We start from the raw sequence: 72,089 nt of genomic DNA, 5'->3' as shown, positions 1-72,089 counted from the left end.
ATAATCCTAGAGCATATAGACAAAGAGAAAAAAGACAAGTTCTGGAGAGCCGTCAGGGTTCCTACTCTGACAGATGATCAAATGAAACAGTTAAATGCCCCAATTCATGTACAAGAAACGTCCAGGGTGAATAAACATCTCTGCCTGGGTAAGGCAGCGGGCCCGGATGGGCTGCCGGCTGAATATTACAAACTATTGGAGAAAGAGTTTAGTCCAACACTAGCGTCACTATACTCTTACTATTTAACAAATAAGGTACAAACTAATGTATGTTTCACAGAGGCCAATATTTGTATTCTGCCTAAACCTGACAGAGATCCCACACTCACTTCATCCTACCGACCGATTTCGCTGCTTAACAGTGAATACAAACTACTGACGAAAATACTAGCAGATAGACTGGCAATGATCCTCCCCTCGCTGGTTCATATAGATCAGACTGGATTTGTCACGGGACGATGTTCCGTGGTAAATATCAGAAAAACCTTAGCAATAACCTCCCACTATTGGTAACAAACTCAATCCGGTAAACAATCTGACCTACAGGATGAATGTCTTTTGGCACTAGATGCCAAAAAAGCTTTTGATAGAATTGAATGGGACCACCTAAATACATCCATGAGCCGATTCAGTGTTACTGGTACCTTTTTTAATCTTGTCCAAAACTTATATACAGCTTCTAGAGCATCGATAATCATAAATGGCGGACTGTCCACTCCCTTTGGTTTGCAGCAGGGGACCAGACAGGGTTGCCCCCTATCCCAACTCCTTTTTGACCTGGCTATTGAGCCATTGGTCTACTTCATTCGGCAGCATAGTGACGGTATTGATATTAATGGTGTTAGGCAGCACTTATCTTTATATGCAAATGACCTCCTCCTATTCATAGTAAATCCACAATCAAATATACCTAAACTCCTTGATATTATAGACACTTTCGGAACCTTCTCCGGATAAGAAATCAAAAAAATAAATTGGAGGTCACTTGGTTAAAAAACGCAAAACATAACACCCTTGATAACACTGGCCTCCAAATAACAGAAGGTGCATTCAAATACCTGGGCATCCACATACACGTAGACCCAAATAGATTATATTCCTTGAACATAGGTAAGGCATTTATAAACCTTAAAGAAACATTGCGTAGATGGGACGAACTTCCCCTATCTTTGACAGGCAGAATACACCTTTTCAAAATGATAGCCTTACCCAAGATACTCTACCCATTACAAATTCTCCCCTTGTTGCTAACACAAAGGGACTCCAGAAACATACATTATGCTTTAGGCCGAGGGACAAAAACAGAGGATCAGCAGAGAAGGTCTGGCCATGCCATATATTAAAGGGGGTCTATGCCTCCCAAAAATTATTTGGTATAATTGGGCGACACTGACAAAGACTGGACTGGACTGGTTGATGGGGAGGGGACAATTAATGATCCCTACCCTGGAGACTGGCATTACACATCCACTGAATCTGGCCTTTTTGCCACATACAAAATTAAATGTCCTGCCCCAGGAAATCAAACATCATGTATTATTCTGGGACCCCTTGAGAGCGTGGGCTAAGCTGTGCAAGCTGTGGGGAATTCAATTCATGACTAGCAAATTCCTCCCCATACATGGTAATCTAGCCTTCCTGCCTGGGTACACAACGGAAGTATTCAGGGTGTGGCAGGAGAATCATCTTACCACAATTGGGCAACTCTTTAATCCTCTTACCCTGGATATTCACCCTTTCTAGGAACTAAAAAACACTTACCAACTCCTGAATACACATAGATTCACATATTTCCAGTGCCGACATTATATCTCCAAACTAAAAACAGAAGGCCTCCTTAACACTGAGAATAATCATATCACAACACTGTGCTCACTGGCTAAACAGGGATCATTTAAACTGGTGAACACATACAACCTTCTACTCAAACACCATGACGCATCTGCCACTAAAAAAATACTGTCGAAATGGTCTGGGTGCAGGACAATTGAGATAGATAGTGAAAAGCTTAAAGACAATTTTACAGAGATTAGGAATTTGACATTATCTGCAAACCTAAGAGAATCTCACACTAAATTTCTTCAACATGCATATATCTCCCCAGTCGCTAGACTAAATGAATACCTGGAGCAAAGGATGTCTGTGTCAGATGTAATCAAGCAAACCCAGATTGGATTAATTTATTTTGGGATTGTCCTAAGTTGAAGTGGTTCTGGAGCAAAGTATCATATTGGTTGACTAAGGTGACTAAAACACATATAACTATTTCAGCGCAGCGAATCTTGCTCCTGCTTCCGCAACACAGCAAATATTCATATGACACCTTGGTTAATATAGCTATACTGGTTGCAAGACAACTGATATTACAACAGTGGGCAGATAGGATATCCCCCTCATTTCCAAAATTCCTTGCTAAATTACACTCCCAAATGCTAATAGAACAGGCAGATGTTAAGGGGAACATTGAACAGAGGATATCTCGATTCATTAAGAAATGGGAACCATATCTACTACACTTACCAGAGAATGTTAGAGAGAGAGTCTTATACCCATTTAAAAATAGCGAATTTATATTAAAAGAGAATGTCAAGGGCAACTGGTGTTTCTCCGACGCTAACACATAGCATGTTCAAGGTTATACTACAATCCTTCTATATTTACATTGTCTTGAAGTACTGGTCAAAGGCTGGAGTGCTGGAGGGCGCTCCGGGTAAATAGAATTAGTACCACGCATTGTTGGTACACATTGTTATTTTTTGTTTTATTGTAATTATTTATGTTGTTATATGTGAGGGGTAGGAGCATGACCCATGACCTCTTTGCCATACTAATGCAGGACTATAATCTATTTATAGCATTGTCAGGGTCTGGCATTGGATGAGAAATGTTATTTTTCTATGTATGTAAATTGATTTATCATTGTCCTGAGTTGTGTGTATACCATGCTCACTGAATAAATAAAGTTAAAAAAAAGAAAAAAAGAAAAAATTCAGGAATTAAACTCATGTACATTTTGGGTATTACGTTAAAAACAATACCACTAAGCCAAATGGCTTATACTTAGACATACACAGGGTTCCTACTCTGACAGATGATCAAAGGGAACAGTTGAATGCCCCAATTCATGTACAAGAAACGTCCAGGGCGATTAAATATCTCTGCATATGTAAGGCAGCAGGCCCGGATATGCTGCCGGCTGAGTATTACAAACTTTTGGAGAAAGAGTTTAGTCCAACACTAGCGTCACTATACTCTGACTATTTAACAAATAAAGTACAACCTAATGTACGTTTCACAGAGGCCAATATTTGTATTCTGCCTAAACCTGACAGAGATCCCACACTCACTTCATCCTACCGACCGATTTCGCTGCTTAACAGCGACTACAAACTACTGACGAAAATACTAGCAGACAGACTGGCAATGGTCCTCCCTTCGCTGGTTCATATAAATCAGAAACATTCGCCCATCCCTATACATTGGACAGAAGCATTGTCAGGGTCTTTCATTGGATTTGAAATGCTATTTTTCTATGTATGTAAATTGATTTATCATTGTCCTGGGTTGTGTGTATACCATTCTCACTGAATAAATAAAGTTTAAAAAAAAAAAAAAAAGTTAAAAATTCAGGAATTAAACTCATGTACATTTTGGGTATTACGTTAAAAACAATACCACTAAGCCAAATGGCTTATACTTAGACATACACAGGGTTCCTACTCTGACAGATTATCAAAGAGAACAGTTGAATGCCCCAATTCATGTACAAGAAACGTCCAGGGCGATTAAACATCTCCGTCTGGGTAAGGCAGCGGGCCCGGATATGCTGCCGGCTGAATATTACAAACTATTGGAGAAAGAGTTTAGTCCAACACTAGTGTCACTATACTCTGACTATTTAACAAATAAGGTACAACCTAATGTACGTTTCACAGAGGACGATTAAATATCTCTTCGTGGGTAAGGCAGCAGGCCAGGATATGCTGCCGGCTGAATATTACAAACATTTGGAGAAAGAGTTTAGTCCAACACTAGTGTCGCTATACTCTGACTTTTTAACAAATAAAGTACAACCTAATGTATGTTTCACAGAGGACAATATTTGTATTCTGCCTAAATCAGACAGAGATCCCACACTCACTTCATCCTACCGACCGATTTCGCTGCTTAACAGCAACTACAAACTACTGACGAAAATACTAGCAGACAGACTAGCAATGTTCCTCCCCTCGCTGGTTCATATAAATCAGAGTGGATTTGTCACAGGACGATGTTCCATGGTAAATATCAGAAAAACCTTAGCAATAACCACCCACTATTGGTATCAAATCCAATCCGGTAAACAATCTTACCTACAGGATGCATGTCTTTTGGCACTAGATGCCAAAAAAGCTTTCAATAGAATTGAATGGTACCACCTATATACATCCATGAGCTGATTCGGAGTTACTGGTACCTTTTTAATCTTGTCCAAAACTTATATACAGCTCCTAGAGCATCTATAATCATAAATGGCGGACTGTCCACTCCCTTTGGTTTGCAGCGGGTGACCAGACAGGGTTGCATCCTATCCCCACTCCTTTTTGACCTGGCTACTGAGCCATTGGCCTTCTTCATTTGGCAGAATAGTAACGGTATTGATATTACCAGTGTTAGGCAGCACTTATCTTTATATGCACATGACCTACTCTTATTCATAGAAAATCTACAATCAAATATACCTAAACTCCTTGATATTATAGACACTTTTGGAATCTTCTCCAGATGCAAAATCAACAAAGACAAATCGGAGGTCACTTTGTTAAAAAATGCAAAACATAACACCCTCCAAATAACAGAAGGTGCATTCAAATACCTGGGCATCCACATACACGTAGACCCAAATAGATTATATTCCTTGAACATAGGTAAGGCATTAATAAACGTTAAAGAAACATTGCGTGGCTGCGACAAACTTCCCCTATCTTTGACAGGCAGAATACACCTTTTCAAAATGATAGCCTTACCCAAGATACTCTACCCATTACAGATGCTCCCCTTGTTGCTAACACAAAGGGACTCCAGAAACATACATTCTGCTTTAGGCTGCTTTATATGGAGGGACAAAAAGAGAGGATCAGCAGAGAAGGTCTGGCCATGTCATATATTAAAGAGGATCTATGCCTCCCAAAAATTATTTGGTATAATTGGGCGGAACTGACAAAGACTGTACTGGACTGGTTGGTGGGGAGGGGACAGTTCATGATTCCTACCCTGGAGACTGGCATTACACATTACACATCCACTGAATCTGGCCTTTTGCCACATGCAAAATTAAATGTCCTGCCACAGGAAATCAAGCATCATGTATTATTCTGGGACTCCTTGAGAGGGTGGTCTAAGCTGTGTAAGTTTTGGGGAATTTAATTCACGACTAGCAAATTCCTCCCCATCCATTGTAATCTAGCCTTCCTGCCTGGGTACACAATGTAAGTATTCAGGGTGGGGCAGGAGAAAAATCTTACCACAATTGGGCAACTCTTTAATCCTCTATCTCTTTCCAGGAACTAAAAAACACTTACCAACTCCCAAATACACATAGATTCGCATATTTCCAGTGTCAACATTATATCTCCCAACTAAAAACAAAAGGCCTCCTTAACACTGAGAATAATCATATCACAACACTGTGCTGACTGGCTAAACAGGGATCATTTAAACTGGCGAACACATACGACCTTATACTCAAACACCATGACGCATCTGCCAGTCAAAAAATACTGTTGAAAAGGTCTGGGTGCAGTACAATTTAGATAGATAGTGAAAAGCTTACCAACAGTTTCACAGAGATTAGGAATTTGACATTATCTGCAAACCTGAGAGAAACTTGCACTAAAATTTTTCAACATACATATATCACCCCAGCCGCTAGAACTAAATGATTACCTGGATCAAGGGATGTCTGTGTCATATGTAATCAAGCGAACCCAGATTGGATTAATTTATTTTGGGATTGTCCCAAGTTGAAGTGGTTCTGGAGCAAAGTATCATTGTCAGATTAGGAAATGTCCAGAAGAAGACCCAAATGTTAGGGCGGACTAAAATAACACCCTTGCACTCTGAGTTCAATCCAGGACGTGACCCCCACGACAACTACTATAAAACAAGGTACTCACGATATGGAGCAGTGTTGGTCTGGGTCCTCTGGAAACAGTAAAGTAAATCTTGATTGCTGCAGGTTAAACTTCAGAATAGGGTACCATAAACAAACAGTCAATAAGGAAGGATTAGGTAACTTGAAATCAGGCACTTTGAGGGTTAAGCTCAGCATGGTCAATGAAGCAGAGTTTGGCAACTAGTAATCTGGCAGTTTGTGGGTTAAGCAATAGAGTAGTTGTATATGCAGAGTTTGACAACTTGTAATCAGGCAGTTTGAGGGTTAAGCAGTAGAGTAGTCGACATGCAGAGTTTGGCAACTTGTAATCAGGCAGTTTGAGGGTTAAGCAATAGAGTAGTCGTATATATGCAGAGTTTGGCAACTTGTAATCAGGCAGTTTGAGGGTTAAGCAATAGAGTAGTCGTATATGCAGAGTTTGGCAACTTGTAATCAGGCAGTTTAAGGGTTAAGCAATAGAGTAGTCTTATATGCAGACTTTGGCAACTTGTAATCAGGCAGTTTGAGGGTTAAGCAGTAGAGTAGTCGTATATGCAGAGTTTGGCAACTTGTAATCAGGCAGTTTGAGGGTTAAGCAGTAGAGTAGTCGTATATGCAGAGTTTGGCAACTTTTAAACAGGCAGTTTGAGGGTTAAGCAATAGAGTAGTCGATCAGGCAAAGGTTCAGGAACAGAGGACAATTCAAAGTATGAGTACTCACGACAGCCACAGGTATGAAACAAACAATCAGGCACCGGAGGATAGAGAGACCAGACTAAGAAGCCGGTCCTGACGTCAGCAGAGGGGGACGGCTCAGAGAGAGGAAGACGTTGCCAGGCAACCAGATATGCAGGAAGAGCCGCCGGAACCTCCGGCGGAGAGTGTAACAGTGCCCCCTCCTCAAGGACCCCTCTAGGGGACCCGACCAGGCTTGGCAGGATACTTAATATGAAAAGATTTGACATGAGCAGGAGCATGTACATGAGAGGCAGGTTCCCAAGAGCGTTCTGTGATAGGATAGCCTTTCCAGTGGACCAGGTAATACAACCGATTGCCCCGTAGCTTAGAATCCAAAATCTGGCTGACCTCAAACTCTGCAGTACCCTCTACAGAGAGTGGAGGAGGAGGTTTCATCTTGATGGAGTACCGGTTGTAGATGACTGGCTTGAGAAGAGACACATGAAATACAGGATGGATCTTGAGGGTCTTAGGTAAGGCCAGACGATAAGCTGAAGAACAAGCCTTGGAAACAATTCGAAAAGGTCCAATGTATTTGGGACCCAACTTTGTACAGGGTTGTTTTAGACAAATGAATCTGGCAGATAACCATACTCTGTCTCCAGTATAAAGTATAGGAGCCTTACACCTTCTGCGCTCAGCAAATTTTTTGTGCTGTATAGAAGAAGAGAGTAGATTCTGATGAATATTTTTCCAATGGTTACTGACATTCTTTACAATATGATCTGCTCCAGGGACTTCAGAAGAACTAATAATCATAGGAAAAGTCCTAGGTTCAAAGCCATAAGCTGTCTTAAAGGGTGAAGTCTGTAAGGAGGAATTGAAGCGTGAGTTATGAGCTAATTCCGCCAAAGGCAATAACTGAGACCAGTTGGAATGGTGATGGTTTACATAATGTCTGAGAAAAGATTCCAAGGACTGGTTTACATGCTCGGTCTGTCCGTTGGATTGAGGATGATGTGCAGTAGAAAGAGATAAGTTGATTCCAAAGTGCTTACATAAAGACCTCCAGAATTTCGAAACAAATTGAACACCACGATCAGACACAATGTCAGAAGGAAATCCATGTAAACGAGAGATATGAAGGACGAAAAGATCAGAAAGTCTTTGAGCAGAAGGCAATCCAGAAAGAGGAATGAAATGAGCAGACTTGGAGAATCGGTCCACCACTACCCAAATGGTTGTGTTACCAGCAGAAACAGGAAGAGCCATAACAAAGTCCATGGATATGTGGGACCAAGGGTAATAAGGAACAGGAAGAGGGTGTAACAATCCAAAGGGTTGATGAGTAGACTGTTTATTCAATGCACAAGAGCTACAAGCAGCAATGTAATCCTTAATGTCCCTCCTCATGGTGGACCACCAAACATGCTGCTTAAGTCTCCATAGAATATTGGTTACTCCAGGATGACCTGAAGATATGCTATCATGAGCCTAATGTAAGAGCCTAACACATAATCCACTGGGTACATACAGGATTCCAGGAGGAAGTTTGTAAGAGGATGGTACCCGGTTTTGAGCAGACCGTAAAGCCTGTACTGGAAAAGAGGATACTTGAGCCAAAACTCTGACTGGACGTAATATGGGTTCAGCTTCCATCGGAGAAGACTCTGTGGACTGAAATTGCCTGGATAATGCATCTGTCTTGGAGTTCTTAGAACCAGGAACATAGAAAAGTACAAAATTAAACCTGGAAAAGAACAAGGCCCACCGAGCCTGATGAGGATTGAGACGTTTAACTGTATGGAGGTACAGGAGATTCTTATGGTCTGTCAGACTAAAGAATGGTTGACTAGAACCCTCTAAACAATGCCTCCACTCATCCAAAGAAAGTTTTATAGCCAATAATTCTTTGTTGCCCACATCATAGTTTAACTCGGCAGGATTGTACTTTTTGGAAAAGAAAGCCACAGGATGTATTTTGCTGGTAGATGGATTTCGTTGGGAGAGAACAGCTCCAGCTGCAATAGAGGAAGCATCTACTTCCAAGATAAATTGGTGATCAGGAATAGGATGACTGAGGAGTGTTGCCGAAAAAAAGGCCAATTTCAGTGTTTCAAAAGCCTGTACTGTCGAAATAGACCAGTTTCTACCATCGTTTCCCTTCTTAGTGAGAGTAGTGAGAGGAGACGTGATGTCAGTGAAATTCTTTATAAACTTTCTATAGTAGTTGGCAAAGCCAAGAAACCTCTGCAGGGATCTGAGGGTGGTAGGTATTGGCCAGTCCTTAATTGCAGAAAGCTTAGCAGGATCCATCTCAAAACCAGATTCTCAAATAATATAACCCAAGAAGGGAATGGACCTCTGATGGAAAGAACATTTCTCCAATTTAGTGAAAAGGGAGTTGTCACGTAATCTCTGAAGCACAAGCTTTACATGGTGTACATGTTCTTGTAAAGTACTGGAATAGATCAGAATGTCATCCAGATAGATGATAACAAATTGGTTTAAATAATCTCTGAAAATCTCATTAACAAAGTGCTAAAATACTGCTGGTGCATTGCACAATCCAAAAGGCATTACTAGGTACTCGTAGTGAACAAATCTTGTGTTAAATGCTGTCTTCCATTCGTCTCCCTTACGAATTCTGACCAAATTGTAGGCCCCACAGAGATCCAACTTGGAAAAAACAGAAGCACCTTGGAGACAATCAAATAGCTCAGGGATGAGCAGAAGAGGATAACTGTTTTTGACAGTAATCTGATTCAAGGCTCGATAATCAATACAGGGACAAAGCCCTCTGTCTTTTTTCCCAATAAAGAAAAAACCTGCTCCCACCGGTGATGATGAAGGACGAATAAATCCTCTGGCCAAGTTGTCCTAAATGTATTTCTCAAGAGAGATATTTTCTTGACGAGAGAGAGGATAAGTCTTCCCTTTAGGCAGAGGGGCCCCGGAATACAAATCAATAGGACAGTCCAAAATCCAATGAGGAGGTAACGACTCTGCCTCCTTTTTAGAAAAAAACATCACAGAAGGCATGATAGTGTTTAGGAAGAGAATCAGGAACTTCCACACAAGCCACTACAGGACCGGATGGTTTGGAGGGATTTTGCAGGCAATGCTTAAAACAGGTGGTTCCCCAGGAAAGAAGCTCTCCCTTAGACCAAGAGAATACAGGATCATGTGGGGTATGCCCACAGATAAAAGAAGAGGTATAGTAGAATGTTGGATGACTCCAGATCCCAGAGGCTGCACACTAACAGTGGTTACTTTGGTTAATTGTTTCTTGGCTAGAAGAGGAATCCTGAGAGAGTTAACAAAACTTGAATCAATAAAAACACCAGCCACTCCTGAGTCGATGAGAGCTTGAGCTTGAAACATAGTGTTTCTAAAAATGGTTACAGGAACAAATAGTTTAGAATTGAGGGAAGTCATGGGATTCTAGCTTAACTCTCTCCCTCTATCAGTAGTTAAGCCTTGGCTTTTACTGGATGGATTGGACAGTATTTAAGTAAATGTCCATTAGTACCACAATACAAACATAACCCAAGAGTACGCCTTCTATGACATTCGGCTTCAGTTAACTTAATAGCCCCTACTTCCATGGGTTCTACAGACTCAGATGAATGAGAGTTGTTTTTTGAAAGACTTGGGGTACGAATAGGAGGACGAAAAGTAGATCTAGAAAAGGTTCTCCGATTCCTATCTCTCTCCTGTAGTCATTCAGAATGCCCGGCGTCAAGATTTATACATAAATTTATAAGATCTTCCAGAGAGTCAGGAAGTTCCCGAAACACAAGTTCATCCTTCAAGCATTCGCAAAGTCCCTTGTGAAAAGCAGCTCGTAAAGCTCCATGGTTCCAATCAGTCTCAGCAGCTAAAGTCCTGAATTCTATAGCATATTGAGCCACAGATAGAGATCCTTGTCTCAAATCCAACAACCCAGCCCCAGCAGCAGCTGACCTCCCAGGTTTGTCAAAAACAGAGGAGAGAATAGACACAAATAACTCCAAATCCTGAAGAAGAGGGTCGTCTTTCTCCAAAAGAGGGGATACCCAGGCCAGAGCCTTACCCTTCAAGAGGGAAATGATAAAAGTGATCTTGACAGAAGAATTAATGAATACTTGAGGATTGTTTCTGAAATGTAAACGACACTGATTAAGGAATCCACAACATTCTTCTGGATTTCCGTCATACTTATCAGGAAGAGGAATTCTAGGTATATATTGTCCCACTGGCTGATGTGGATTATAAACAGCAGAGGTACTGGCAGCAGCTGCAGTAGGAGACGTAGTAGCTTGAGAAGGAGCGGAGAGTTTATGTAGCAGAGCCGTTATCTGGTCAAGCTTGGAATCCAAAGATTGCAAAGGTCCATTGCAGAAGTTGTCCTTGCATAAGGATTGGATAACTCATCTGGGTCCATAATATGGCCTGATTGTAATGTCAGGTTAGGAAATGTCCAGAAGAAGACCCAAATGCTAGGGCGGACTAAAATTACACCCTTGCACTCTGAGTTTAATCCAGGACGTGACCCCAAGACAACTACTATAAAACAAGGTACTTACGATATGGAACAGTGTTGGTCTGGGTCCTCTGGAAAGAGTAAAGTCAATTTTTATTGCTGCAGGTTAAACTTCAGAATAGGGTACCATAAACAAACAGTCAATAAGGAAGGATTAGGTAACTTGAAATCAGGCACTTTGAGGGTTAAGCTCAGCGTGGTCAATGAAGCAGAGTTTGGCAACTAGTAATCTGGCAGTTTGTGGGTTAAGCAATAGAGTAGTCGTATATGCAGAGTTTGGCAACTTGTAATCAGGCAGTTTGAGGGTTAAGCAGTATAGTAGTCAATATGCAGAGTTTGGCAACTTGTAATCAGGCAGTTTGAGGGTTAAGCAATAGAGTAGTCGTATATGCAGAGTTTGGCAACTTGTAATCAGGCAGTTTGAGGGTTAAGCAGTAGAGTAGTCTTATATGCAGCGTTTGGCAACTTGCAATCAGGCAGTTTGAGGGTTAAGCAGTAGAGTAGTCATATATGCAGAGTTTGGCAACTTGTAATCAGGCAGTTTGAGGGTTAAGCAGTAGAGTAGTTGTATATGCAGAGTTTGGCAACTTGTAAACAGGCAGTTTGAGGGTAAGCAATACAGTAGTTGATCAGGCAAAGGTTCAGGAACAGAGGACAATTCAAAGTATGAGTACTCACGACAGCCACAGGTATGAAACAAACAATCAGGCACCGGAGGATAGAGAGACCGGAATAAGAATCCGGTCCTGACGTCAGCAGAGGGGGACGGCTCAGATAGAGGAAGATGTTGCCAGGCACCCAGACACGCAGGAAGAGCGTGACAATCATATTGGTTGATTAAGGTGACTAAAACAGATATAACTATTTCGGCGCAGCAAATCTTGCTCCTGCTTCCGGGAACACAGCAAATATTCATATGACACCTTGGTTAATATAGCTATACTGGTGGCTAGACAACTAATATTACAACATTGGGCAAATAGGATATCCCCGTCATTTTTAAAATTCCTTGCTAAATTGCACTCCGAAATGCTAATAGAACAAGCAGATGTTAAGGGGAACATCTCCAACGCTAATACATAGCATGTTCAAGGTTATACCACAATCCTTCTATATTCACACTGTCTTGAAGTACTGATCAATGGCTGGAGGGCACTCCGGGTAAGTAGAATTAGTACCATGCATTGCTGGTACACATTATTATATTTTGTTTTATTGTATTTATTTATGTTGTTATATGTTATCAATGTTATAAAGAAAATAGGAAAATGTGAGGGGTAGGAGCATGACCGATGACCTCTTTGCCATACTAATGCAGGAATAAAATCTATTGTTCATTGGTAGGGATGGGAGAATGTGTAAATTTCCGAATTTCAAATGTTAGAACAAACGTTATTATCGAAATTCGAATTATTAATACGAATGTTGATAAGAACTAATATTCTTAAAAATTCTATTATCGAATGCTATTTACAGTTTTCGAATGTCACTTTCAAATTTGAATGTTTATATTTATATCGAATGTCCACATTTGAAATTTCGAATTTAACATTCTATTTAACAAATACTATTCAGAAGTTCAATAGTTCATGTGGTAGGGAGGGAATCTAGTAAATTGATACATAATAGATACAAATATATTATTTTGAATGTTTCTATATAGAATATTGCATAATTCGAATATTACATTTAAAGAAAGCATTAGAAATACTATTACAAACATATAAATTCGAATTTTTTTAATTTGAATATTGCATAATTCGAATATTACATTTAAAGAAAGCATTAGAAATACTATTACAAATATAAATTCGAATTTTTCAAGAAGAATATTTTCGAATGTAATCGTAAAATTCGAAACCGAACATTAAAAAATCGAATGTTAGAATGTAATGTAAACATTCGAAATTCGATTCGAACTAACGAAAGTGTTAAAATTAGTTTCATTTTTCGAATGTTGCGAAACATTCGCCCATCCCTATTCATTGGACAGAAGCATTGTCAGGATCTGGCATTGGATGTGAAATGTTATTTTTCTATGTATGTAAATTGATTTATCATTGTCCTGGTTTGTGTGTATACCATTCTCACTGAATAAATAAAGTTTAAAAAAAAAAAAAGTTAAAAATTCAGGAATTAAACTCATGTACATTTTGGGTATTACGTTAAAAACAATACCTCTAAGCCAAATGGCTTATACTTAGACATACACAGGGTTCCTACTCTGACAGATTATCAAAGAGAACAGTTGAATGCCCCAATTAATGTACAAGAAATGTCCAGGGCTATTAAACATCTCCGCCTGGGTAAGGCAGAGGGCCCGGATATGCTGCCGGCTGAATATTACAAACTTTTGGAGAAAGAGTTTAGTCCAACACTAGCGTCACTATACTCTGACTATTCAACAAATAAGGTACAACCAAATGTACGTTTCACAGAGGCCAATATTTGTATTCTGCCTAAACCTGACAGAGATCCCACACTCACTTCATCCTACCGACCGATTTCGCTGCTTAACAGCGACTACAAACTACTGACGAAAATACTAGCAGATAGACTGGCAATGGTCCTCCCCTCACTGGTTCATATAGATCAGACTGGATTTGTCAAGGGACGATGTTCCGTGGTAAATATCAGAAAAACCTTAGCAATAACCTCCCACTATTGGTAACAAACCCAATCCGGTAAACAATCTGACCTACAGGATGCATGTCTTTTGGCACTAGATGCCAAAAAAGCTTTTGGTAGAATTGAATGGGACACCTATATACATCCATGAGCCGATTCGTTGTTACTGGTACCTTTTTTAATCTTGTCCAAAGCTTATATACAGCTCCTAGAGCATTGATAATTATAAATGGCGGACTGTCCACTCCCTATGGTTTGCAGCAGGGGACCAGACAGGGTTGCTCCCTATCCCCACTCCTTTTTGACCTGGCTATTGAGCCATTGGCCTTCTTCATTTGACAGCATAGTGACGGTATTGATATTAACAATGTTAGGCAGCACTTATCTTTATATGCACATGACCTCCTCTTATTCATAGAAAATCCACAATCAAATATACCTAAACTCCTTGATATTATAGACACTTTCGGAATCTTCTCAAGATGTGAAATCAACAAAGATAAATCGGAGGTCACTTGGTTAAAAAACACAAAACATAACACCCTTGATAACACTGGCCTCCAAATAACAGAAGGTGCATTCAAATACCTGGGCATCCACATACACGTAGACCCAAATAGATTATATTCCTTGAACATAGGTAAGGCATTAATAAACCTTAAAGAAACATTGCGTAACTGGGACAAACTTCCCCTATCTTTGACAGGCAGAATACACCTTTTCAAAATGATAGCCTTACCGAAGGTTCTCTACCCATTACAGATGCTCCCCTTGTTGCTAACACAAAGGGACTCCAGAAACATACATTCTGCTTTAGGCCCCTTTATATGGAGGGACAAAAACAGAGGATCAGCAGAGAAGGTCTGGCCATGCCATATATTAAAGGGGGTCTATGCCTTATGCCTGACAAAGACTTTACTGGACTGGTTGGTGGGGAGGGGACAGTTCACTATCCCTACCCTGGAGACTGGCATTACACATCCACTGAATCTGGCCTTTTTGCCACATGCAAAATTAAATGGCCTGCCCCAGGAAATTAAGCATCATGTATTATTCCGGGACCCCTTGAGAGCGTGGGCTAAGCATTGTAAGCTGTGGGGAATTCAATTCACGACTAGCAAATTCCTTCCCATTCATTGTAATCTAGCCTTCCTGCCTGGGTACACAACAGAAGTATTCAGGGTGTGGTAGGAGATAAATCTTACCACAATTGGGCAACTCTTTAATCCTCTAACCCAGGATATTCACTCTTTCCTGGAACAAAAAAAACACTTACCAACTCCCAAATACACATAGATTCACATATTTCCAGTGTCGACATTATATCTCCCAACTATAAACAGAAGGCCTCCTTAACACTGAGATAATCATATCACAACACTGTGTTCACTGGCTAAACAGGGATCATTTAAACTGGCGAACACATACGACCTTATACTCAAACACCATGACACATCTGCCACTCAAAAATACTGTCAAAATGGTCTGGGTGCAGGACAATTGAGATAGATAGTGAAAAGCTTACTGACAGTTTCACAGAGATTAGGAATTTGACATTATCTGCAAACCTGAGAGAAACTCGCACTCATTTTCTTCAACATGCATATATCACCCCAGCCGCTAGAACTAAATGATTACTGGAGCAAGGGATGTCTGTGTCAAAGGTAATCTAACGAACCCAGATTGGATTAATTTATTTTGGGATTGTTTCAAGTTGAAGTGGTTCTGGAGATAAGTATCATATTGGTTGACTAAGGTGACTAAAACACATATAACTATTTTGGTGCAGCGTATCTTGCTCTTGCTTCCGTAACACAGCAAATATTCATATGACACCTTGGTTAATATAGCTATACTGGTTGCTAGACAACTGATATTACAACACTAAGCAGATAGGATATCCCCGTCATTTCTGAAATTTCTGGCTAAATTACCAAGAAATGGGAACCATATCTACTACACTTACCAGAGAATGTTAGAGAGAGAGTCTTATACCCATTTAAAAATAGCGAATGTATATTAAAAGAGAATCTCAAGGGCAACTGGTGTTTCTCCAACGCTAACACATAGCATGTTCAAGGTTATACCACAATCCTTCTATATTCACATTGTCTTGAAGTACTGGTCAAAGGCTGGAGGGCGCTCCGGGTAAGTAGAATTAGTACCACTCATTGTTGGTACACATTATTATTTTTTGTTTTATTGTATTTATTTATGTTGTTATATGTTATCAATGTTTTAAAGAAAATAGGAAAATGTGAGGGGTAGGAGCATGACCCATGACCTCTTTGCCATACTAATGCAGGACTATAATCTATTGTTTATTGGATAGAAGCATTGTCGGGGTCTGGCATTGGATGTGAAATGTTATTTTTCTATGTATGTAAATTGATTTATCATTATCCTGGGTTGTGTGTATACCATTCTCACTGAATAAATAAAGTTTAAAAAATAAAAAAAAAAAGTTAAAAATTCAGGAATTAAACTCATGTACATTTGGGTATTACGTTAAAAACAATACCACTAAGCCAAATGGCTTGTACTTAGACATACACACAGATTACAAATAGTAGCTGTCTTAAAAACATTGATATAAAAAATGAGACCTAAGTCTGTTAGCTTTTTAAATTCTAAAATCAATATAAATATGTGGACTATGTTGTATGTATCGATCTACTATTCTTTAAATTAAAATTGAACATATGAAAACATAACATGAGAATCAAACTCCTGTCTACATAAGTCTTAGGTTAAAAGCAATAACATAAAGTACAAAGTCTTATATGGAAACAAACACTCATTTAATCTATATGTGATATATATGATAACTATCTTTTTAATTTTTAAATATTTTAAATCGGGCATAACACCAATTTATCTATATACAGTTGTTACAAATCATATATTACTGACATTCAGGTAGATTTTGAGTGCGTTCGTGTTTTAACGCTGAAAAAATTGCAATTTCCGCGTTAAAACAGCATCGCAGCCATTACTAGTCTTGTCGGTATAGCTGTACCGCAACGTCAGTCCTGCACACAAAAAAATGACGTTTTTTCATGGGATTCCAATAGCGCTGCCATTACGAGTTTTGCAGTGAGTCTAAAAAGCTTGCGTTACACCCTATAACGACAAGATCCGTATCGCCATCTGAGAGCAGTAGTTATGAGTTTTTTACGCAACAAAACTGTTAAATAAAACTCATAACTAAAGTATTACAAAGTACACTAACACCCATAAACTACCTAATAACCCCTAAACCGAGGCCCTCCCACATCGCAAATACTATATTAAACGTATTAACCCCTAATCTGCCGCTCCCGACATCGCTACCACTAATAAATTTTATTAACCCCTATTTCGCCGCTCCCCGACATCATCGTCACTATACTACAGTTATTAACCCCTATTCCCCCGCACCCCAACATTGCCCACACTATAATAAATATATTAACCCCTATTCCGCCACTCCCCAACATCACTGCCACTAAATAAAGTTATTAACACCTAAACCTCTGGCCTCCCACATCACTACCACTAAATAAACCTAGTAACCCCTAAACAAACAACCCCCCACATCGCCAAAAACTGAATGAAACTATTAACCCCTAAACCTAACAACCCCCTAACTTCAAATTAAAATTACAAGATTCCTATCTTAAAATAAATAAAGACTTACCTGGGAAATTAAAAAAAAACTAATTTTAAACTATAAATTAAACTAACATTACTATTATACTAAAATTAAAATAACTATCAATTAAATTAAAAATCTACAGTTACAAAAAATTAAACATAATAAATTACAAAAAAATACTAAATTGCAAAAAAATAACAAATGAAATTATCCAAAATAAAAACAATTACACCTAATCTAATAGCCCTATCAAAATAAAAAATCCCCCCCAAAATAAAAAAAACCCTAGCCTACAATAAACTACCAATAGCCCTTAAAAGGGCCTTTTGTAGGGCATTGCCCTAAAGAAATCAGCCTTTTTTTCCAGCAAAAAAATAAAAGATCCCTCCAACAGTAAAACCCACCACCCAACCAAACCCACAAAATAAAAAAAAAACTAACTCTAAAAAAAAATAATCTACCCTTTGCCCTGAAAAGGGCATTTGTATGGGCATTCAGCTCTTTTTCTTTCCCTTAAAAGGGCATTCAGCTCTTTTAAGATTGCCCAAACCCTAATCTAAAAAAAAAAAACACCCCAAAAAACCTTAAAAAAACCTAACACTAACCCCTCTTTAGGTATTCACAGTTTCTGAAGTCTGGCTTGAACGATTTTCATCCCAGCGGGTCCATCTTCATCCAGGCGGCTCCATCTACATCCATTGAGGGACCGGTATCTTCTTCATCCCTGCAGAGGCGGATCGGTCAATGCGCAGAGGCAGAGGTCCAGGCGAAGGTCCAAGGTGGAGGTCCAGGTGGAGGTCTAAGGCAGAGGTCCAGGCGGAGGTTCAAGGCGGAGGTCCATCGATCCGATGTGGAGGCCTTCTTCATGCGATTGTCCGCTGCAAGGTACCACTTTTATACTGGGGGTACCATTGCATTACTATTGGCTGAAAAAATTAAATCAGCCAACAGGAATTAGAGCTGCTAAAATCCTATTGGCTGTTCAAATCAGCCAACAGGATTTAAGCAGCTCTCATTCCTATTGGCTGTTCAAATCAGACCAATAGGAATGAGAGCTGCTTAAATCCCATTGGTTGATTTGAACAGCCAATAGGATTTTAGCAGCTCTAATTACTATTGGAATGCAATGGTACCCCCAGTATAAAAGGGGTACCTTGCATTTGAATCCTTAGTGTGAGGCGGACGATTGAATAAAGAGAACCTCCACATCAGATCGATGGACCTCCACCTGGATGGCCGCCTTGGATCTCCGCCTTGGACCTTCGCCTGGACCACCGCCTCCGCACATCGACCGCTCCGCCTCCGCAGGGATGAAGAAGATGCCAGTCCCTCAATGGATGAAGATGGAGCCACCTGGATGAAGATGGAGCCGCTGAGATGAAGATCGTTCAAGCCGGACTTCAGCAACTGTGAGTATCTAAAGAGGGGTTAGTGTTAGTTTTTTTTTAAAGTTTTTTTGGGATGGGGTTTTTTTTTTAGATAAGGGTTTGGGCAATCTTAAAAGAGCTGAATGCTCTTTTAAGGACAAGAAAAAGAGCTGAATGCCCTTTTAAGGGCAATGCCCATACAAATGCTTTTTTCAGGGCAATGGGTAGATTAGGTTTTTTTAGTTAGTTTTTTTATTTTGTGGGTTTGGGGGGGATTTGTAATGGTAGGGGGTGTTTGTTTTTATTTTGTAGAAAAAGATCTGGTTTCTTTAGGGCAATGCCCTACAAAAGGCCCTTGTAAGAGCTATTAGTAGTTTATTATAGATTAGGGTTCTTTTATTTTTTTATTTTTTTATTTTTAAACGGGGTATTAGAATAGGAATCATTTTTTGTTATTTTGTGTAATGTTTATTTTTCGTTTTGGTGTTGTTTTTTTTAGAATAGCCATTTTTTTATTTTTAATGGGCAGCAAAACAGCTGAATGCCCGTTTAAGTGCAAGGCCTATACAAATGCCCTTTTCAAGGCAATGGGTAGATTAGGTTTAACTTTATTTTTATTTTGTGGGTTTGGGTGGTGGGGGTTTGTATACTGTTAGGGGGTGGTTTTTTTTTATAGAAAAAGAGCTGATTTCTTTAGGGCAATGCCCTACAAAAGGGGCCTACAAAAGGTTTTTTTTTTTTTTTTTTAAACAGGGTATTTGAATAGGAATAATTTTTATTATTTTGGATAATTTCGTTTGTGGTAGTTTTTTTATTTTTTGTAGTTTTAGTGTTTTTTATTTTTTGTAATGTTAGTTGTATTTTTTGTAATGTTAGTGTTTAGTGTAAGGCAGCTTAGTTTTTACTTTTATTTTACTTTTATTTCACAGGTAAGTTTGTATTTATTTTAACTAGGTAGTTAGTAAATAGTTAATAACTATTTACTAACTAGTTTACCTAGTTAAAATAAATACAAACTCTCCTGTGAAATAAAAACCTAAGCTAGCTACAATATAACTATTAGTTTTATTCTTAGGTTTTATTTTTATTTGACAGATAAGTTTGTATTTAGTTTTAAATAGGTATTATTTAGTTAATAATTGTAACTTAAATTTAGGTCTATTTTAATTATGTTAAAGTTAGGGGGTGTTAGGTTTCATTTAGGTTGTTGCGATGTGGGGGGTGGCATAGGGTTTAATAGGTTTATTTAGTGGTAATGATGTGCGAGGCCAAAGGTTTAAGGGTTAATAACTTTATTTAGTGGCGGCGATGTCGGGGAGTGGTGGGAATAGGGGTTAATATCTTTATTTTAGTGTCGGCAGTGTTGGGGTGCGGGGTAATAGGGTTTAATAAATTATGTATAGTGGCGGCGATATCCGGAGCATTTGTAGAGCACCAACAGATTCCACAGCGCTATAAACAAATGCGGAGTACAACAAAACAATTATAGGTATCAAATGGGTAGAGGGCCCTGCCAAGAGTTGCACTGTTGTAGTCAGCTCTTAAGAAGGTAGAAGGGGTTAATAGATTTATTTCGGTGACAGCGATATCGGGAGCGACAGATTAGGGGTTAATAACATTATATAGGTGTTGGCGATGTCTTGGGCAGCAGATTAAGGGTGTTTAGACTCAGGGTTTATGTTAGGGTGTTAGGTTTGAACGTAACTCTTTTTTCCCCATAGTCATCAATGGGGCGGCGTTACAGGGCTTTTCATTCCGCAATCGCAGGTGCTAGGTTGATGTCTATGGGGAAAGTGTGCACGAGCACGTCAAAGCAGCCGTTGAATTTTGTGCGGTATGGAGCTTAACGCCACCATATCGCACGCACAAGCCGGCCTTTCAAAAACTCGTATTGGCAGCGCTATGGAGGGTGAAATAATATTTTGTTGCGTTCGTTTCGCAAACTCTATAGCGCAAAATGTATAATCTAGGTGAAAGTGTAATTATGTCCACAGACATATGTTTCTATTTTTTTTTACATGCAAAAGAGCTGATTACTTTGGGGCATGCCCCCCAAAAAGCCCTTTTAAGGGCTGGTAAAAGAGCTGGTTACTTTGTAATGTAGTATAGGGTAGGGACTTTTATTATTTTTTATTTTTTTTTATTTTATTAGGGGGCTTAGATTAGGTGTAATTAGTTTAAAATTCTTGTAATCTTTTTTTATTTTCTGTAATTTAGTGGGGGGGTTTTTGTACTTTAGATAGTTTATTTAATTGTATTTAATTGTAGCTACTTGCAGTTAATTAATTTAATTAATTTAATGATAGTGTAGTGTTAGGTTTAATTGTAACTTATCTTAGGATTTATTTTACAGGTAATTTTGTATTTCTTTTAGCTAGGTAGTTATTAAATAGTTAATAACTATTTAATAACTATTGTACCTAGTTAAAATAAATACAAAGTTGCCTGTAAAATAAATATAAATCCTAAAATAGCTACAATATAATTATTAGTAATATTGTAGCTATATTAGGGTTTATTTTATAGGTAAGTATTTAGTTTTAAATAGGAATAACTAATTTAATAAGAGTAATAATTATTTAGATTTATTTAATTAATATTTAAGTTAGGGGGGTGTTAGGAATAGTGTTAGACTTAGGTTTAGGGGTTAATAATTTTATTATAGGTTGCGGCGGTGTAGGGGGAGCAGGATAGGGGTTAATAAATTTATTATAGGTGGCGACGGTGTAGGGGGGGCAGATTAGGGGTTAATAAGTTTAATATAGGTGGCGGCGGGGTCCGGGAGCGGCAGTTTAGGGGTTAAACAATTTATTTAGTTGCAGCAGGGTCTGGGATCCGCAGGATAGGGGTTAATAACTTTATTATAGGTGGCGGCGGTATAGGGGGGCAGGATAGGGGTAATAGGTATTATGTAGGTAGCAGCGGGGTCCGGGAGCGGCGGTTTAGGGGTTAATACATTTATTATAGTTACAGCGGGGTCTAGGAGTGGTTGTTTAGGGGTTAATAACTTTATTTAGTTGCGGGGGCACCGGTATAGGGGGTAGAACAGTATAGTTAGTGTGGGTGCTTAGTGACAACTTATCAATAAAGCTGTAAAAAAGCCGAAGAGCAGCGAGATCGGATGAGTGATAACTATCACAGTCCGTTGCTCATCGCCCCGTACTTGGTGCGCGGCTTTTTGACAGCTTTTTTGATAACTTTGGCGAACGTATTCAGGTCCGCAGCGGCGATGTGAGGTGAGCTTAGGCGAGCGAATTGGGGCCGGCGAAGGCAGGTACATCCGGAGCTTGATAACTAGAGGCCTGCACCTCCAGAAGGATATAAATAAACTACAAACTGTCCAAAGGAGGGCTACTTAAATGGTACATGCTCTAAAATATAAAGCATATAAAGAAATACTCTATGCTCTAAATATGTATAGTTTAGAGGAGAGAAGGGACAGAGGTGACATGATAGAAACCGTCAAATATATGAAGGGGGTTTAATATAGTGGAAGCTGAAAGCATTTGTCACACAAAAAGAAATAAAAAACAAGGGGTCACAATTATAAGTTAGAGGGTAGCAGATTCAGGAGAAATGTGAGGAAGCATTTTTTTTTACACAGGGTGCTGGATTCAGTGAAAAAAACTTCTAAAAGAGGTGGTAAACACAGGGACTGTATAAAGCTGTCCTTTGAAAACAGTAACATGTAACATGGATAGTTTTGATGGACCATTTTGTTCTTATCTACCGTCAAATTCTATGAATGCAAAAGTTAACAAAAGTTAACAAGCAGCGGTCATAAGACCGCTGCTTTTTAACTAATTCGCCACATCTGAGGTGGCGGATAGCAATCATCCCGATCGTATCCGATCGGGATGATTGACACCCCATTCTAGCGGCTGATTGGCCAAAAATGTGCAGGGGACGGCATTGCACAAGCATTTCACACGGATATGTGCTGTCTGCATTTATCGATGTGGGGTGGACATGATCCGCAATAGCGGATCATGTCCGCCCGCACATTGATAAATCATCCCCATTGTCTCTATGTTCCTATGAGTGATAGCCCCCATAGAAGTCTATTATGTGAGAGATTTAAAGGGACATAAATCAAGTTGTGATAGGGACAAAATATAATAATATGTACTTGAATTACTTTACCTGCATATTTATACTGCAGTGCCTCACCATTAATCCTTTCTTTTTAGTTTCTGAATTGTAAAGCTCTAACTCCCCCCACACATTTCCTTCTATGGCTGTATCTACATGTATTGTGTTTTGGTAGAATGCAAAAATGCATAGGGATTATCTGCTGGAGCATGCCTAGAAGCTGTGAACTCAGTTGAAATACAATGCCTGTGCCTAAACACTGATAAGGGGGGTGGAGTTGACTTCTCCATGCAGCTTAGCTATGTAATTCATTTTGCTCATTTTTGAAAATTATTTAAAATAATTTCCAGCAATTTTTAAACTATTTTTAATGCAAATAATTGTTATTAATTAGCCCTTTTAGAATATGCATGCACAGATCTCAACCTGTTTTATGTCCCTTTTACACTCCCAGACTATTTGCTTTTCAGATTAAAAGAGTTAAATATTTCATCCTTACATATTATTATACTTTACTTATTGGTTAAAAGAAAGTGTTTTGTTTTTTTGGTTTAAAAGTTTGTCAGTTAAACTTGCAAAAGTATTTTGTACACATTTTGAACAAAAATAATACTTCATTAATCATTTTAATTTTACACTCCAACTTTTTTAGACTAAAATAAAGCTGTTGACATTTATTTATTTGTTGCTTTATCCAAATCTGCTTGTGAAGGTACTACTAGGTTCTCTGATAATCATAAAATATTTTGCTGTATATTTTATTGTTACTAATAAATATAACTTAGCTTGATTTAAAAAATAATAGGGGAGATAAAGAAATAAATAAAATAGTGTATTGTTTCTGATTTCTTAAAGCCACACAGAATTAAAACAAAGTTTCTAAAACCATACGTAATATTACAGCAAAAGATTATATATTGGCTCTTTTTCAACAAGCCATTTCTCACTATCACATATGCTTCAGAAAAGTCTCAAAAGTAATAACTTCAAAAAAAGAAGCAATTTGTTATGGCAGCACATTTGAAAGATCTATTACTAACATTAAGAGTATTTATTTACACAGCACAAGAGTAACCAAATGAAATTCAAGAAAATAGAACTCCAAGAGGTTTAGTGACCTATTTATCATGTGGATTCATGCACTATACTTGTGTCAAAATTCATGAATTAAATATCTTCTGCAAAAAAAAAAAAAAGTATGTTTTAGGATTTATGACATACTCAATCAATCCAATGCTCAACCTCTTTGCTGAAGATCTTTTAAATTAATGCTCAAAAATTTATGGCAGGAAAATACTATCACTAACTTTATTTTGATTGCCATGACTAGCACTATACAAGGGCTTTCATTAATTTTTAGAAATCAATATATATAAAAGATAATCAGGTAGGATCTGTATAGGTTGAGCCGATAGACTTCTGTCTTCTTTCAACATAATCTACTATTATTTCTAATATATATGTATATAAAATAGAATGTTATCAAGAGGAGCACATATGGATTTGTTGCAAGCTTTTAACAAGCTGGGAAAGGGAGCTATATTAAAAGCAACCAATCCCATGTTTACTGGTAAATATTATTAGATTGTACAAACAGAGGGTTTAATACACTGACGCACGCACCGTTCTCTTTGTGTCTGTCTATATCAAAATATCATAAGTACAGATTTATCAGTTTTTTTGACTTAACCTATATTTGATTTTACCTTTTTGCACATATCTCTAATTCTATTATCTTAATTAGCCCTGGGTCATGACACTAAATTATAAAGGACTATTGGCTAGATTACGAGTTGTGCGTTAGGGTAAAAAAGCAGCGTAAAAGTGGTCCTAATGCTGCTTTTTTACGCCCGCTGCTATTACGAGTCTTGAAGGTTTAGGAGCACCCCACAATTCTTTGGCCTTACCGCAAAACGACTTACGTAAACTTTGTAAAGTCTTTTTTCTATGGGACTTCCATAGCACCGGTATTACTAGTCTGTCCTGGGAGTCCAAAAAGTGAGCGGTACACCCTACATTGTCAAGATCCGTAACGCATATAAAAAGTCAGTAGTTAAGAGTTTTATGGTACCACGCCGTAACATAAAACTCATAACTAAAGTGCTAAAAAGTACACTAACACCCATAAACTACCTATTAACCCCTAAGCCGAGGCCCTCCTGCATCGCAAACACTATAATAACATTTTTAACCCCTAATCTGCTGCTCCGGACACTGCCGCCACCTACATTATACTTATGAACCCCTAATCTGCTGCCTCCAACATCGCCACCACCTACATTATATTTATTAACCCCTAATCTGCCGCCCCCAATGTCACCGCTATCTACCTACACTTATCAACCCCTAATCTGCCGCCTGCAACGTCGCCGCCACTATAATAAACATTTTAACCCATAAACCGCCACACTCCCGCCTCTCAAACATTAGTTAAATATTATTAACCTCTAATCTGCCGTCCCTAACATCGCCGCCACTGTCAGCCTGTGGAAGGTAATCTCACCCCTGTAAAGGAGAGAGGGAATTTTTAGGACCACAACTGCAGGTTTAGGAGTGTTGTGAATGTATCAGTGATTCTGTATAAGTGAGGGAAGGCAGCAAGGATCAGAATCATTAGATACAGTTCACTTTAATATAAGGATAGGAGTGACAATGGCTGAGACCTCAGAGCATATAGCCCCACTCAGTATTGACAAACTGGTTCCCACATATAAACAACAAGCAATTGCAAGTTAAAGTTTTAGACATACCATATCAAATCATAGGTGGCAGCAGACATAGTGTACAACTTAAGGCAACAAATAGGGTTAATGAGATTTATGCAGCAATTAGGTGTTGAATCTGAACTCTTAAGAATATAGGTTGAATAGAGCATTTACATATGAAGGCAACCTAACTAAGATTCTGTGACATGTCAGGAGTAATTGCTGAATGATCGTAAGTTACTTCGGTATGAGTTTGAAGGAAGCGCTTTTGAGACTTACTAGTAAAAGTAAAGGGTGAGGTCTGTCCGGACAGAGCGAAGTTCCCCTGCAGAGTTTGGGGAAATTGCAGCGTGTGCGATGGCGTGTGACGTCACAGCTTGCCGGTTCCGGTCCTGTGTTTGGTAGAGAGGTGAGCGGCGTCTGTCTCTAAAGTTGCAAGCAGGTTAGAGGGTGAGAAGCTGGATTCAACAATCAAGCAATTTGGTATGAGTAGGAGGGAAATTTAAACTGCTTGTTGGGGAGGAGTTATGTAAGTGTGAAAAGACACAGCTATACAAAGGATAAGGCAAAGAACTTAGTCAATTATTACAGGACCCCCCCCCCCAAAGATCAACTCCGGGGATCGAGTCCAGGACGATCAGGATAACGTTCATGGAACCTGGCCACCAACCGGGGGGCAGAGAGATTGGAAGCCGGTTCCCAGGAGTCCTCCGAATCAGGGTAGCCCTTCCAATGGACCAGATACTGAAGCTGCCCACGGAAACGTCGGGAGTCCAAGACATCTTGTACCTCATACTCCAGGGTGGTATCCTGTAGATGAGGAAGTAAAGGAATAGAAGGATCATGGTGACGAAGTTGTCTATAAGGCTTGAGGAGAGACACATGAAAGGTAGGATGGGATTTCAGATTTGCTGGTAATGCAAGAGTAACAGCGTTCATATTCACAATTTTTATGATGGGAAATGGTCCAATGAAGTTTGAAGATAATTTCCTGGAAGGAAGGGGTAAATGTAGATTACGTGTTGATAACCAAACGTAGTCACCTACACTATATTTAGGCGAGGAAATCCTTTTTTTATCATAATGGAATTTATAGCGATCCTTGGCGATGCGAATATTTTCAGCAGTTAGTGAAAATGATTCACTAATAGTGTTGATGAGGTCATTCACAACAGGACAACTGTTGCTGTCCATAGAATCCCATTCAAAAGAAGGATGGAAACCATAATTAATGAAGAATGGTGTGAACTTTGTAGAGGAATGGATGGAATTGTTGAAGGCGAATTCTGCGTATGGTAGTAGTTGTGTCCAGGTATCTTGTTTAGCTGAAATGAAACATCTTAAATATTGTTCTATGCACTGGTTTGTCCTTTCAGTCTGGCCATTAGTTTGGGGATGGAAAGAGGTACTGAGACGTCTAGAAATACCCAATGAGTGACAAAGTTGTTTCCAGAATTGGCTGGTGAATTGAGTTCCCCTATCTGAGGTAATACTATTAGGGAGTCCGTGATACTTGAATATATGATGTATCATTAAGGAAATGGTTTCAGAAGAAGTTGGCAGCTTATGGTAGGGCACGAAATGTGCCATTTTACTAAATAGGTCTACGACTACTAATATGGTGTTATTCCCTTCAGAAATAGGTAGGTCGACTATGTAGTCAATTGCTATGTCCTTCCAAGGACGGTCAGGAGTTGGTAATGGGATCAATTTCCCGTAAGGGGGAGTCCTCCCTTTTTTTGTAGTTTCGCAGATTAAGCAGGTTTTAACGTAATCCTCAACATCAGAGAGGCAGGTAGGCCACCAAAAGAATCTGGAGACTAATTCTTGAGTTTTCTTTATGCCCATGTGTCCAGCAGATGGAGAATCATGTAAAGTTTTTAAGACTGTTGTTCTGAGACTGTTGGGTACATAGATTTGTTGTTGATAATAATACAACCCATCCGAGTGTAAATCCAAGACCTGTAATGGTTTATTGGAGTCAGCCTGTTGTGCTGATTTGAACTGAATGTTTTGTTCTGTAGTTAAAGCTAAGAATCTGTCAAGAGGAATTAAAGGTGAAAGGTTTGGATGTGACACTTGGTCCACCAAGTGTCTTGAAAGGGCATCAGCCTTCTTGTTCTTGTTTGCAGGACGGTAGGTGATAAGATAATTAAATCTAGCCAAGAATAGGTTCCATCGGACCTGTCGTGCGCTAAGAGTCCTATTAGATTGTAGGTATTCTAGATTTTTGTGATCCGTGTAAATCAAGATTGGAAGAAGGGTCCCTTCTAGAAGGTGTCTCCATTGTTCCAATGATGTTTTGATTGCTAACAGTTCTTTATCACCTATTGGATAGTTTATTTCAGCTGAATTAAGAATACGTGAATAGAAGGCAACAGGATGCAGAGGATCTTTTGGAGTCTGCCTCTGTGAGAGAATTGCCCCCAAAGCATAATTAGATGCATCTACTTCCAAGATGTACTGCAACTCAGAATTAGGGAATTGGAGGATAGGGGCCGTAGTGAAAGCTTTTTTTAAAAAATTGAATATTCCTTCTAAATCATCGTTCCATTTGAAGTGTGTGTCAGATTTGGTCAAGTTAGTTAATGGTCTAGTCAAGTCAGCAAAATTTTTAATAAACTTTCTGTAGAAATTGGCGAAACCCATGAACCTTTGTATATCCTTTTTACTTTTTGGGGAAGGCCAATTTTGAATTACCGATATCTTATCATTATCCATCTGGATACCTTGGGGTGATACAATATAACCTAGAAATTTAATTTCTTTGGAGTGAAATAAGCATTTTTCTAGTTTAACATAAAGAGAGTTCTCTCGTAACCGTGTTAATACTAGGGTGACATGTTTGATGTGTTCAGTAAGTGAGGTAGAGAATATGAGTATGTCATCCAGGTATATTACCATAAATAAATCCAAAAAATCCTTGAAGATATCATTTATGAAATACTGAAAGGTAGCCGGGGCATTACAGAGGCCAAATGGCATCACAGTATATTCAAAAAGGCCATAACGTGTACGGAATGCTGTAAGCCATTCATGACCCTCCTTTATTCGTACCAAGTTGTAAGCCCCTCTAAGATCCAATTTAGTGTATATGGTAGCATTTTGTAATCTATCAAGGAGTTGAGGAATTAAAGGTAGTGGATAGCGGTTTTTTATCGTACGCTTGTTTAACTCTCTGTAATCGATAATGGGTCTTAGGGATTGATCTTTGTTTTTAACAAAAAAAATACCAGCCCCAGCTGGGGAGGTGGAAGGACGTATAAAGCCTTTCTTCAAATTATCTGCCAAATAAGTTTTTAGATGTTGTAACTCAGGATCAGAGAGGGGAAATATATGGCCGTAAGGTATATCAACACCTGGTAGGAGATCTATAGGGCAGTCATAAACCCTATGAGGGGGTAGATTCTCTGATTCTTTTTTGTCAAAGACATCAGCGAATGTTATGTATTCCTTGGGGATTTGTAAAGGAACATCAAGTAAAATTTGTTCATGATGGAGACACAAATTTTTACAATAAGGAGAATCAAAGATGACATGTGAAGTTGACCATTGTATAGTGGGATCGTGTTGTTTAAACCAACTGATACCAAGTATAATGGGATATAGAGGTGAGGGTATAACATCAAAAGTAAGAAATTCTGTGTGTTGGTCATGTGTGGTGAGCCTTAAAGGTATGGTGTGGTATAAGATGGGTCCTGATGTAATTTCCTTACCATCAATAAAACGAAGTATACTAGGCACCATTTTCTTAACTAGTGGAATTTTATTTACAATAGTGAATTGGTAATCTATATAATTGTGGCTGGCACCAGAGTCAAGGATTGCTTGTGAGTTGAGTCTTTGCTGATCCCACTGTAATAAGATAGGAAGGGAGCAATGATTAGATTGTGGTTGTTTAGCGGATAAACATATACTTGTGGTGTTCATCTTACCCTTCCTACGCTGTAATTGAGAGCAGTCCTTTACAGAGTGATCGATCCCTCCACAGTACATACAGAGATCTAAAGCTTTTCTTCTTAATTTTTCCTGTAGTGTTAATGGACCTCTGATGAAACCGAGTTCCATAGGGATTTCAGAGGCTTTTGTAGTTGTCTTAGGTGGATGTAGAGTAGTAACTGTTTGTTTGGTGGATGTTTCTAAGTGTGACTTTTCTGAGCGTCTCTCTCTGATGCGTCTATCTAATGTGATGCTAGCATCTATTAGGAGTTCTAAAGTCTCTGGGAGCGGTTGTCTAGCTAGCTCATCCTTGAGAGTATCTGAGAGGCCTAGGCGGAATTGATTGCGCAAGGAAAGGTCATTCCACTGTGTATCAGGGGACCATTTCTTAAACTCTGCGATGTAGTCCTCCACAGGCCTTTTATGTTGTCTCAGAGACCTCATTGCTGTCTCAGCAGACAGCTGTTTGTAGGGATCATCATATAGCTGTCCCATTGCTTTAAAAAACTGATCAAATGAGTACAGCAATGGGTCATTGGTTTCAAAAAACAAATTTGCCCATATACGTGGTTCAGCACGTAGATAGGAAATTGTGGTGAGAACCTTCAAATGATCATTGAAGTATGTTTTGGGTTTTAATTTGAAATATAAGGAACATGAGTTTTTGAATTCCCTAAATTCTGAACGAATACCACTAAATGTTTGTGGAGGATTAGGTTGAGGTTCACTAGAACTAATATGTGTAGTGAGGGTATCAATTTTTTCATTGATGTATTGCTTTAAGGCAGAGTTTTCTAATTGTAGTGTATTTAACCCTGTTGTAAGGTTATCTACAGTTTGAGTTAATTTCTCTACATGAGATAATAAGGCTGCTGGGTCCATGGTAAGGCTTGATTGTTATTGTCAGCCTGTGGAAGGTAATCTCACCCCTGTAAAGGAGAGAGGGAATTTTTAGGACCACAACTGCAGGTTTAGGAGTGTTGTGAATGTATCAGTGATTCTGTATAAGTGAGGGAAGGCAGCAAGGATCAGAATCATTAGATACAGTTCACTTTAATATAAGGATAGGAGTGACAATGGCTGAGACCTCAGAGCATATAGCCCCACTCAGTATTGACAAACTGGTTCCCACATATAAACAACAAGCAATTGCAAGTTAAAGTTTTAGACATACCATATCAAATCATAGGTGGCAGCAGACATAGTGTACAACTTAAGGCAACAAATAGGGTTAATGAGATTTATGCAGCAATTAGGTGTTGAATCTGAACTCTTAAGAATATAGGTTGAATAGAGCATTTACATATGAAGGCAACCTAACTAAGATTCTGTGACATGTCAGGAGTAATTGCTGAATGATCGTAAGTTACTTCGGTATGAGTTTGAAGGAAGCGCTTTTGAGACTTACTAGTAAAAGTAAAGGGTGAGGTCTGTCCGGACAGAGCGAAGTTCCCCTGCAGAGTTTGGGGAAATTGCAGCGTGTGCGATGGCGTGTGACGTCACAGCTTGCCGGTTCCGGTCCTGTGTTTGGTAGAGAGGTGAGCGGCGTCTGTCTCTAAAGTTGCAAGCAGGTTAGAGGGTGAGAAGCTGGATTCAACAATCAAGCAATTTGGTATGAGTAGGAGGGAAATTTAAACTGCTTGTTGGGGAGGAGTTATGTAAGTGTGAAAAGACACAGCTATACAAAGGATAAGGCAAAGAACTTAGTCAATTATTACAGCCACCTACCTACATTTATTAACCCCTAATCTGCTGCCACCAACGTCGCCGCCACTATATTAAAGATATTAACCGCTAAACCTAAGTCTAACCCTAAAACTAACACCCACTAACTTAAATATAATTTAAATAAATCTAAATAAATATTACTATCATTAACTAAATTATTCCTATTTAAAACTAAATACTTACCTATAAAATAAACCCTAAGCTAGCTACAATATAACTAATAGTTACATTGTAGCTAGCTTAGGGTTTATTTTTATTTTACAGGCAAGTTTGTATTTATTTTAACTAGGTAGAATAGTTAAATAGTTATTAACTATTTAATAACTACCTAGCTAAAATAAATACAAAAGTACCTGTAACACCTAACACTACACTATAATTAAATAAATTAACTAAATTATATACAATTAAATAAATTAAATTAAATTAGCTAATGTACAAAAAAAACCCACTAAATTACAGAAAATAACAAACAAATTTCAGAAATTTAAACTAATTACACCTAATCTAATAGATCTCTTAAAATAAAAAAGCACCCCCAAAATAAAAAAAAAACCCTAGCCTAAACTAAACTACCAATAGCCCTTAAATGGGCCTTTTGCGGGGCATTGCCCCAAAGTAATCAGCTCTTTTACCTGTAAAAAAAATACAAACAACTCCCCCAACAGTAAGTTAGCTCTTTTGCCGCCCAAACCCTAATCTAAAAAATAAAACCTACCCAATACACCCTTAAAAAACCTAACACTAACCCCCTGAAGATTGACTTACCGGGAGAAGTCTTCATCCAAGCTGGGCCGAAGTCCTCAACGAAGCCGGGAGAAGTCTTAATCCAAGCCAGGCGAAGTGGTCCTCCAGATGGGCAGAAGTCTTCATCCAGACGGCATCTTCTATCTTCATCCATCCGGTGCGTAGCGGCTCCATCTTCAAGACATCCGACGCGGAGCATCCTCTTCTTCCGACGACTAAAACAGAATGAAGGTACCTTTAAGAAACGTCATCCAAGATGGCGTCCCTTAGATTCCGATTGGCTGATAGAATTCTATCGGAATGAAGTTCAATCCTATTGGCTGATCTATTGGCTGATCCAATTAGCCAATAGGATTGAGCTCACATTCTATTGGCTGATTGGAACAGCCAATAGGAACAGCCAATAGATTGCATCAGCCAATAGGATTTTTTCTACCTTAATTCCAATTGGCTGATAGAATTCTATCAGTCAATCAGAATCTAAAGGACGCCATCTTGGATGATGTCACTTAAAGATACCTTCATTCTGTTTTAATCGTCGGAAGAAGAGGATGCTCCGCGTCAGATGTCTTGAAGATGGAGCCGCTCCGCGCCGGATGGATGAAGATAGAAGATGCCGTCTGGATGAAGACTTCTGCCCGTCTGGAGGACCACTTCTGCCCAGCTTGGATGAAGACTTCTGCCCGTCTGGAGGACCACTTCGCCCGGCTTGGATGAAGACTTCTCCCGGCTTTGTTGAGGACTTAGGCCCGGCTTGGATGAAGACATCTCCCGGTAAGACGATCTTCAGGGTTTTTTTTAAGGGTGTATTGGGTGGGTTTTATTTTTTAGATTAGGGTTTGGGCGGCAAAAGAGCTAACTGCTCTTTTAAGGGCAATGCCCATCCAAATGCCCTTTTCAGGGCAATGGGGAGCTTAGGTTTTTTTTAGATAGTATTTTATTTGGGGGGTTGGTTGTATAGGTGGTGGGTTTTACTGTTGGGGGGTTGTTTGTATTTTTTTTTACAGGTAAAAGAGCTGATTACTTTGGGGCAATGTCCCGCAAAAGGCCCTTTTAAGGGTTATTGGTAGTTTAGTTTAGGCTAGGGTCTTTTTTTTATTTTGGGGGGCTTTTTATTTTAATAGGGCTATTAGATTAGGTGTAATTAGTTTAAATTTCTGTAATTGGTTTATTATTTTCTGTAAATTAGTGTTTGTTTTTTTGTACTTTAGCTAATTTAATTTAGTTTAGGTAATTGTATTTAATTTAGTTTATTTATTTAATTATAGTGTAGTGTTAGGTGTTAGTGTGACTTAGGTTAGGTTTTAATTTACAGGTACTTTTGTATTTATTTTAGCTAGGTAGTTATTAGTTAGTTAACAACTATTTAATAACTATTCTACCTAGTTAAAATAAATACAAACTTGCCTGTAAAATAAAAATAAACCCTAAGCTAGCTATAATGTAACTATTAGTTATATTGTAGCTAGATTAGGGTTTATTTTACAGGTATTTAGTTTTAAATAGGAATAATTTAGTTAATGATAGAAATATTTATTTAGATTTATTTAAATTATATTTAAGTTAGTGGGTGTTAGGTTTAGGGTTAGACTTAGGTTTAGGAGTTAATAACTTTAATATAGTGGCGGCGACATTGGGGGCGGCAGATTAGGGGTTAATAAGTGTAGGTAGGTGGCAGCGACATAGGAGGAGGCAGATTAGGGGTTATTAAATATAATGTAGGTGGCAGCAATGTTGGGGGCAGCAGATTAGGGCTTAATACATGTAGTGTAGGTGGTGGCGATGTCCGGAGCGGCAGATTAGGGGTTAATAATATAATGCAGGTGTCAGCGATGTCAGGGGCAGCAGATTAGGGGTTAATAAGTGTAGGATTAGGGGTGTTTAGACTCGGGGTTCATGTTAGGGTGTTAGGTGTACACATAACTTTATTTCCCCATAGGAATCAATGGGGCTGCGTTAAGGAGTTTTACGCTGCTTTTTTGCAGGTGTTAGACTTTTTTTCAGCCGGCTCTCCCCATTGATCCCTATTTGGAAATTGTGCACGAACACGTTACACCAGCTCACCGCTGACTTAAGCAGCGCTGGTATTGGAGTGCGGTAATGAGCAAAATTTTGCTCAACGCTCACTTCTTGCCTTTTAATGACGGGTTTCTGAAAACTCGTAATACCAGCTCTGCAGGTAAGTGAGCGGTGAGAGAAAACTGCTCGTTAGCACCGCACAGCCTCTAATGCAAAACTCGTAATCTAGGTGTATGTAAGTATTTTCTGAGGATGGTGATGTAAAGGGGAAGTAATTGGGTAGTTTGTAGCCATGTCATATCTAAGATTAGAAAGACTTTTTTCTCATATTTGTTCTGTATATGTATAAGTAATGTGCAGAGTAATACTGTTTAGGTATATAAGACCTGGATTGTTATTTGTTTGTCAGATGTGTCTGTTTTCTATGGAGAGCAGCATACCTCTGGATTAATTTGTGAATAAACTTTGTAGAATTATTCTCATAATGGGTTATTTCCTTCATTGGTGAAAACTACAATGACATATTCTAACATTTCTATAGTCATTTAAAGTAATATAATGATAACACATTACAAAACAAAGGAATACAAATCAAAAAAAGTAATCTATATAAAACAGCCCACTCTAACATATGCACTAAAGAAAACTTTGAGAAAAATAATAAAAATTAGTCAACTTCAAATTGCTTTAACAGACATGACTGCATGACAAGATACTTTGCAGGTGCAATCATAAATTTCTAATTCCCACATACTGTGTGATGGTTTACATTAAAAATTCAGACCACACCTCAATGATGCACCAGAAAACCTAGTAATGTTCCTTTTCATCCCCTTGTCCTCATCTGCTAGACTGTAGAGGCAAATTTCATTCTGTCCAGTTACATTACTTAAACATAACAAAACAGACGTGAATGTTTTAAAATGACCTGCATTTACAGAATACATTTCACAAATGAGTTCCTAAAGTGTTATAATTATTGTTATAGAAATGATAATGGTATAATGTATTTTTAGGGTTCAAGTGTGCAGGTGATGGCTTAAGAGCAAAGGTCAGGAACATGCTGTAGTCAGGAACCAGGAAACCATCAGTAACCAGGCAACAATGTTAAGATAGTAACCAGAAGTGTAGTAAAAAAACACGCTGGAATAAGGAACCAGAAGATCAGTCTGTAACCAAGAAGCCACACAAGGGAGATCCAAAAGAACAGTGTAGTCCATAAATCAGTAGCAACATAATCAAAAATAATCAGGCAACAAGGCAAATGGTCAGATAGAAAATGCAATGCAGAAGTTAGTCTAAGGTAGAACCAGAAATGGGTCAGAAAACAGGAATATCTGGATCATCGCAGCTGGATAACAGATCTTAGAAGCCTTTGATAACTTCCTGCACCTATGTTGGCAATCTTTTTGCAGCAGCATAATTTTCAATGCACAAACTATATGTAGTATCATTTACAGTATCAGACTTGGCTCATGCTTTGTGTCTAGCACTCCTGAGGCTGGGAACAACACCATCTTCAGCAAACATCTAATATTGATACCTGCACTATGACTGATGTCTGCACTAAGACTAATGCTGTCATAAGTGCCCAGCCTGCACAGGTTGAGATGGGAAAAGCTAATGTAAGTGAAAGGGCCTGACAGCTATAATATATTACCATTTAGAAAGTGTAGGATATGTGAACCTTAATGAATTTCAAACAATCTTGCATTAATGACAAGCTCCTCAGCAGCCTAACAAGCGTAAATGAATCTAGACCATTGTGGGCCAGATTACAAGTGGAACGTTATTTAATGTTCCTGCTTGAGTGTCAACTGCTGCTAAGTTCCGGTGTACATGCTCTCAGGACACAGACCCTCGGGGCAGTGGTAGGGATTTGAAGACACCGACCCCTGACCTGGGGAAGAGTATCCTGGACGTGGATAGATGATATTCTGTGATTCATAGTTGCTAGAAATTATTGTAGAATTCATGGAGAGTGCAACATTTGTATACAATATATTCTGGCTTCACTGTGACTTATAGGTAGTTAATGGGAGTAGCTGCAGGATTCAATGAGAGAAAAATATAGCAATGTGGAATGTTCAGGTTTCAGAGTAAACTGGTAGAAGATTGACACTTAGATGCAAACTAAGGTTTGTTGCGGGTTCACAGTACATAATATTATATAGAGCTGTATGTCAGTAATAAGCAGAGCAGCACAGGTGATAGACACGTTGCAAGTTTTAGGCATTAATTACTGTTAGTGCATATATTGGAGAATCACATGAAAGCTTTAAACTGAACACATAGATGCAGAGTTCTGAATAGGTTAACATATTTGTAGAAGGATATTTCAGCTATGACAAAGTTCAGAATTGGTTAAGTAGCAGTGTCCAGGTAACAAAATGGAATTATTTGGATACTTGCGATTTGATGATTTTAAGCAGAGGAAATAGGGAAAGCTGACGCTTGAATAAGTTGGTAGAATTCATGCAGGATCAGCCACAGACCTCAGTTGTTTTCAGGAACACAACTTCAAAGTTAATGCAAAGCACATTAGACCTGAGAAGGCTTAAAAAGCGGCTAAGGGAATCAGGTGCATGAATGATTAATCAGGCAGGCAAGCTGAATGCAAATACTGCCCAAAACCAGCATGAGTGTCAGAATCAGGGAAGGCAGTCTTAAAGGGATAGTGACATTAGGCTGAGATATCTTACAGATCCCCCTCCTTAAAGGCGACCTCCGGGCGCCCAACACAATCCAAAAGGAGAGAGAACAAAAAATTATATGGAGAACCGGTAGTAGGTGTATGGAGGTAATGAGTCCAATCAAAAATCAAGAAAGGAGGGTTGGAGATCTCTTGAAAAAGTTAAATTACCAAGCAAAGGCCATGGAATTCAGGTATCAAAAGATCTTGACAATGATGAGAGCAAAACTTGAAGTCATCTTTCTTGTAGTCATTGTAAGAATGCATGAACATAACATACAATGAGCTTCCTACCACAGAATCATCCTGAGGGTTGATAGGCGGATGTTCTTCATTATAGATGACCATGTACACAGCCAATGAAAAGGCAGTCAGTCCTGGAAATATGAATAGGCTTTCCTCAGCTACAGAAATAGAGATGCAGCATTCTGGATTGATAACTAGATTAATCCTCCTTTGGATCAAAGATTTGAGTATCCTCATAATTAACCTCTTGGCTGAGGATTAGATATACTCCAAAAGAAAAAGCTATAGCCACTTCTAACCCAATAGCAGGGCTTTCCTCAAAGTAGGAGATAGGAATGCAGAGTGCAAGATTTGTCCAGTTCTTGCCATCTTTTGATTAAATATGAAATGTCTCCTTACTGAATTCAGAATCAAGAGTGTCCTCACTTGGAACAGGTATATGAATGCCGACACCAGGGCAAGGTTCAGGAATACCCACATCAGGGCAAGGTACAGGAATATCCTCAATAGGATCAAGTGAAGGAATGCCTTCACCAGGACAAGGTTCAGGAATACCCACATCTGGGTAGGGTTCAGGAATATCCTCAGTAGGATCGGGTGAAGGAATGCCCATGCCAGTGCAAGGTTCAGGAGTACCCACATCAGGGCAAGGTACAGGAATATCCTCGATAGGATCAAGTGAAGGATTGCCCTCACCAGGGCAAGGTTCAGGAATACCCACATCTGGGCAAGGTTCAGGAATATCCTCAGTAGGATCGGGTGAAGGAATGCCCATGCCAGGACAAGGTTCAACTATACTATTTTCTGACCAGAGGGCAAGGCTTTCTTCAGGGTTCACAAATGAAGAATTTACAAGACCCACTTTAGAGCTAAGAATCATACTCGCTTCTGAGCAGAAGGCATGGCTATCTTCGGGATCAAGTTTTAGTACACCCATTTCTGGGCTAAACAAAGGAATACCCATACCAGGGTCAAAAACAGGAGAGTCCACCTTGATGCCAGGTTTAGTAGTGTCATCATGGAAAACAGGGACAGGAATGGCCACTGGGGAATCTTCTTGAAGAACTTTTGTACAAGTTTCAGGGGCAAGAATGTCCACTTGAGAACTAGGTTCAATGTTGTCCTCACAGGGTTCAGTATCAGGAATTCCTGTACAGGAAACTGATGTAGTAGAAAATGTAGGTTGATGCAAAGTATCTCCCAAGGAAAATAATTTCTTAGATGCAGTAACAGAAGAATTTTGAGAATGTGAAGTGTATTGACATATGCCACTCTCAGGTAGATGCAGAGGAAATGTTACACAACATTCTGATTGAGAAGTTGTCTGGGGTTCACCAGGCATACTTATTTGAGTTTGAATATCGGAGCTAAATTCTCCAGGGACTATCTCTGGTAAACTGAAAGGTTGTATATCTGGAACAAAATTATCTTTTGCTTCTAGCACATGTTTTATAGACATTGAGGCACCATGACAGGGATTTAAGAAATCAGTAGTTGGAAATAGTGTTTGTAGTTGTAAAGTCTGAGAAGAGATACCATTAGATGCTTTAAAAAGAGACTGATGGCGACTAGAGACAACATCCAGCTTGGTGTTGACAGTATCATGAGGCAAGAGAGGATCTGGCACAACAGAAACTGAAACAGGAGATTCAGGCTGAGTTTTCTCTTTACACTTCTGATTTTCTGTAGGCAGAAAGATTTTCTTCTTTTTATTTTTTGAGAGCTTAAATAACTGATATGTCTTCCCAATATGAGGTTTCTTAGGGTGATGCCACTGTGGCCTGTAGTACCTTATATCAGGTTGAGAACAGAAATCCTCTTCATCACTGGATGCATAATTTTGATGTAATAAATCAGCATAGTAGTTGAGGGAACCTTTTCTCCAAACTGCAGTCTGTAAACCGGATGTCTTTTCTTCCGGTTCTGAATCTGTCCAATCTAAAGAATCCATGGGAATATCAGAAATAGGAAGATCAGTATTTCCATGAGAGATTTCATGATGGGAGCTGTCTGTATCATCTATATTGTAAATATAGCTACCAAGGATGTCATTATAGCCAATAGGTTGAGGCTTTATCTGACCTTGTGGCGAATTAAAGTTGCACTTATACCAGTCTAATGCCAGTTCAGCTGGATCTGTGAACTCATCCTCCTCGTTGATATATTCAGACTCAGAGTCAGTATAACCAGGATGGGAATCACAAACAGGAGGAGTAGATGGTATTCTGGAACAGTAGTCCTGTCTCTTTAAATCTTTAAAGGTCTGAATTTTTTCTGCTGAATCTATGAATATATCCTCTTCAGTTACATAGTCAGACTCAGAATCAGTTTCACCAAAATGGAAGTCACGAACATGAGTAGATGAAATTCTAGAAAAGTGGTTCTGTCTCTTTAAATCTTTAAAGATCTGAATTTTTCCTGCTGAATCTATGGATACATTCTCTTCATTTTCAAAGTCAGATTCAGAATCAGTTTCACCAAAATGGAAATCACGAACATGAGGAACAGATGAAATTCTAGAAAAGTGGTTCTGTCTCTTTAAATCTTTAAAGATCAGATTTTTTTCTGCTGAATCTATGGATACATTGTCTTCATTTTCATAGTCAGATTCAGGATCAGTTTCACCAAAATGGTAACCATGAACATGAGTAGATGATACTCTAGAATGGGAGTACTGTGTCTTTAAATTTTTAAAAGTATGAACATCTTCTGTTTTTCCTTTAGGGATAGCTTGGGTCTGAGATAGCTTGTAATTTTTTATTTTCCTTCGAGGGTCGGTGTATCCACTACCACTGTGGAACCCTTTTTTAAGCATTAACTTTCTGTTAAGTTCCGATGTACATGCGCTCAAGACACAGACCTTCAGGGCAGAGGTAGGGATTTGAAGACACCGACCCCTGACCCGGGGGGAGAGTATCCTGGACGTGGATAGATGATATTCTGTGATTCATAGTTGCTAGAAATTATTGTAGAATTCATGGAGAGTGCAGCATTTGTATACAATATATTCTGGCTTCACTGTAACTTATAGGTAGTTAATGGGAGTAGCTGCAGGATTAAATGAGAGAAAAATATAGCAATGTGGAATGTTCAGGCTTCAGAGTAAACTGGTAGAAGATTGACACTTAGATGCAAACTAAGGTTTGTTGAAGGTCCACAGTACATAATATTATATAGAGCTGTATGTCAGTAATAAGCAGAGCAGCACAGGTGATAGACACGTTGCAAGTTTTAGGCATTAATTACTGTTAGTGCATATATTGGAGAATCACATGAAAGCTTTTAACTGAACACATAGATGCAGAGTTCTGAATATGTTAACATATTTGTAGAAGGATATTTCAGCTATGACAACTTGTAGCAGAGAATAGTTATAAAGTTCTGAGTAAGATGCTGTTGTAATAATTAGAGAGTGATGATTGATAACCAAAAGTGTACTTGATTTATAATAAAGTTTAGAGTTGGTTAAGTAGCAGTGTCCAGGTAACAAAATGGAATTATTTGGATACTTGCGATTTGATGATTTTAAGCAGAGGAAATAGGGAAAGCTGACGCTTGAATAAGTTGGTAGAATTCATGCAGGATCAGCCACAGACCTCAGTTGTTTTCAGGAACACAACTTCAAAGTTAATGCAAAGCACATTAGACCTGAGAAGGCTTAAAAAGAGGCTGAGGGAATCAGGTGCATGAATGATTAATCAGGCAGGCAAGCTGAATGCAAATACTGCCCAAAACCAGCATGAGTGTCAGAATCAGGGAAGGCAGTCTTAAAGGGATAGTGACATTAGGCTGAAATATGTTACAACTGCGCTAGAATTCAGCTTTTTGCGCATATCAGGTTGTGCTCGTATTACAAGTTGAAAGTAAAATGTTATCGCTCGCGTACCAACTAAAAGCTGCAGTTACACTATTGTGCGCATGTTAACCTATTCTCCCATAGGGGGATATTTATCAAGCCATCAACTTTGTTGAATTCGACGGCACCAATACGCTCCCCTAACATCGCCTAACATCACGGCTGCGGACCTAAATACGATCTCTATAATGCCGTCTAATTGGTAGATGCCGTCTCGATGAAGACTTCACCGGCTGGTGGAAGATGGAAGAGGTCGTCTGGATGAAGACTTCTTGCCGCCCGGATGAAGACTTCTTGCCGGCTGGATGGATCCTTCAAGCAGGACTTCTATAACTGTAAGTGGATCGTCGGGGGTTAGTGTTAGGTTTATTTAAGGTTTTTTTGGGTGGGTTTTATTTTTAGAGTAGGGTCTGGGCATGTAAAAGAGCTAAATGCCCTTTTAAGGGCAATGCCCATACAAATGCCCTTTTCAGGGTATTTGGGAGCTTAGATTATTTTAGATAGGGTTTTTATTTGGGGGGATTGGTTGGTTGGGTGGTGGGTTTAACTGTTGGGGGGTGTTTGTGTTTTTTTTTACAGGTAAAAGAGCTGATTTCTTTGGGGCAATGCCCCACAAAAGACCCTTTTAATGGTAATTGGTAGCTTATTGTAGGCTAGGGTTTTTTTTATTTTTTGGGGGGCTTTTTTATTTTGATAGGGTTATTAGATTAGGTGTAATTCTTTTTTTTTATAATTTGTTTTTTTTCTTCGTAATTTAGTGTTTTTTATTTTTTGTAACTTAGCGTTTATTTTTTTTGTAATTTATTAATTTTTAATAAGGTTAAATAGTATATTTAAATAATTTGAGTAGGGTTAGTTTTTTTAATATGTAATTTAGTTAATTTAATTGGTAGTTTAATTTAAGTGAAGTATAATAGTTAGGGTAGGTTAATTAATAGTTTAAAAATAGTTTATTTTAATTCTACAGGTAAGTTTAAATTTATTTGAAGATAGGGATGTTGCAATTTTAATTTAAAGTTAGAGGGTTGTTAGGTTTAGGGGTTAATAGCTTAATTTAATTTATGGCAATGTGGGGCTCTGGCGGTTTAGGAGTTAATAGGTTTAGTTAGTGGTAGTGATGTGGGAGTGATGTGGGGGGCCTGAAGTTTAGGGGTTAATACATTTATTTAGTGGCGGCGGGGCCGAGAGCGGCAGGATAGGGGTTAATACTTTTATTTAAGTTGCGGTGGGGTCGGGGAGTGGCGGAATAGGGGTTAATTAATTTTATTTCAGTTGCAGCCATGTCGGGGTGGCAGATTAGGGGTGTTTAGACTCGGGGTTTATGTTAGGGTGTTTTCTACCATAGTAATCAATGGGATTTCTGGCAGCATCGAACATATGCTTTCGCTGCTTTCAGACTCCCATTGATTCCTATGGCATCCGCAGATATCTGGCAGCATCGAACATAAGCTTTCGCTGCTTTCAGACTCCAATTGATTCCAATGGCTTCCGCGGCCTCCAGTGTGGCGGATTGAAAACCAGGTATGCTGGGCCGGAATATCCGCGAGTGTACCTGTTAACTATTTGATAATTTTGAAAAAGTGTCAAATAGAGCCGAATGTGTATTCGGAACATCTTTAATGACGTAAGCATCGATCTGCATCGGATTGAGACCAGCGGATCGTATGTTACGTCGCAGATTTCAACTTTTGCCGGTCTGTAGGCTTTGATAACTAGGTCTGATCAAGCTCGTAACAATTACGCTGCAGACTTCCAGCGTATTTGCGGTTGACATCTTAATATCCCCCATAGAAGTTAATGGAGCAAAAAAAGTGTAAAAATCCCCTAACACCCTTCTTGTGCGCAAACCAAATCATATATTTTCAAGTGCGCTTGTCCGACATAAAAATATGAATATTTCACATTCCAATGTTCTATTTATTAATAAATAAATATTTTTACATACATCTGATGTTTTTGGTACCATATACATCTATATCTATATACCTTTTTTTAATAGTTTTTATTAGATGGTGTTATTATGAATGTAACTGTACTTTGTAATGTATTTTTGACACAATTTTTTCTTGAAACAGTTAACAGCACTCTGACGTTGCACTAATTTTATGTGCATTAACTTAAATTATGCTTAAGTAAACACGTTTACTTTGAACTTGTAATACGAGCAAAAAAAACTGATGCTCACAAACATTTGTGATAAACCCCTTATCATCCACGCTTAACTGTTAGCGATGCGTTAGTAATTTAGCCCAAAATGTTTAAATTTGCAAATGCTGGAAGTAGACGTGCACAGAAAAAAATATTAGTTCTGGACATATTACTAATATTTATTCAATCATCTGGAATTTGTTAGTGAAATTCCATTTACCCACTATATCTTATGGGGAACATTTTCTGGACCACAGCTTAAAAAGACAGTATACATCAAAATGTTTAATGTTTAAAAAGATAGATAATCCCTTTATTACCCATTCTCCAGTTTTTCATAACCAACACCCTTATATTAATATACTTTTTACCGCTGTGATTACCTTGTATCTAAGCCTCTGCAGACTGCCCCCTTATTCAAGTTATTTTAACAGACTTGCATTTTAGCCAATCAGTGTCCTCTCATAAGCAACTCTACAGGCATGAGCACAATGTTATCTATATCAGACATAAGAACTAAAGCCCCCTAGCTGTGAAAAACTGTCAAATGCATTCAGACAAGAGGCAGCCATCAAGGGCTTAGAAATTAGCATATAAGCCTACCTAGCTTTAGTTTTTAACTAAGAATACCAAAGAACAAAGCAAAGTTGATGATAAAAGTAAATTAAAAAGTAGTTTAAAATTACATGCCCTATCTGAATCATGAAAGTTTAATTCTGACTACACTATCCCTCTAAACTTAATATTTAAAGTAGTAGCTAATGCTAATGCTACAGTGATTAATTGTGGTTTGAGTGTGTATAATGGTGCCAGCAATCAAGCAGTGAGCAAGACAAGTGTTAGGTAAAATAAAACTGATTGGCAGGGACCTTTCTTATGTTTTTGAGCCATCCCCTAATGGGGTCAGGACTGGCCAAGAATAAATGTGAAACTGACAAACTTATTGGCATTGTTTTCAATCATTTAAAATAAGTTTGGCCGACCTGTAACTAAAATAATTTGGTGCAGCTTAAAGGGACACTGAACCCAAATGTTTTCTTTTGTGATTCAGATAGAGTATGACATTTTAAGCAACTTTCTAATTTACTCCTATAATCAAATTTTCTTCATTTTCTTGGTATCTTTATTTGAAATGCAAGAATGTAAGTTTAGATGCCGGCCCATTTTTGGTGTACAACCAAATAAAGATAGCAAGAGAATGAAGAAAAATTGATAATAGGAGTAAATTAGAAAGTTGCTTAAAATTGCATTCTCTATCTAAATCACACAAGAAAACAGTTGGGTTCAGTGTCCCTTTAAGTAGTGCTTGTTTTCTGCAGTTTTTTGCGTTTATTACATTTGAGACATAGATTGGCATGTTATTAGAGTAGAGTGTTAGAATCTAAAATCTGGATTAGCCTTGAGGTACCACCAAAGAAAAAGAAAATAGGAATATGCAGCAGAAAATGGCACTTTAGTAAATTTCAGGTTCAAATAACCTATCTAAAAATACAGAAAAAAAAACAGGTAACACAAGACTGAAAGTAAAATAAAATGACCATATAAAATAACATAAATTTGCTAAAACTGCACTTTCCAGCTTTTGCCCAGGATTATGAGTGGATGTCATCATTCGTTAGCGGTTTCCTTTTCCTAACTGCGATACATCAATCATTGCATCACTGTATCTGGCTAAGTTGATACAGAAGCCAATGTTGGAGAAATTCTACCACTGCGCCTAGTGTTGGCTGTTTCTATACTCTTCTCTGTCTTCATTCAGTTTTCCCAAAGCAACTTTACACATTTTTTTTGTCAAAAGACCGATCAGCAATCAAATATGTGCTTGTTAAACATTATATACTGTATGCAGTATATTGAAGAAAATGTCTGTGATAATATTTGGAATGCACTAATATTCATTCATTTGGAACTCAGCTAAAATAATAGTGTCAAGACTCTTCACATAAAGGGTCACATCTGAACTTTTTCTCTACAGATAAAAATGTATAAATACTATTGTCATATTATTATTATTATTATTGTAAATGTAAATGTACAAACTCATAAAAACAACAAAACATTTGCTGTCTCCTATATTTGCTTCAGTACACATGTTCTGGTTAAAAAGTAATAGACAGCAGTGACACCCCAAAAATGCCCCAATAATTAACTACTAATAACCCTTATACAAAAAATGGGATGCATCAGTCTCTGGACTTGAAATAAACACTCTTCATTACTGTGACATTTTGTGGTATTAAATCCTTTTTTCAGATATAATCAAGTCTACAAATCCAACCAATATTTATAGTGCAAATAACCAAATATAACAAACTCATCTTCCTATCTGTGGAAAGGCACATGGACTTCTGGGCATGCTCAGTGTCTCATTTCCAGATGTAACCATATTGATGTAAACAAAGATCTCATGGCCTTATTTCCATGTGTATGTATAAGGATGATCAAATGCACAGATCAAAATATAGTTTCACAGCTCTGTTATATGTTGATGAGGGGTGGCAATAGATGTAAGACTTCTACAACTGACTGCCAGTTGGATTCATAAATAGGACATTATTACTCCTAGAGACTTAAATATTTTAAATGTTTGACACTGTTGCCTCTGATAACTTAGTTAGCTCTCTACCCCCATATTTTGGGGGGGGGGGGTTGACATGATGGATCATTAGTGGATTATCTAGACACTGATAAGGATGGTCCTCCCTTATTTAAGACAGTTATTTCATATAACGCTAACTATAACCTATCTATGTATATACCCACTTGGTTGTACATATTATGTCAATTAGATATGTGATGCTGCTTTTGTTTTGTTCCTAATAATGTTGCTATGCATTTTGGTATCCTAGTGTTACTTAGACTCCCATACAGTTTTTATTGTCTTCATACATATATGTACTGATATAGAGGGATCTGGCGTAAGAAGTAGTTTACTCTAGTGCACAGTATTGCCTGGTTGGATACCTTACACAACAGTGTATTTATATAAACCTATAAAACCTTAAAAGTTTACCTATTCCTGCAATGATATGCAATGGGTTTATTTAATACGTACAACACCTTTAATACACTAGACAAAATATGCAGCAATGAACACAGTCACACTTGGAAGTAAGGCTAAGATATTTTTTTTATATCACTACTAGTCGATAAGCCTGCCCAGAGGGCAGTCTAATTATTTTTTAAGCTACAGATATAGAAACAACCTATTTTGTAAATCTGCTTTTATATAAATATTTAAGCTAAAGGTGTAGCAATATTGTATTTTCTACTGTCCTAAATATATAAAAAATATTTTATATATAATAAAGTACAGGTATAACAACACCCTATTTGGACAAACTACTGTCCTAAATAAATCCAAAATTGCTGCTCTTCAAATTATGTCTAATTTAAGTATATTTCTTTATAAATAACATATTTAGTAAAACAGGCAACACACACAGTTAATGTTGTTGTCTTGTGATGAAAAACAAAATTCTGAGGCATATCAGTGTAAAGATATGCATGAACTGACAAATCTTCTTGGTTTAATTCAAACCAAGCAGTCAAAGTTGCGTCTCTGTAATGTGTTCTTTCTACTGCAGTTTCAATATTGTCTTCTGTAAAATATACTGACTGTTCTCCAGGAAGGTGAACTTATAATCGCACAATGGTATGTAATTGATGGTGCATATGAAAGCCACCATGCTGCTTCTGGAGCACTAACATATCTAAAAATCCATAAATTAAGTTATCTCATCATGAAGAAATGTTTCATGTTCTTTTATTGCAATATTTGTGCAGTCATGCCCTTTATAAATATATTTGAATATGTACTTTACACTTTATATAGAAGCACAGCTTTTTATATTAATATGGCAGTTGTATTTTAATGTCAAGTGTAATATGTTAATTTCTATACCTGTAAAATAGTTTTGGAAGTTGCAATCGGCAATTTTAGTAACTCCGCCCACACATAATTTATACTGTAACAATGCATAGTTACTTTATCAATAATGTAGACACTGACACTGAAATAATAAGCATTTATATAAATCATGTACAAACTGATACTTATACATACACCTCCTTTCGATACATACGGCTAAATGCTAAATTATTTAAAGTGTCAGTATGTACATTATATATATATTACAACTGCTTATTATTGTAGTGTCAGTGTCTACATTATTTATACAGTCACTATGCATTGTGACTGTATAAATAATGTGTAGACTGATTCGCCTCCCAATAATAAACCTGACACTTCTTTACCAAAATTTCCGCCATCCCCAAAAAATCGCAAGTAAAAATAAAATTAATAACCCCTAATTTGAGATCCCCCCACATTGCAATGTACCTAATATACGTCTAGATTATGAGTTTTGCGTTATGAGGGGTGCGGTGCTTACTTGCACGTTATTGTTACCGCTCACTTCCCTACAGCGCTGGTATTACAGGTTTACAAAAACCCGGCATTATCAGGCAAAAAGTGAGCATAAAGCAAAATTGAGCTCCATACCATACTTCAATACCAGCGCTGCTGATAGCTGCGGTGAGCTGGTTTTACGTGCTCGTGCACGATTTCCCCATGGACATCAATGGGGAGAACTGGCTGAAAAAAAGCCTAACACCTGCAAAAAAGCAGCGTAAATCTTTGTAACGCAGCCCCATTGATTCTTATGGGGAAACAAAATTAATGTTTACACCTAACACCCTAACCCTGAGTCTAAACACCCCTAATCTTACACTTATTAACCACTAATCTGCCGGCTCCGACATCGCCGACACCTACATTATACTTATTAACCCCTTATCTGCTGCCCCAACATCGCCGACACCTACATTATATTTATTAACCCCTAATCTCCTGCCCCAAATGTCGCCGCAACCTACCTACACTTATTAACCCCTAATCTGTCGCCCCCAACGTCGCCACCACTATAATAAACATATTAACCCCTAAACCGCCGTACTCCCGCATCGCAAACATTAGTTAAATATTATTAACCCCTAATCTGCTGCCCCTAACATCGAAGCCACCTACATACATTTATTAACCTCTAATCTTCCACCCCCAACGTCGCTGCCACTATACTAAATTTATTAACCCCTAAACCTAAGTCTAACCCTAACTCTAACACCCCCCTAACTAAAATAAATCTTAATAAAACCTACTATCATTACCTAAATAATTCCTATTTAAAACTAAATACTACCTGTAAAATAAACCCTAAGCTAGCTTCAATATAACTAATAGTTACATTGTAGCTATCTTAGGGTTTATTTTTATTTTACAGGCAAGTTTGTATTTATTTTAACTAGGTAGAATAGTTATTAACTATGTACTAACTACCTAGTTAAAAAAAATACAAATTTACCTGTAAAATAAAACCTAATCTGTCTTACACTAACACCTAACCTTACACTACAATTAAATCAATTACATAAATTAAATACAATTACCTAAATTACAAAAAAACACTAAATTACACAAAATAAAAAAATAAATTATCAGATATTTAAACTAATTACACCTAATCTAATAGCCCTATCAAAATAAAAAAGCCCCCCCAAAATAAAAAAACCCTAGCCTAAACTAAACTACCAATAGCCCTTAAAATGTCCTTTTGCGGGGCATTGCCTCAAAGAAATAAGCTCTTTTACCTATAAAAAAAAATACAAACAACCCCCAACAGTAAAACCCAGCACCCACACAACCAACCCCCCAAATAAAAACCTAACTAAAAAACCTAAGTTCCCCATTGCCCAGAAAAGGGCATTTGGATCGGCATTGCCCTTAAAAGGGCATTTAGCTCTTTTTCAAGTGCCCAAACCCCAAATCTAAAAATAAAACCCACCCAATAAACCCTTAAAAAGCCTAACACTAACCCCTGAAGATCCACTTACAGTTTTAAAGACCGGACATCCATCCTCAACGAAGCCGGGAGAAGTCTTCATCCAAGCGGCAAGAAGTCCTCAACAAAGCGGGGAGAAGTCTTCATCCAAGCTGGCAGAAATGATCCTCCAGACGGGCAGAAGTCTTCATCCAGACGGCATCTTCTATCCGGCGCGGAGCGGGTCCATTTTCAAGACACTTCTGCGCAGAGCATCCTCTTCTTACGACGACTCTTCTGGAATGAAGGTTCCTTTAAGTGACGTCATCCAAGATGGCTTCCCTTGAATTACGATTGGCTGATAGAATTCTATCAGCCAATCGGAATTAAAGGTGAAAAAATCCTATTGGCTGATGCAGTCAGCCAATAGGATTGAGCTTGCATTCTATCAGCTGTTCCAATCAGCCAATAGAATGTGAGCTCAATCCTATTGGCTGATTGGATCAGCCAATAAGATTGAAGCTCAATCCTATTGGCTGATTGCATCAGCCAATAGGATTTTTTCACCTTTAATTCCGATTAGCTGATAGAATTCTATCAGCCAATCGGAATTCAAGGGACGCCATCTTGGATGACGTCATTTAAAGGAACCGTCATCGTTCCAGAAGACTTTGATTGAAGAAGATGCTCTGTGCAGTATGTCTTAAAAATGGAGCCGCTCCACGCCGGATGGATGAAGATAGAAGATGCTGTCTAGATGCCCGTCTGCCCGTCTGGAGGACCACTTCTGCCGGCTTGGATGAAGACTTCTCCCGGCTTCGTTGAGGACTTCTTGCCGCTTGGATGAAGACTTCTCCCGGCTTCATTGAGGATGGATGTCCGGTCTTCAAAACTGTAAGTGGATCTTCAGGGGGTTAGTGTTAGGTTTTTTTAAGGGTTTATTGGGTGGGTTTTATTTTTTGATTAGGGTTTGGGCAGAAAAAGAGCTAAATGCCCTTTTAAGGGCAATGCCCATCCAAATGCCCTTTTCAGGGCAATGGGGAGATTAAGTTTTTTTAGTTTGGATTTTATTTGGGGGGTTGGTTGTGTTGGTGGTGGGTTTTACTGTTGGGGGGTTGTTTTATTTTCTTTTACAGGTAAAAGAGCTGACTTCTTTGGGGCAATGCCCTGCAAAATGACCTTTTAAGGGCTATTGGTAGCTTAGTTTAGGCTAGGGCTTTTTTTATTTTGGGGGGGGCTTTTTTATTTTGATAGGGCTATAAGATTAGGTGTAATTAGTTTAAATATCTGATAATTTCTTTTTTTATTTTGTGTAATTTAGTATTTTTTTTTTTTTTTTGTAATTTAAGTAATTGTATTTAATGAATGTAATTTATTCAATTGTAGTGTAAGATTAGGTGTTAGTGTAACTTAGGTTAGGTTTTATTTTACAGGTGAATTTGTATTTATTTTAACTAGATAGTTAGTAAATAGTTAATATTAACAAAATGTGCACAGTTTTTTTTATTTTTAAACTTTTTGAATCACCAGCTCCTACTGAGCATGTGCAAGAATAAGCGTGTATGCATTTGTGAATGGCTGATTGCTGTCACATGGTACGTGTATGCATTTGTGATTGGCTGATGGCTGTCACATGGTGCAATGGGAGTGGAAAAAGACATAACTTTTAAAATTGTCAGAAAAAAAAAATCTACTACTCATTTGAAGTTCAGACTAAGTGCTTTTGCATTGTCTTATCTTGCATTTGTTGATAATGCAAATCTACTGTGTTGACTGGTCCTTTAAGAAGGAACTGCACGGAATTAGAAAATTTTGAATTGGAGGCAGAGAACTTACAGAAAAAATTTGCAGAAAAACGATACCCCGAAAAAATAGTTAAAGATGCATATGTAAAGGCGAAATCTCTAGACAGATATAATCTTGTGCATGGAAATAATGTTCAGGAGGGAAATTTGAGTGATAACACAAGTTCCTTCAGGGTTGCTGATCGACAGTCTAAAAGCATGCGCCAAAGAGACAGTAGGGTTAAATTTGTTACTACATTTACCAAGGGCCATTGGAGAATAAAGAATATACTTAAGAAACATTGGTCTATATTACAAAAAGACCCTTTACTAAATGAAGTGCTGGGAGACACACCGGACATCACCTATAAGAAAAATAAGAATTTAAAGAATATGTAAGTTCCCAGTGTGATAAGAGGTAACATCAAGAAAAAGAGTAATGGGACGATAGCTAACGTAAAAGGCTTCTTTAAATGTTCACGCAAAAACTGCATTTTTTGTGCACACATCCATAAAAAACAAAAGTTTTAATAAGTTTATCGATAGTGGAAAGGGGTAGATAAGTTCCCGATAAAAAGTATGCTAAACTGTAAATCCGATCACGTAGTGTACATGTAACACCCCCATGAGATATATAGGACGCACTAAGAGGGGTCTTAAGATCCGATGTCTTGAACATATAAAAAATATAGAGGCTGGTATTCTAAAAAATCCACTAATTAATCATTTCTCAAAGGTACATGTCAACAACAAAAATTAGTTTTTTATTAAAGCAATAGAAGGGGTTCAAAAAGGCAGCAGAGGGGGAAGCAGATTATTAGAATTGAGAAAGAGGAAAACCTTCTGGATCTATACACTGAACACCTTGGAACCTAGAGGGTTAAATAAAGATATAGATCTGGCAGCATTTCTATAACCCATCTGCTTGAATGAGGATTAAGGGTTTATACAATATTACTCCACAGATTTTAGTTGTCACATAAAAACAAAATGCTAAAAATAGAGTGTGTTTTTTTTTTGTTTTTTTTTTATTGAGGAAATATACATACATGAGAAGCAAGTACAAAAAGGAGAAACCAAAAATATAACAAATGTTGATGCATGTACAAGTATCGTGCATTACTGAAGCAGTCCTCGTTTTTGTCCCATATAACAGGTTTCTAGGTCACTCTTGGACCTTTAAAGAATATATTTCAGATTGAAGATGGGATTATTTAAACTAGTTGCAAAACATTGTAAATTAAACAGAAACAGGGCTAAACCAGGTCCATGCTGTCATGGGCCATTTCAATAATATAAACAATAATATAAACAGAGAGAGCTTGTTAGAGAATAAACATGAGGTGTATGTAGATATATCTTCCCCTGCCAAATAATATGCTTTAGGAATTGCTAGAAGGCCAGTAAATTAACACACCCAGATACATTAGGCTGTAAAAGGCATGGGGCTGTATATAAACTATTAAAAAGCAAGGCATTCCTTTGCATGGTCTAGTCAGCAACAATCTAAACAGGAGCCGTGCATTAGAGTGCCGTTTATATGGAGTTAAATGTAGGTAAATGTTATCAATCGCTTCACAGTCAATCGCATAGTTTCAGGCTTGTGTTCCCAAATATTACCTTAGAGCTCAGAGAATCAACAACTAATATACATTAAATCTCTACCTACAAGGTGTACTATGGAAATAGGCTTTTTGCTGAGCTATCCATTAGATGTTGACAACCCCCGTGGTGTTATAAGTATATATACCGTGAAAACATTTTGGGGAACTTATAATGTACTTATAATAATCTGAAACAACAAGGGATTACTAAGGAGTCTTAACGTTGGTTCCAATAAACAGGAAAATACACAGACACTTTTATTATAGTTCTTTTTCACTTTTTTGTCAGCCCCCTGGGTCTGCTTGCCTGCTGAACAGTGTCTATTGGTGGTTACTCAGATTGCATGGCCATGAAATAGTGCAGTCCATCCCATACTCGGCCCTCTCCCCTAATTTCAAAGAGGGGTGTAAGTTCTCATACACAATCTCCCCCATCCCAGAGTCAAAGATAGCAATCCCCCAGGCTATTATGTCGTGCATATTACACCTTACGTGGCACCTCTGATTAGGCGTGGTATCTATGCATGTCCCAGTGTCACCACATGTCGCCAGTGCTTGTGCAAGGGAAATCTTTGGCGCCGGCATTATCTCTTTAATGTCAGTGACAGATTCTTTCTGCAAGCCCGAACCGATCAAAGCCAGCCCCCCGGCACCTGGGAGGATAGATGTGCTCTTACCGGACAGTCGGAGAGGATATGTAATTCCTGTGATCCCACCGGGACCTGTCTGCGCGGGCCGCAGGAAGAAGCCATTCATGTCTGCCTCCCCGCTGTTAGGGTTAGGGCTGTCGGCCTGTGCTGTAGTGTTGAGTCCCCTTTGCTGTGACTGTGCTGAAGGATTTTCTGCGGGCTGAGGGGTTCTCTCTGCTGTGATCTCTCTCCAGTCGCCATCTTTGTTTGGATGTGATGTAGGTGGTCGCGTTGGTTCTTCCGTAGGTAAATTGTTTAGCAGAGGCAGGGTACTCTGTACATGGTCTAATGGGAGTGATCGGTGATAGATTCTGAGAAGTAAATTCTCCAGTTTAGCGAAGCGCTGATCTAGCTCTTGCTCCCGGCTCATCTCCCAAGCGGTCGCCATCTTGAAAGCAATCTTGTAAGCGATAACGTAAGGACCCGGTCTTTTGCAAGATTGTTGGTTATAGGTTGTTTTTTCTGCTTTGCGATGTGTAGAACAGTAAGGCAGAAACCTGCTGCCAGCACTGGTGACCCGGAGGAGCCGGGGGGGAGTCGTTACCTATGAATTGGCCACCGCCTTAGGTCTTAGTCGTCCGGTCTGTGGCTCTTGGGTCATGTAAACAGCCAGCAAAAATAGATATATAATCACTGTACGATTGGCAACCATAAATCTTATAGATATTAATGTATTATGGCTGTTAGATTCTCCAAAATTGGTGGATTATAGAGGTTTCTTCTAGAGCCTGCAGTAGGTACGTCCTATTCAGAACGTTGTTCGGACACGCCCCCATAGAGTGTGTTTTTTATATAGAACGAGGATGATGAAATATCGGTAATTTCTTCCTTGGGAAAATAACAGTGAGAGATGGTAATATTTAAACCTGTGAATGGAAAACCACCATATGAATTGTGGGTAGCAATTTCATATTTTGATAAGAAGGTGGTAATATCTAAGTTTTTTTTTTATGTATGTATAATGATAAGTTTGTATAAGTATATAGTTGATAAATTTATTTTAATAAGGTAGGATTTGTTTTAACTATGTACAGTTTAAATACACAAGTTTAATACAGAGGCTACATTAATCTGCTGCATACACATAGCATAAGACTGCAGTAATTAAAATAGTATAGCCGGTTTGCCAAAAACAAAGATGGTGACTAGGGGCAGATGACATGTAATTTGCCAGGTAGCAAACACTTGAAATCCAAGGTCTGGGGGGGGGGGGGGCCCTCACCTCTGAAGAAGCAACCAATGGTGTTGTGAAACGTGTTAGGCTCCACCCCCCGCCATACGTCATGACTTACCGGTCACACACAGAGTGGAATAGAGCATCAGCTGTTGCACGTTTTAAGTGCATTAAGTGTTGATGCCCTCAAGCTCTGGATTTTTTTAGATTTGATACATGGAGAGAAATAGCTGGCTTCATATTTTATATTGGGATTGTATATTATTTTATAACCGTTTCATATTATTTTATATTATTTTATAACCGTTTGTTACCCGCTTTGTTTTAGATTGTACCTCCTTGACTGAAGAGTGAATTCTGGTTTTGACTTTTATCTGAATAATTTGTATCTGGAACATATTACTCATTTTAGAAATAAAATACAGGTTCTGTACACATACATTTAGTGTTATTATATGATCAGCCGCTGAATCCTTATCACTAGCTGTACTTTATCAGTCGTTTACATCACTGGGAGTGAATGATATGCAGCATATGCTGGGACAAAAACAGCTACAGAGATTCTGGAAAAATTAGAGGACATTTGAGGGCTGAAATCAATGAGACACCATCTCTACCACTGAACTGTGCAAATACCTAATAGTGGATGAGGTGGAAACAAGTGAGTGCGGATTTTTCTGTTAACTTAGAAGTGCATCATTTTAAAGACATATTACACTAGGAGTGCCTCTTGTGCGCTTGTCTATTCTCACACTTTATATATATATATATATATACAAATTGCTGCAATTGCTGCGCTACTTACCCACTTCTCTGTGTGAGGTTCTCATGCTGTGTGTCACAGCATGAGAACAAGGCTCCCATTTGAGCCTGTAGAAGCGTGCTCTTGCAAGCTCACGTTCGCATTGCTGTGAACTTGTAATACACATTAGCGTGCACTAGTATCACTAAATGGAGATCTAAGAAAACGATATTTAGAGCTCCACTTGTAATCTGGCCCATAAGGTGTGTAAAATGTGTTTCTGTCCCAGAAGGCTGTGCAGTCAAAGATAGATTACTTGGCAGGTGCACAAAAACAAGCATTTTGTGTTACTATCTATCTATCTATCTATCTATCATTCATCTTGTTTGTGGTTAATTATGTTGGACATTTTTAATTGATATTTCTCATAAATATCTGTTAAAAAAATGACTTTAGGTTTAATACAAGTGATTACATCTTCAATCAGGTGCATACAAAAAAGCTGGTAAAATCATGGTTTAATTGATTGGTGTAAATTCAAACAGTCAGCTCCCCTAGTTCTATAACAGATTGTGGCTAAATGTGGTCACAGGTAAAGAGTGGAAGTAATATTTGTTTCCACGCATGGCTTGGGAAGGAGGTTTAGACTTTCATACAGCAATCACTTTTGCCTTGAAGTTCTTGCCTTTTTTGTATTTTAAAGGTACATGAAAGTAAAAATTAAACTTTAATGATTCAGATAGACTATGAAATTTAAAAAAGTTTAAAGTAATCTTTTTATAAAATGTGCTTTGTTCTTTTGGTATCATTTATTGAAGACATTGGTAGGCTCAGAAATGAGCATGTGTCTTGAGCATTATATAGCAGAAGAGTTTGCAGCAATAACTGTAGCAATGGTATACATTGCTCCAAACACTAATGCCTTATAATTTCTTTGATAAAGGTCATGAGAGTCCACAATCCATTACTCCTGGGAATTATACTCCTGGACACTAGAAGGAGGCAGAGATCCCAAAATTCCCAGAGCCCTTAAAACCCCTCCCACCTTACTGGAAACTAGTCCATCCCTCAAGAGCTTTTATAAAGGGATATCATTATTTTTGCTTTTTTCAAATGCTATAATAGAGTCTGATTCTGTCCCTAAATCTACCCTAAAAGCTGAGTCTCCTGAACACCTTCCTATCACGATTAAGTGTGTTTATTGTAAAAAAACAAAGCTGATGTTTCTCCTCCAGCTTATTTATGTGACTCATGTTTACCTAATGCTGCTTCTATGGGTATTACTCCTCCCTCTGTTTGTTCTTTACAGGAGAGAACTACCTATGTATCAACAGGAGTGAACATTTAATCAAATCTGCTATTTTATTTATTCACTCTATAGCTTTAATATGGAAAGTCTTACTATATATATATATATATATATATATATATATATATATATATATATATATATATATATATTTGTGCTCATACGTTTACATACCCTGGCAGAATTTATGATTTGTTGGCCATTTTTCAGTGAATATGAATGATAACACAAAAACTTTTCTTTCACTCATGCTTAGTGTTTTATTTTATTATCAATTCCTTGGATATCTTTTTATATCCCTTTCCTGTTTTATACAGTTCAACTACCTTTTTTTTTCCCCATGACTCAGAATCTAGAAATGTCAGTACAGCACTGGATGAAAGATGCAAGGGTCTGTCAGGAGTATACAAACTCATCGAGCTTTTATACACACACACTAATTACAAGCAAACAGATAACAGGTGAGGATGGTTACCTTTAATAGCCATTCAAACCCCTTTGTGTCAACTTGTGTGCATGTTATCAGGCCCAAATCACCAGGGTATGTAAACTTTTGATCAGGGTCAGTTGTGTAGTTTCTGTTGTCATAATGATTTAAAAAGAGTAAACACAGTTGATTGATAATAAATGGCTTCAACCAAACACTAACCATGAGTGAAAGAAAAGCTCATCATTCATATTCTCTGAAAAATGGCCAAGAAATCATAATTTCTGCCATGGTATGTAAACTTATGAGCACAACTGTGTGTATATATATATATATATATATATATATATATATAATATTTTTATTTAATTTTTTCATATATATAATGCTGCCTTCAGCAATTTGATTTTTTTGACTGTTTGATTTTTAAAGTGCATAAAAACATTGATTTATGCCCTTTTTGGCTTTCTGTAGGGTTGTGGATTTAGTTTTCTCTGTGAAAAAGATGTTTTAAATCCCACCCTTTATGTTATTACTCCACAGCTTGGATATTAGTTCCCAGGGGTAATGGATCATGGACTTTCACCACCTGTATGAAAGAAAAAATTATTTATGCTTACCTGATGAATTCATTTATTTCATGGTGGTGAGAGTCCATGAGACCCCACCCTGTGTCCTTTTGGTGTTGTTTTTTCTTGAGCACATATCTTCCCCTGCTCCTTTTATGGCTCTTATTATTTTTCCTACCAGAGGCCTAGATTTGGAGTTTTGTTGGTAACGACCCGCATAGCTAACGCCGTCTTTTTTCTGGCCGCACCATAAAAATAACTCTGGTATTGAGAGTCCACATAAAGGCTGCGTTAGGCTCCAAAAAAGGAGCGTAGAGCATTTTTAACGCAGCTTCAACTCTCGATACCAGAGCTTACGCAAGCGGCCAGCCTCAAAAACGTGCTCGTGCACGATTCTCCCATAGAAAACAATGGGGCTGTTTGAGCTGAAAAAAAACCTAACACCTGCAAAAAAGCCGCGTTCAGCTCCTAACGCAGCCCCATTGTTTGCTATGCGGAAACACTTCCTACGTCTGCACCGAACACTCTAACATGTACCCCGAGTCTAAACACCCCTAACCTTACACTTATTAACCCCTATTCTGCCGCCCCCGCTATCGCTGACCCCTGCATATTATTATTAACCCCTAATCTGCCGCTTCGTAAACCGCCGCTACTTACATTATCCCTATGTACCCCTAATCTGCTGCCCTAACATCGCCGACCCCTATATTATATTTATTAACCCCTAATCTGCCCCCCTCAACGTCGCCTCCACCTGCCTACACTTATTAACCCCTAAACCTAACACTAAGCCCCTGAAGATCTTCCTACCTTGTCTTCACCTCACCGGGTTCACCAATCTGTCCAGAAGAGCTCCTCCGATGTCCTGATCCAAGCCCAAGCGGGGGGCTGAAGAGGTCCATGATCCGGCTGAAGTCTTCATCCAAGCGGGGCAGAAGAGGTCTTCCATCCGATTGAAGTCTTCATCGAAGCGGGATCTTCTATGGTCATCCATCCGGAGCGGAGCGGCAGGATCCTGAAGACCTCCGACGCGGAACATCCATCCTGGCCGACGACTGAACGACGAATGACGGTTCCTTTAAATGACGTCATCCAAGATGGCATCCCTCGAATTCCGATTGGCTGATAGGATTCTATCAGCCAATCGGAATTAAGGTAGGAATATTCTGATTGGCTGATGGAATCAGTCAATCAGAATCAAGTTCAAGCTGATTGGCTGATCCAATCAGCCAATCAGATTGAGCTTGCATTCTATTGGCTGTTCCGATCAGCCAATAGAATGCGAGCTCAATCTGATTGGCTGATTGGATCAGCCAATCGGATTGAACTTGATTCTGATTGGCTGATTCCATCAGCCAATCAGAATATTCCTACCTTAATTCCGATTGGCTGATAGAATCCTATCAGCCAATCGGAATTCGAGGGACGCCATCTTGGATGACAAAGGAACCGTCATTCTTCAGTTGGACGTCGCCGGAAGAAGATGGGTCCGCGGTGGAGGTCTTCAGGATGGAGCCGGTCGTCATCGGATGAAGATAGAAGATGCCGCTTGGATCAAGATGGTTGCCGGTCCGGATCGCCTCTTCTTCCCGGATAGGATGAAGACTTTGGAGCCTCTTCTGGACCTCTTCAGCCACCGGATGATGGATCGCCAGCCCCCGCTTGGGTTTGATGAAGATTTTGGAGCCAGGACCGATCGGTAATACCTGGTGAGGTGAAGACAAGGTAGGATGATCTTCAAAGGCTTAGTGTTAGGTTTATTTAAGGGGGGTTTGGGTTAGATTAGGGGTATGTGGGTGGTGGGTTGTAATGTTGGGGGGGTATTGTATGTTTTTTTTTTACAGGCAAAAGAGCTGAACTTCTTGGGGCATGCCCCGCAAAGGGCCCTGTTCAGGGCTGGTAAGGTAAAAGAGCTTTGAAATTTAGTAATTTAGAATAGGGGAGGGCATTTTTTATTTTGGGGGTCTTTGTTATTTTATTAGGGGGCTTAGAGTAGGTGTAATTAGTTTAAAATTGTTGTAATATTTTTCTAATGTTTGTAAATATTTTTTTATTTTTTGTAACTTAGTTCTTTTTTATTTTTTGTACTTTAGTTAGTTTATTTCATTGTAGTTATTTGTAGGAATTGTATTTCATTTATTTATTGATAGTGTAGTGTTAGGTTTAATTGTAGGTAATTGTAGGTATTTTATTTAATTAATTTAATGATAGTATAGTGTTAGGTTTAATTGTAACTTAGGTTAGGATTTATTTTACAGATAATTTTGTAATTATTTTAACTAGGTAACTATTAAATAGTTCTTAACTATTTAATAGCTATTGTACATGGTTAAAATAATTACAAAGTTGCCTGTAAAATAAATATTAATCCTAAAATAGCTATAATATAATTATAATTTATATTGTAGCTATATTAGGATTTATTTTACAGGTAAGTATTTATCTTTAAATAGGAATAATTTATTTAATAAGAGATAATTAATTTCGTTAGATGTAAATTATATTTAACTTAGGGGGGTGTTAGTGTTAAGGTTAGACTTAGCTTTAGGGGTTAATACATTTATTAGAATAGCGCTGAGCTCCAGTAGGCAGATTAGGGGTTAATAATTGAAGTTAGGTGTCGGCGATGTTATGGAGGGCAGATTAGGGGTTAATACTATTTATTATAGGGTTAGTGAGGCGGATTAGGGGTTAATAACTTTATTATAGTAGCGGTGCGGTCCGCTCGGCAGATTAGGGGTTAATAAGTGTAGGCAGGTGGAGGCGACGTTGAGGGGGGCAGATTAGGGGTTAATAAATATAATATAGGGGTCGGCGGTGTTAGGGGCAGCAGATTAGGGGTACATAAGGATAACGTAGGTGGCGGCGCTTTGCGGTCGGCAGATTAGGGGTTAATAAGTGTAGGTAGCTGGCGGCGACATTGTGGGGGGCAGATTAGGGGTTAATAAATATAATATAGGGGTTGGCGGTGTTAGGGGCAGCAGATTAGGGGTACATAAGTATAACGTAGGTGGCGGTCGGCAGATTAGGGGTTAAAAAAATTTAATAGAGTGTCGGCGATGTGGGGGGACCTCGGTTTAGGGGTACATAGGTAGTTTATGGGTGTTAGTGTACTTTAGAGTACAGTAGTTAAGAGCTTTATAAACCGGCGTTAGCCCAGAAAGCTCTTAACTACTGACTTTTTTCCTGCGGCTGGAGTTTTGTCGTTAGATGTCTAACGCTCACTTCAGACACGACTCTAAATACCGGAGTTAGAAAAATCCCATTGAAAAGATAGGATACGCAATTTACGTAAGGGGATCTGCGGTATGGAAAAGTCACGGCTGAAAAGTGAGCGTTAGACCCTATTTTGAGTGACTCCAAATACCGGAGGTAGCCTAAAACCAGCGTTAGGAGCCTCTAATGCTGGTTTTCACGGCTAACGCCAAACTCCAAATCTAGGCCATATTTTGCTTGGCTATAGGTGAGACTGAGATAATACCTGTAATGTTGGAGAGGTTTTTATAGAGCTCTTGGAGTTTGGGAAAGAAGAGTCATAACCAGGAGTAATGGATCATGGACCCTTACCACCATGAAAAATAATTTATCAGGTAAGCATAAAGTATGTTTTCTCCTCAATGGAATCTTTTTGGTTTTCTGAGTTTTGCAGGTTCTTCCTTTTTGAACCTCTGCATGTATGCACATTTAGAATTTATTCTAGAAGGTTGTGTTTCTTTTGGCTATTTCTTCTGCTAGAAGAGTTTCTTATTTGTCTGCTCTTTGTTGTGAGCATCCTTATCTTGTTTTTCTAAGTTTGACCTTTTGCCCAAAGTGGTTTCTTCTGTTAACTTCAATTGTGATATTGTTGTTTGTAGTGATGTCGCGAACCTAAAATTTTGCGTTCGCGAAAGGCGAACGCGAACTTCCGCAAATGTTTGTTAATGGGCGAACCCGGCAAACCCCCATAGACTTCAATAGTCAGGCAAATTTTAAAACCCACAGGGACTCTTTCTGAACACAATAGTGATGGGAAAGTTGTTTCAAGGGGACTAACACCTGGACTGTGGCATGCCGGAGGGGGATCCATGGCAAAACTCCCATGGAAAATTACATAGTTGATGCAGAGTCTGGTTTTAATCCATAAAGGGCATAAATCACCTAACATTCCTAAATTGTTTGGAATAACGTGCTTTAAAACATCAGGTATGATGTTGTATCGATCAGGTAGTGTAAGGGTTACGCCCGCTTCACAGTGACAGACCAAACTCCCCGTTTAACGCACCGCACTGCATTATTCTAGGGCCAAAGGGAATCACAGCACCACGACGGCCCATGTGGGGTGGCCTGCCTCTGCCTGTCATTTTTTTTTCGATTAGTGGTACTATGTGTGCAAGTTACTGTGACAACAAATATGAGTGGCACTGTGCACTGGCAGAAGTTGGCAGAGTAAACGCTGTAGGCCTGACACACACGCTTGCAGACAACAAACTGCTATTCAATCTATTACAGTCAAAATTGTATTTTTTTTTTAAATGTACACTACTGTTACACCAGATATGAGTTGCACTGGTGTGACACTGTGCCCTGGCAGGCCCTGAAACGCACACATGTGAAGGAAACTGACTGCTATTATTTCACAGTCAAATTTCTATTTTTTTTTTTTAATGTACACTACTGTTACACCAGATATGAGTTGCACTGGTGTGACACTGTGCCCTGGCAGGCCCTGAAATGCACACGCGTGAAGGAAACTGACTGCTATTATTTCACAGTCAAATTTCTAGGGTTTTTTTTAATGTACACTACTGTTACACCAGATATGAGTTGCACTGGTGTGACACTGTGCCCTGGCAGGCCCTGAAACGCACACGTGTGAAGGAAACTGACTGCTATTATTTCACAGTCAAATTTCTAGTTTTTTTTTTAACCCCTTAATGACCGAGGACGTACACCCTACGTCCTCAGAAAAAATACAGTTAACGCCTGAGGACGTATGGCGTACGTCCTCGGTTTGGAGGCATCCTGCAATAACAAATGTTACCCCTCCAGTGCAGAGAGAGACACTCTGTGGTCCTCTCTGCACCGGGCATCGATGGCCGCATTCGTTGGTGGGTAGGAAATGAAGTGGGAGGCGGGTGGGCGGCCATTGATGCGGTCCTTGTCAGAGAGGGGGGCGGGATCGCCGGGGGCGCACACACGTGCACGGGAGGAGGCGGACGGATGCGTGCACGGGGAGGGAGCGGGTGGGAACCGCTACACTACAGAAAAAAATGTTTTTATAAGTGGGAGAAAGGGGTGCAAATTATTTAGTACTTGGAAATCTAAGTGATCTGGGAGCGGGTGGGGGATTGGTCTTGGGGGGTGGGGAAGCTACACTACAGAAAAATGAAATTAAAAAAAAAAAAAAAAACATTTATTTGCAAACTGGGTACTGGCAGACAGCTGCCAGTACCCAATATGGCCCCAATAAGGCAGAAGGGGAGGGTTAGGAAGCTGTTTTGGGGGCGATCAGGGAGGTTGGGGGCTACACAACAGCAAATGTAAATATGCTAAAAAATATATATATAAAAAAAAGATACCTTTTATTTTAGTACTGGCAGACTTTCTGCCAGTACTTAAGATGGCGGGGACAATTGTGGGGTGGGGGAGGGAAGAGAGCTCTTTGGGAGGGATCAGGGGGTCTGATGTGTCAGGTGGGAAGCTGATCTCTACACTAAAGCTAAAATTAACCCTGCAAGCTCCCTACAAGCTACCTAATTAACCCCTTCACTGCTGGGCATAATTCATGTGTTGTGCGCAGTTGCATTTAGTGGCCTTCTAACTACCAAAAAAACGCCAAAGCCATATATGTCTGCTATTTCTGAACAAAGGGGATCCCAGAGAAGCATTTACAACCATTTGTGCCATAATTGCACAAGCTGTTTGTAAATAATTTCAGTGAGAAACCTAAAGTTTGTGAAAAAGTTGACTATTTTTTTTAATTTGATCGCATTTGGCGGTGAAATGGTGGCATGAAATATCCCAAAATGGGCCTAGATCAATACTTGGGGTTGTCTACAACACTACACTAAAGCTAAAATTAATCCTACAAGCTCCCTACAAGCTCCCTAATTAACCCCTGCACTGCTGAGCATAATACACGTGTGGTGCGCAACGGCATTTAGCGGCCTTCTAATTACCAAAAAGCAATGCCAAAGCCATATATGTCTGCTATTTCTGAAAAAGGGGATCCCAGAGAAGCATTTACAACCATTTGTGCCATAATTGCACAAAATGTTTGTAAATGATTTCAGTGAGAAACCTAAAATTTGGAAAAATTTAAAGTTTTTTTTTATTTGATCGCATTTGGCGGTGAAATGGTGGCATGAAATATACCAAGATGGGCCTAGATCAATACTTTGGGTTGTCTACTATACTACACTAAAGCTAAAATTACCCCAAAAAGCTCCCTACATGCTCCCTGATTAACCCCTTCACTGCTGGACATAATACACGTGTGGTGCGCAATGGCATTTAGCGGCCTTCTAATTATCAAAAAGCAACGTCAAATCCATATATGTCTGCTATTTCTGAACAAAGGGGATCCCAGAGAAAAAACATAATTTATGTAAGAACTTATCTGATAAATTCATTTCTTTCATATTAGCAAGAGTCCATGAGCTAGTGACGTATGGGATATACATTCCTACCAAGAGGGGCAAAGTTTCCCAAACCTCAAAATGCCTATAAATACACCCCTCACCACACCCACAAATCAGTTTAACGCATAGCCAAGAAGTGGGGTGATAAGACAAAAGTGCGAAAGCATAAAAAATAAGGAATTGGAATAATTGTGCTTTATACAAAAAAATCATAACCACCACAAAAAAGGGTGGGCCTCATGGACTCTTGCTAATATGAAAGAAATTAATTTATCAGGTAAGTTCTTACATAAATTATGTTTTCTTTCATGTAATTAGCAAGAGTCCATGAGCTAGTGACGTATGGGATAATGAATACCCAAGATGTGGATCTTCCACGCAAGAGTCACTAGAGAGGGAGGGATAAAATAAAGACAGCCAATTCCGCTGAAAATAATCCACACCCAAAATAAAGTTTAAATCTTATAATGAAAAAAACTGAAATTATAAGCAGAAGAATCAAACTGAAACAGCTGCCTGAAGTACTTTTCTACCAAAAACTGCTTCAGAAGAAGAAAACACATCAAAATGGTAGAATTTAGCAAAAGTATGCAAAGAAGACCAAGTTGCTGCTTTGCAAATCTGATCAACCGAAGCTTCATTCCTAAACGCCCAGGAAGTAGAAACTGACCCAGTAGAATGAGCTGTAATCCTTTGAGGCGGAGTCTTACCTGACTCGACATAAGCATGATGAATCAAAGACTTTAACCAAAACGCCAAAGAAATGGCAGAGGCCTTCTGACCTTTCCTAGAACCGGAAAAGATAACAAATAGACTAGAAGTCTTTCGGAAATTTTTAGTAGCTTCAACATAATATTTCAAAGCTCTAACTACATCCAAAGAATGCAACGATCTTTCCTTAGAATTCTTAGGATTAGGACACAATGAAGGAACCACAATTTCTCTACTAATGTTGTTAGAATTCACAACCTTAGGAAAAAATGTAAAAGAAGTTCGCAACACCGCCTTATCCTGATGAAAAATCAGAAAAGGAGACTCACAAGAAAGAGCAGATAAATCAGAAACTCTTCTAGCAGAAGAGATGGCCAAAAGAAACAAAACTTTCCAAGAAAGTAATTTAATGTCCAGCGAATGCATAGGTTCAAACGGAGGAGCTTGAAGAGCCCCCAGAACCAAATTCAAACTCCAAGGAGGAGAAATTGACTTAATAACAGGTTTTATATGAACCAAAGCTTGTACAAAACAATGAATATCAGGAAGATTAGCAATCTTTCTGTGAAAAAGAACAGAAAGAGCAGAGATTTGTCCTTTCAAGGAACTTGCAGACAAACCTTTATCCAAACCATCCTGAAGAAACTGTAAAATTCTAGGAATTCTAAAAGAATGCCAAGAAAAATTATGAGAAAAACACCAAGAAATGTAAATCTTCCAGACTCGATAATATATCTTCCTAGATACAGATTTACGAGCCTGTAACATAGTATTAATCAAAGAGTCAGAGAAACCTCTATGACTGAGAATGAAGCGTTCAATCTCCATACCTTCAAATTTAAGGATTTGAGATCCTGATGGAAAAAGGATCTTGTGATAGAAGGTCTGGTCTTAATGGAAGAGTCCACGGTTGGCAAGAGGCCATCCGGACAAGATCCGCATACCAAAACCTGTGAGACCATGCTGGAGCCACCAGCAGAACAAACGAGAACTCCTTAGAATCTTGGAAGAAGAACTAGAGGCGGAAAGATATAGGCAGGATGATACTTCCAAGGAAGTGACAATGCATCCACTGCCTCCGCCTGAGGATCCCTGGATCTGGACAGATACCTGGGAAGCTTCTTGTTTAGATGAGAAGCCATCAGATCTATTTCCGGAAGTCCTCACATTTGAACAATCTGAAGAAATACCTCTGGGTGAAGAGACCATTTGCCCGGATGTAACGATTGGCGACTGAGATAATCCACTTCCCAATTTTCTATACCTGGGATATGAACCACAGAAATTAGACAGGAGCTGGATTCCGCCCATACCAGAATTCGAGATACTTATTTCATAGCCACAGTTGTGACATTGTCCGTCTGAAAACAAATGAACGACTCTCTCTTTAGAAAAGGCCATGACTGAAGAGCTCTGAAAATCGCACGGAGTTCCAAAATATTGATTGGTAATCTCACCTCCTGAGATTCCCAAACCCCTTGTGCTGTCAGAAACCCCCAAACAGCTCCCCAACCTGTCAGACTTGCATCAGTTGAAATCACAGTCCAGGTTGGAAGAACAAAAGATGCCCCCTGAACTAAACGATGGTGGTCTGTCCACCACGTCAGAGAGTGTCGTACAATCGGTTTTAAAGATATTAAATGAGATATCTTTGTATAATCCCTGCACCACTGGTTCAGCATACAGAGCTGAAGAGGTCGCATGTGAAAACGAGCAAAAGGGACCGCGTCTAATGCAGCAGTCATAAGACCTAGAATTTCCATGCATAAGGCTACCGAAGGGAAAGATTGAGACTGAAGGTTTCGACAAGCTGAAACCAATTTCAGACGTCTCTTGTCCGTCAGAGGCAGAGTCAAGGACACTGAATCTATCAGGAAACCTAAAAAGGTTACCCTTGTCTGAGGAATCAACAAACTTTTTGATAAATTGATCCTCCAACAATGTTCTAGAAGAAACAACACTCATAAAAGACTGGAAAGGTTCTTTCTAGTGAAAATGAGCAAAGGGAATTGAATCCAATACTGTGGCCATAAGACCTAAAACTTCTATGCATAAGTATCAACTGAAGGAAATAATAGAGACTAAAGGTACCGACAGACGGAACCCAATAGAATTATCCCTTGTCTGATAGAGACAAAGACAGTGACACAAACTATCTGGAAACCTAAAAAAGGTGACCCTTGTGTGAGGAATCAAGAGATTTCGAAAAAAATATCCTCTAACTATGTGCTAAAGAGCAAGTGAATCATATGAGATTCCGCATCCTCAGAAAATAATCTGAATGAAAACAGAAAAATGAAAATATGCATTTATTGTATCTAATGAAAACAAATAATGCAATCAATGACCATAAAAAGGTAAAATAGTTTGAATAAAACTCCAAACCCGGTTCCTAAAAAAGGAACTGGAAGAGATACCCCAGAAGATTCCAGGTCTGAGCAGCGCTTGAACCCCATGGGTGCCCAGCCATGCTTCAACAGTACCCAAAATATATAGGACAGAAACACACTTAAAGAAAGTGTTAGCCTTACTGGAATAAAATCAAAGAAATTTGGACAAAATAGAACCAAATAAATTTCAAAGAAGTCTTAACCTGCCCCTTACCAGCCAAGCTGGAATACGGCAGGTACATCACAATATTAGGGAGCTGATTTCGAACCCCAATTATAAACATGTTACTTGGGAAAGAACTCAGGAATTCGTTCCTTAATAAGAACAACCAAACTAGTATAAGCTTAAAGTTTTAGTCTTAGAACTCAATCTTGAAATCCAGAGTAACAGTTAAGAATTGAATCCAATTATAAAACAAATAATTGATTATCTTAGAACAAAAGAAATATGGATTTTTTTTTTTTTAAAAATCACAAAATTCTTCTAGCTAAAATAGCTAAAGACATAGATTAACCCTCATTTGCGAAAATATTCAATAAAATGAAGACACAAATGAAATTATTAGCATGATAGTCCAGTTTAAAGGACCAGTCAATACAGTGGACTTGCATAATCAATAAATGCAAAACAACAAGACAAATGCAACAGCACCTAGTCTAGTAAATGTTGTCCCTTAACAATGCTAAAATAAATCATAATCTGATACTTATATCATAAAGTAAACAGAAAAAATGAAGCAATTGCAATATCCAAATAAATCACAGGACCAAGAAAAGTACCTGAAACTAAATAATTTTCCATAAATAAGATACAACTATCTAAAGGAAAATAAATACTATTTTGCTATAGAAACAATAGCATAATTAGTAGAAGTAGAGATAGCCCCAATAAATTGGAGAACCCTCCAAATTGAATTTAACTGCTGGCAAAGAATATAGTTTAAAACCTTTGAAGAAGGAATAAAAGAAAATTCTCAGCCTATTCCATTCCCTAGAATGGGGAATTGGAAAGAAAACCTCTGAAAACACAGAAGAAATAAATAGGCAGAAATAGTGTCAGCTAGTCTTAAAGAACTAGTTACCTTAATATCCAAAATAATCAACACCTTTTCAACAAAGAACAAATGTACTTTAATAATAGAAAAATAATAAAAAAGTAGATTTGTTAGTGTCAATATCTGATGAAGAAAATTTCTGAAAAGAAAAAACATCATCAGAGAAGGATAAATCAGTATGTTGTTGGTCATTTGAAACTTCAATAAGTAAAAAAGAAGTGAAAAAGACCTAAAAATTTTATTAGAAGGCACGAAATCAGACAAAGCCTTTAAAATAGAATCAGAAAAATATTTCTTATAAATCTTCTAAATATTTCTTGTACATAAGATGTAAGAATGGAAATATATAAAGCATAAACACTAATGGATTCTGCATGTAAAAGTATATCATAATAACTTATTACAAACCATAGCTAAAGATAAACATTTATAACATTTAAAATAAATGAACTTAGCTTTGGTAGAACTGAAACTCAGTTAAGCGTTTTTCCAGAAGTGACTTCTGATTCAGGGTCAATCTGATACATCTTGCAATATGTAATAGAAAAAACAACATATAAAGCAAAAAAGATCAAATTCCTTAAATGACAGTTTCAGGAATGGGAAAAAAATGCCAATGAACAAGCTTCTAGCAACCAGAAGCAATAAATAATGAGACTTAAATATTGTGGAGACAACAATGACGCTCAAATTTTTTAGCGCCAAAAAAGCCGCCCACATTATTTGGCGCCTAAATGCTTTTGGCAAAAAAATGCCGCAACTTCCGGCGACACGTATGACGCCGGAAATGACAAGAAAATTTTTGCGCCAAGAAAGTCCGCACCAAGAATGACGCAATAAAATGAAGCATTTTCAGCCCCCGCGAGCCTAACAGCCCACAGGAAAAAAGTCACATTTTAAGGTAAGAAAAAATTGATTTATTCATATGCATTATCCCAAATATGAAACTGACTGTCTGAAATAAGGAACGTTGAACATCCTGAATCAAGGCAAATAAATGTTTAAACACATATATTTAGAACTTTATATAAAAGTGCCCAACCATAGCTTAGAGTGTCACAGAAAATAAGACTTACTTACCCCAGGACACTCATCTACATGTAGTAGAAAGCCAAACCAGTACTGAAACGAGAATCAGTAGAGGTAATGGTATATATAAGAGCATATCGTCCATCTGAAAAGGGAGGTAAGAGATGAATCTCTACGACCGATAACAGAGAACCTATGAAATAGACCCCGTAGAAGGAGATCATTGAATTCAAATAGGCAATACTCTCTTCACATCCCTCTGACATTCACTGCACGCTGAGAGGAAAACCGGGCTCCAACCTGTTGCAGAGCGCATATCAACGTAGAATCTAGCACAAACTTACTTCACCACCTCCACAGGAGGCAAAGTTTGTAAAACTGATTTGTGGGTGTGGTGAGGGGTGTATTTATAGGCATTTTGAGGTTTGGGAAACTTTGCCCCTCCTGGTAGGAATGTATATCCCATACGTCACTAGCTCATGGACTCTTGCTAATTACATGAAAGAAATGTACAACCATTTATGCCATAATTGCACAAGCTATTTGTAAATAATTTCAGTGAGAAACCTAAAGTTTGTGAAAAAATTTGTGAAAAAAGTGAACTATTTTTTTTATTTGATCGCATTTGGTGGTGAAATGGTGGCATGAAATATACCAAAATGGGCCTAGATCAATACTTTGGGATGTCTTCTGACAAAAAATATAGATATGTCTAAGGGTTTTCAGGGATTCCTGACAGATATCAGTGTTCCAATGTAACTAGCGCTAATTTTGAAAAAAAATGGTTTGGAAATAGCAAAGTGCTACTTGTATTTATGGCCCTATAACTTGCAAAAAAAAGCAAAGAACATGTAAACATTGGGTATTTTTAAACTCTGGACAAAATTTAGAAACTATTTAGCATGGGTGTTTTTTGGTGGTTGTAGATGAGTAACAGATTTTGGGGGTTAAAGTTAGAAAAAGTGTGTTTTTTTCCATTTTTTCCTTATATTTTATAAAAGAAATATATAGTAAATTATAGGATATGATGAAAATAATAATAATAATGGTATCTTTAGAAAGTCAATTTAATGGCGAGAAAAACGGTATATAATATGTGTGGGTACAGTAAACGAGTAAGAGGAAAATTACAGCTAAACACAAACACCGCAGAAATGTAAAAATAGCCCGGGTTCCACTTCCAAACGGACAGAAATTGGAAAAGTGCTGTGGTCATTAAGGGGTTAATGTACACTACTGTTACACCAGATATGAGTTGCACTGGTGTGACACTGGAGGAAACTGACTGCTATTATTTCACAGTCAAAAAAGTGTTTTTTTTTTTAAATGTACACTACTGTTACACCAGATATGAGTGGTGGCACTGGGCAAGTGGGCACAGTATACACTGTGAGCCTGACACACACGCTGGCAGGGAGGAAACTGCAATTATATTACACAGGGAAAAAAAAAAAAGCAGACTGATGTTCTAGCCCTAAAAAGGGCTTTTTGGGGTGCTGTCCTTACAGCAGAGATCAGATGAGTCCTTCAGGACTGTAGTGGGCACTGAATACACTAGCCTAGCTATCGATTTCCCTATTAAATCAGCAGCAGCTACACTGTCCCTCCTCTCACTAAGAATGCAGCTTCCGAATGAATCTAAAATGGATGCTGTCCAGGAGTTGGGAGGGTCTGGGAGGGAGGGTCTTCTGCTGATTGGCTGGCATGTGTCTGCTGACTGTGAGTTACAGGGTCAAAGTTTTACTCAATAATGACGAATAGGGGGCGGACCGAACATCGCATATGTTCGCCCGCCGCAGCGAACGCGAACATGCTATGTTCGCCGGGAACTATTCGCCGGCGAACTATTCACGACATCACTAGTGTTTGTTCTTTTTAACCTAATCCAAAGAATTCTAAAGAGAAGCTTTTCCATTATTTGGATATGATCAGAGCTTTAAAGTTCTATTTTGCAGGCTACTAAGGATTTTTCATAATATTTTAGCTTGTTTATTCATTTTATTTTTTGGTTCCAGAAATGGTCACTTTCCTTCTAAATGGGTTACTGCCCATTCTACCAGATTAGTTGCTGTATTTAAGGGCCTTTAAGAATGTAGCCACCAATCAGCAAGTGCTGCCCAGCGTCCTGAACCAAAAATAAGATGGCTCCTAAGCTTATATTCCTGCTTTTCAAATTAAGATACAAAGAGAATGAAGAAAAAATGATAATAGGAGTAAACTAGAAAGTTGTCTGAATCATGAAAGAAAAATTTTGGGTTTCATATCCCTTTAAATTTGAAAGGCAGTTTTTATTTTTATTTGGTCTTCCTTACATTTTTTTCTAAATTCTACCATTTTAATGTTTTTGCTTCTTCTGAAAGGGACAGTATACACTCATTTTCATATAACTGCATGTAATAGACACTACTACAAAGAATAAGATGCACATATACTGATATAAAAATCCAGTATAAAACTGTTTAAAAACTTACTTAGAAGCTGTCAGTTTGGCTCTGTTGAAAAGGTAGCTGGAAAGCCCACTGCAAGTGGAAAATAAGACACTCCCCCTTCTTTTGCATATGAAAAGACCTTTTACACAAACAGGAGCAAGCTGGAGAAGGTAGCTGACGGTATTCACATAAAACTTTGGGGCTTGGTTAGGAGTCTGAAAATCAGAGCAATGTTATTTAAAAATAAGCAAAACTATACATTTATTTTAAAAAAAAACCTTTATGGGCTATATAAATAGATCATCTACAAAACATTTATGCAAAGAAAAAATGAGTGTATAATGTCCCTTGAAGTTAAGTTCTTCAGGCAGCTGTTCCTGTGCATTTAATATTTATTGCATATCTATTTTTTTCTGCATCAAAAACTAAAAAAAAACAAAAAACAGAATTGTATGTATTGGTATAATATGTCTGGTCCTGCCCAGATTACTCGTGGACTCCACAACTTGGGCATTTGTTCCCAAGAATAACGGTTCACTGACTCTGCCCAATTTTTTCCTATTGTTATTGTTTTTTTTCTGGTGGTATTTTGAGT

This window comes from Bombina bombina, chromosome 2 (assembly GCF_027579735.1).
Source record: "Bombina bombina isolate aBomBom1 chromosome 2, aBomBom1.pri, whole genome shotgun sequence".
Lineage (NCBI taxonomy): Eukaryota > Metazoa > Chordata > Amphibia > Anura > Bombinatoridae > Bombina > Bombina bombina.
Note: the sequence above shows the minus strand (reverse complement) of the source record.